A 70,240-nucleotide genomic window follows, 5' to 3' on the forward strand; every position below is an offset into this window, starting at 1 on the left:
TGTGTCGGCAGCACACATGGGGTTAGCTTCCATCTACCTAGCTCCACTAGCAGGGAAGCTGTGGCTGCATGGACTAGCCACTCCCGTGCACACCCTGGGCAGGGTGGTATAGCCCGTGCTGCTCCTGTGGCTGGAGCTAGCTAGATCAACGCTAACGCCAGTATATCTACATACAACGCCTGTCCTCTCATCTCTCAGGGTAACTCCAACTCCTTAAGGCTTTGCCTCAGGAGGCTTAGGTCTTACTCTACAGACAAAGCTACACCATGCATCTCTCTTATTCCCGACCAGGGAATTGCTCACAGGTGGTTCCCTCTTTGCAATAAAGCTTCACGGAGCCACCCCTGGGGCTGCCTGGAGCCCTGCTCATCGCTGCTGGGAGCAGTGAGGGCAGAGCTGTAACCGTCGGGAATTACTGGCCAAACCCCCCGGCGTAGATGCTCTTTTAAGATTGCCATGGAGGCGTTTACACTAAAATGCTACTCTGAAAAGTGGCTGTAAAAACAGGCTGGCCTCAGTGCTGAGCGTTTGCTGTCCTAGCGCAGTCACGCTCTGCTTGGTCACGCCTGTGTGGCTACAGAGGGCGGCGTGTTTCATTGTAGTGCTGAAGCAGGCATCCCATCGGGACTCCCTGGTCCAGAAGTTAACCACATTGGAGAGCAGAGCCACACTATGGGTCTGTCTACACTGCAGTCATGGGGAGCGGATCGCAGCTTGGGCAGACATACGCAAGCTAGCTTTAACTGACCCAGCTTGGGTACTGGAGCGGTGAATCTGGAGCAGCACAGGCTATTCACACCGGCCCAGAACCCTGGGTAATGACTCGGGTTTCACTGCTCCGGTATCTGAACTAGCTGGATTAAAGCTAGCTCAGGTATGTCTACACGTGCGACAGTAGCAACCAGCGACTGCAGTGTAGACATGTACCCTCAGTCACAGCCGGACAATTCTAACTGTATTACCAACAGGCCTGTCCTATCCCCGCGTGTGTCGAGGGGAACAGCAGTCTCTGTTCTTTCCTATGAAGATGCCCCTTTGAGAGATCTCCCATGACTAACACCCCACCTCCTGTTAGCAGTGTTAAAAGCACTCAGTCTCTTAAAGGGGTGAATACAATCATCTGTTCAGAAAGTTTATTTAACTCTAAAAGGCAGCGGTAGAAAACCTGCTGTAATCGGTAAGATACCAAATGCTCAGTAATGCTGCTTGTTTAAAAATCAAGTTAACCATAAAAAGGTCTGTGGAGCAATCCAGTGCAAAGGAAACCACCTGCCCTCCCCCTGCTCTCCAGGGCAGTCGCCGCCAGCTGGCAGCGCCATCCACTGAGCGCCCAGGAGCCTCTTGATCCCCTCAGCCCCCCCCGCCGCTGTCCTACATGGAGCTGAGCTTGTCCTGCAGCGCCTGGAGCGCCAGCCTCATCTGCTCCTCCGTCCCCTGCAGCATCTTCACCTCGATGGTGTGGAAGACGTACAGCACCATCGAGAGCAGCAGCACCACCGTGGCCAGCAAACTCAGCAGGGAGAAGGAGAACTTGGGGAAGGGCTGCGGGGAGTCCCAGCCCACCAGGGAGCTCAGGCCCATGGCCGCCTGCAGGAGCAGGGCCAGGATGGCCATGCGGCCGTTGGAGTAGCGCTGGTGCTCGGCGGCGTGCAGCCCCACCCTCACCTCTGTCCGGGCCTCGTTCACCACGTCCACCAGCTCTGGCTCTGCAAGAGAAAACGGGGGCTTAGCCGCTGCATGGGACAGCTCCTCCCAGCCAGCCCCAGTCTCCCCAGGGGCTCACGGCGTCTTACCCGCCAGAGAGACGCACCGTGCCAATAAGGCAATCAGTGGGAACGCTAAGGCCTTGTCTATGCGGGGCGGGGGGATTAATTTGCACACTAACTGGTGCCTCTGTCAATGTGGTACCTGGCGTACGCCGTTTTCTGCTTCAGGACGGAGCTTTGTGCAGAGTGAGGGGCATTCTGGGCAGGTATCCAACAGTGCTTTGCTTTGCTGCTGGGCTCTATGCATTCTGGGTCTTTCTCGCCATGCGGTGTGAGATTCCCTAGTGCCAGCTGGATGGAAACGATTGGGCTGTGGGATCAAACCCAACCATTCCCTCGATTGCTCTCTTGGGGTTTGCAAACGGCCCGCACGGTCCACCTGCTATCGTGGCCTCGTTCCTGCAGAGCCTGGAACAAGGAGCTCTGACGTGGCTGCGGTCGGAGGCCCACCTAATGACTTGGCAGGCTGACCTGGCTGGCAGAGCTCTCTCAAGATCCCAGCGCTCCAGGCCCCGGGCTGCAGTCCGTGCTGCCCGACAAGCTGCCCTCCCTGAGCCAGCTGCGCCCCCGTTGCCAAGGTCTGAGCGGCCCAACCACTCACCGACTGCGCTGCCGCTGGAGGCCTTGGCCTCCTCTCGTGGCTTCACGCACAGCGTAGCGATAACGGCTTCGTGGTCCGAGTAGGGAATGCTCTTGCCAGGGGCGGTGCCCGTGGTGGTCATGAGGCTGTCACACTTCACCACAAAGCGAGACAGTCCCTAGGGGAAGGGAAGACGGAGGGCGATGGGGCACAGTGCTACGCAGGTCCTGGGGCCATTCTCCCCACGGCCCCTCCCCGGCCTGCCATGGGACGTGGCCCACTTGACGGAAGTGAAATCTGCTGCTCCGTGGCCTAGAGGCTGAAGTGGGAGCTGGGAGGCCGAGTGCCCTATTCTAACCACACAGAAACATCTCGAGACGGAGTTTTTACTGGCAATATTTCCCCACCATCCAAAGGGCTGACAGAGCCGAGCTCCACCCTCAAGTTACAGACAGAGCAGGGCAGCGACGTCGCTTAAGGCCATGCAGCGAGCAAGTGGCAGGAGCTGGGATTATAACTAAGCCTTCCTGCGTCCCAGACCTGTGCCCACCTGCTCAGACCTGAAAAGCAGGAAGACCCTCACAGTACAAGGGCTATGGATTTTGGCTAAGGGACTTCAAAACCAGCAAGATCTACTATATAATATGGGAGGCAGTGTTGCCTAGTGGACAAGGCCTCAGGAGACCTAGGGTCTATTCCCAGCTCTGCCCCTGGCTTGCTCAGTGACCATGGGCAAATCGCTGCCCCATGCCTCAGTTTCCCCATCTGTAAAATGGGGCTAATGCTATTGACCTCATTGGTAAAAGCGCTTTGAGGTCTAGGGATGAAAAGCGCTGTACATAAGAGCTTGGTGGTGGTAACGGCGTAACAACACTGTGCTCTACCAACACAAAGCAGCATTTGAGCCCAACAGCACCTGACGCTCGGGTACGTAACAGACGTACCTGCTCTGGAAAGGCTGCTGCCTCTGGGGCCGGGGGCTGAAGCAGCCAGGACAACAGAGTGTGAGTGTGGGATGGACCAGACCCAGACAGGCCTCTTCCGCCTCTCCTGTCTGACTCGCAGTGTTGGGAAGCGGAAGGCAATGCAGTCTGCTGGGCAGTGCCCGGCGCCAGGATGCAGCCTGGGGCCCTGTTCCCAGCTCTGCCCCGGATGCAGCCTGTGGCCCTGGGCAGGTCGCCTCCTGTCTCCGCCCCACTGTGCTGCACGTACCTTGTAGAGAATGTAGTCGATGCGGATTCCCAGCAGGAAGGGCTGCAGCTCCTCCTTGTTGATGAAACAGTTGGCTGGGACCAGGGTGCAGCCGTCCTCGCAGCCCTGGGAGCCAACACAAGGTCAGTCAGTGCCCCTCCAGACGGACCAGACCCTGCCCTTCTCCCAGAGGGGGCGGGGAGGAGAGCCAGCGTCCCGCTGAGGGGCAGGGGCTCTGGACTCTTACAGGGACTGCAGCCTGGCTGGTGGCTGGGAGGGGAGGTGGAGGTGCTGGGGGACAGCAGGCCGGGGAGGGAGCTGGGGGCGCTTGGGGTGCAAAGGAGGGGCAGCAGGTGGGAGGGGAGCCCAGCCGCGCCAGGCCACTCCTGCGCGCCCGCCTGCCCATCTCCCTCGCAACAGCTCCTCCCTGGCCGGGCCCTATGGGGAAGCGTTTACCTCGAACCTCTCTGTGTCGGCGAAGGAGTCCCGCAGCCCTGTCCAGCCTCGCAGCAGCCGGATCCCCACGTCCCCGGGGTGCATGTTCAAATCCCCACCGAGCAGCACCACGTCCGCTCCCTTCGAGGTGTGTCTGAGGGGACAGGGCAGAGTCACTCGGCGGGGCCAGAGTGAGCGAGCCCCCCCATCACGCTCCCTATGGCACCCTCTGCTGAGAGAACCAGGGACTGGAGTAGCTGGGGGCTTCTCCCACAGCTGATGCACCCCCTGTGGGGAGTGGCCGGGTCTGGAGCAGTTCCGAGCTCCCCTGCTAACGCCCCTTCGTTCCCGAGATGAGACATCGGGGTACAAACAAGGTCCCATTGGCGACGAGCCCGCGGGCGGCGTCTCTGCTTTACTCACTGTATGAACTGAGCCAGCTCCCAGGCCTGCACCACTCGATGGGGGAGGTAAGCGTCCTTGTCCCGGCAGTACTCCGCATGGAGCTGGGGGAAGGGAGGACATGGGCAATGAGTCCAGGCGCTCGGGGACAGACCCTGGGAACCTAGCTCTCGTCTGCCCTATACCAGTGCCCGGTGTGCTCCCAGGCTCCATGCAGTCTGGCTTTAGATGTCTCAAGCCAAGAGGCACTGGATGGAGAAGGAGAGACGGCTTTTCGCCTCTAGGGCTGAATCCAGCCCTGCTGGGTAATGACTGGATATTGCTGGTTAGTGCATCCTACAGGCTCCCATCACACCTGGCACTAACGGAGCCCCTCGCTGGCAGTCTTTTGTTTCCAAGATCTGTGCCAGCAGGGGGTGACCCTGAGCATCTGAACTTCTTTCCTGCCCCATGTCAGAACAGCAATGCTGCTGTGCGGGGTGTGTGTGTGTGTGTGTGTGTGTGTGTGAATGTCCGGAGGGAGAGGGGGGGAACTGATGGTCTAAGGCGGCTCAGCTGAGGCTAGTGGGGTGAAATTGAGCAAAGGGCGATCAGGAACCCTTTCCTGCTGGTGGAACGGTCTTCTAAGGGAAATAGTGAGAGACCCCATGGCTTGAGACATCTCAAGCTAGACTGCACCGTGTTTTTCCAGTGACTCCCAGCCCCTGTCAGAGCCTTGGCCCCCGCCCCCCACCTTCCCCGCAGTGAGACTCACGTGGGTCACGTACACATGGAAGATAATCCCACAGATCTTGATGACGAGGAGCCCCACGGCCTTGCCGCAGAACCAGTCCCCATGCTGGAGCTGCCGGGAAAGGAGAGGAGAGAGAGAGAAGGCTGGTTACAATCCGCGCGTCGCTGCAAAGGGCCCCCCCCTTGGCCGTAAGCAGCCCCCGTGGCGGCCGGCCCCCTGCACTCACCATGTAGGGGTAGCCATTCAGGGAGTACTGGTACAGGAAGGTGTCCAGGATTGGGTATCTGGAGAACACGCAGAGCCCACTGCCAATCACCCCGCTACGAAAGAGAAACTACAGTCACCATCTTCAGCCAGAGCAGGGCCGCCTTGTCACTCAACCCTGCCCTGCCCTTGGGGGTCACTAGGTGGGGTTACTGAGCAAAACTCCCGGAGGAAAGGAGTGGGGTCTAGTAGTTACAGCAGGGGCGAGGTGTCAGGACTCCTGGGTTCTATTCCTGGCTTTGGGAGGGGAGTGGGGCTGGGGTTATATAGTAGCGGACTGGGGGGTCAGCAGTCTCCCAGCCAGATTTAAAAAGGGGTCTTATTAATGAGTTAGGGTAAGCGATCGGCTAGAAAAATGTCGTTGCTATCACGTGATGCACGTATCTGGTGGGCAACCAGGGTGGATACAGATGCTGGAAGTGGTGCAGTTTTTTTTATATCATGTAAATGTTTAAACGTTGTTGGGCATCAAGTCTGAACAAAACCCCATCAAATCCCCAAAAGGGCCATAACTCGAAGAAACACAGTCTTAATTTTGACCAAAATTGGCAGAAAACGTCTAAGTACAATTGATAATGCAACTTTGTTCTCAAAATAGTACTGTCTGGGAAATATTTAGCACCAGGTGATATATTTGATGGATATTCCTGTATTTTTTTTGCTTGTGGTTAAAGCAGAAGTCTGTAGTCATGCGACAGCATGAGCCTGTTTGTACCATGTAATGTATCCAAATATTTGTCAGTATTCGAAGAAAGGACTGATTGGAGAAAAGTTTTTGTCGCTGTTTTATGAATACTGGCTGCTGTCCAATGCTTGCTGCACCTGCCACTGATGTTAATACAGTGTACACCCTGATGAAATACTTTCTGGGTATGTTCTGCTCTCTAGGCCAGGTCTAGACTTATGATGAAGCAACCTCCTGCAAAGCACAGTTGATTAAATGGAGGACTCAAAGGGAATTTGACAATGGCCGCCTTGAGATGGGAGACATGCATCGTTCAATGAATGTCATGGGTGATGTAGGCAGTGTGATGCAGGAAAGTGGGTTTGAAGACATCCTTGTGGAAGCCGTCATCTATGCTGCATCAGTCATCTGCCATGCTCTAAGAGGGACAGAATATAACCCTGGTGTTAGAATCCACAAACTTATGAATGAGGCAACGCATTGCTGGAAATGGATGGCACCTGGCGATCCCATGAACAATGTTCTTCCAGAAGAGGAGACGAGCCCCATCTTGGAGAAAGCTCGAGCACGCGTTGAAGCGTTTGACAACGTGGAGCCGGCACACAGAGAAAACAGTGTGGAAGCACAGAATGCTCTGGCAGAGCACCCAGTCGCTCCACCAGCTCATGGACACATGTTATCCAAGGAACAAACTGTTCAGAGACTGTCAGGACCTCAGCTGGTTCTGGGCACGGTCACCTAGCAACCTAATGAGCGTGGCTGGGCCCAATAAACCTTCACTAAGTGACTGTGCTCTCTGATTGGACAGAAGGGCCAACAGATCCCTATTTAAGCCTGGCAGACACGCAGCACAGCAGACGAGCTTCTTGTTCAGCCCTTGCTTCATCTCACGTCTGTTCCACTCCAGCCCTTGTCCCTGCCTTCCTCGGACTCCTAACGCCTGGCTCTGACCACTGGCTTGTCTCCTGATCACGCCTCCGGTTCTGCCCTTTGGTTCTGCCCCGACCACTAGGCCGGCCTTCTGCTTTGACCACCGAGTCGCACCTACTCCTCAGCGTGTCTGCTCTGGGAGAACTATGTCACGGGATTCTCCCAACTGCTGGTGGATTACGTAGCAGCAAAGAGAGATGATAACAAGTCCACGGAGCTTGAGACATTGGCAGAGATGATTCCACTTGACGTCCAGTGTGGTCATGTGAATGAGGCAAGATGGGGTTGTGTAAAGGTAACAGAAGACAGACTTGTGGAGGATGAGAAGCCAGATATATATCATGTCCCAGTTGATAGGGAACAGAGTACTGGACTGCCAGACCCTTCAGTGGTGTGTGGCATGACATGGCCATCAAGCAATCTCTCAGCAAGGACTGTGGGAAGCATCAGCAGCTTTGCCCAAAGGATAAGGCTCTGACCCAGTATTACCTGACTACGCATTTTAAGGCAGCTGTAGCAGCTATGACAAACAAAGGTGTGGAATGCAGCCTTCAGCAGTAGATCACCACAAAGTGCATGGCTGCTGCTGTCCAAGATATTATAAAAGTCGTGACTGAAAGAATGACCCTGAAACAAGCCCAGACAACAGTCAGCCACTTGTGAATGCTGCAACGTCTACTGTGGCCCCACCTGAAACTGCAGAAAGCTTGTGCATGACCAGAGAGAATGGCACACAAGAAACGAAGCCGTTTGTAACCAGTAGGCTACAAAGGGGGGAGGTAGGCCTCTTTTGATCCCCTAAACAGGCATAATCGCAAATCATTTGGTAATCACAGTTGAACAAAAGAAGACGCAGACAGCACAAGCAATCATTATTGATGGTCAGATATCCAGCAAGCTGACAGTTATTGTCCAGTCCAGAGATGCTGATAGCAAGAGTCTGATGAAGTATGAGCTGGCACCTGCCCCGCTTTCCCTCTTCAACTTGAGATGGATCTCTGAAAAACACCCAAAAGAGCAACATACCCTCTTGGCTGGAGAAAAATCTGTCAGTGGTTAAGCTACCTTGTATCACAAGTTGGCTGTACGTTGTGTGACAAGGTACATCCTTATGGTTGTTCTAAACCTGCTGCCTGTTCATTTCATCGGGTGACCCCTGGTTCTTGTGTTCTGTGAATGGGTAATTAACACTTCCCTAGTCACCTTCTCCACACCATTCCTGATTTCATAGACCTCTAGCAAGTTCCCCCTCAGGTGTCTCTTTTCCAAGCTGAACAGTCCCAGTCTTTTTAATCTCTCCTCACATGGAAGCTATTCCATACCTTTAATCATTTTTGTTGCCCTTCTCTGTACCTTTTCCATTTCTAACATATCTTTTTTGAGAGGGGGGCGACCAGAACTGCGCGCAGTATTCAAGGCATGGTCAGCTGCTGAACAGTATCCATGGCTGTTGTTGGTGACAATTACGCAAATGAAGGATCAATGAAATTTGGTGAGAGAGCCCACAGGCACAATGTCCAAATGCAAGAAGTTTGGAACCTTACTGTGCTAGCAGCATTACCAAAGCAATGTGTGACGATGATGCTCTATTCAAAGACTAAATCTAACTTGCAAATTTTCTCCTCACTGTCTGGTTCGGGAAGTGGGAGCAGAGATTGTCAGCTGGTCGTGAAGTGCACTTTGCCGGTGGGTGTCACAGCATCCAACGAGCAGTGCGAGTCGTGCCTGGCCACCATTCTGCAATACCGAAACTTGAGGCAGATCCTGAGGAAGCAGATTCACAGATGTTCTTGCACATTGCTCATGCAAAGCAAACATCCAGAGTAAACAGGCTGCTTGGACTCAGATGCGGAAGTTCTGTGCCAAAGATAATGCTCTGTTTGTGGGGCAGCTGGTGTTGGCCCAAAGAAGAGCTTCATTCCCACGCACAGAGAGGCTATGGAGCTGGGAATGGACGTGTGTCTGAGGCGGCCAAACAGTCATGCACTCGTTCGTGCCTCTACTTCAGCTATCAGTGGCATGGGAAAAAGAGATGGCTGCAGACAGCAGCTGAGCACTCGGAGAAGGCGTTTAGAGCTCTTCTTCCCACCCCTCGCAGCAGGAGTGTGGAAGTAGGGGAGCGCCAGAATGTCTCTCACACATCCATTTGGACACCCCACTCCCCAGGCTCAGGGCGCTGGGTCTATGGCATGCATTGCGATTGTTTGTTCTCAATTCCCCACTCTGGTCTTGGGGCTGAGGCAGGGGTCTGCACTGCTGGTGTCTATGCTTCACTCCCCACCCTGAGCTCAGTGCTTCTGGCATTTACAAAGCATGTCCCGTCTCAGCTCGCTGGTCTCAGGGAGGTGGCTGTCGTATGGACCGAGCATGCCCACTCTCAGCAGCCCCCTCCTCTGCTCTCCGGGCTATATGCCTGTCACATGCCTAGTCTCAGCTCCCTTACGGTTACAGTGCTGTTTGCCTGTGATATGGACCAAGTCTACCCACTCTCAGCTCCCCGTCTCAGCCTTGTGGCAATACTCAGCACTGCCCTCCCTCACTTTGAGATGCCTAGAAAATCGGGCACAACAACGGACCCCCCCAGCCCCGAGTTAGGTGGTGAGGCTCCTTCCTCAGTGAATGGGGAGAGACAGGAATTAAGACTGGGCTTGTTGGTCTAGGGGCCAAACTGGGCTGGGGAGGGCTCCCTCATGTTTGCCTGGTGAATCTGTTCCACTAACTAAGTATTATTTGGGCCAATAGCTGGGTTACAATCACTTGTTAGTCCAGTGGTGAGGGATCCCCGGGCTGCCTGATGAGGAGAAGGGCTTTGCCAAAGGTGCTCCCTTGAGCTTGCTGCTGGTCCACTTTATTAATTGGAGGGCCAAAGGCTGTCTCAGGGCTCTGCTATAGCCCAGTGGTCAAGGGGCAGACCTGGGGTGTTAGAGGTCCTCATTTGAGTCTCCCTGTGCTAGGGAGGGCCTTTGGTCTTTCCTCTTGAAGTGGTTCCACTTGAATTAAATATTAGTTGGGCCAAAGGGATCCTCCAATGTGAAAAGCTCTCTATAGGCCAGTGGTGAGGGTACTACCTTGGGATGCTGGAGGTGCTGGTTTGAGGCCTCTCCCTGCCAGAGGTGGAAAAGGGATTTGGAGGGGGAGCTCCCTTAGTCGTCCCTCTTAAAGAGATTCCACTTTAATTAAGTATAAGTTCCGCAAAGGTTAGCACTAGAATAACTCTATAGTCTACTGGTTTTGACGCTTGCCTGGAATGTGGGAGAACCAGGTTCACATCCTCCCTCTGCCTGTTAAGAAGAGACTAGAACAGGGGTCTCCTTCCCTCCCAGGTGACCAGGCTAAGAGGCGGGAGCTCCTTGTTTAAGTCCTCTCTCTTTTGCAGGAGGCAAACGCAGCGGGGCATGTGTGGGGTCAATCTACTCCCCCCTCTGCCCAGAGAACCTGTGGTGATGCTTCAGACCCTACCAGGCCCTGAACGACGAGGAGGTGGGGCAGAGAAAGGGATCTGGCTCTGGGCAAGAGGTGCAGAAGATGCCTCTATGTGTCAGAGGTTTGGGATCCCTCAGCGGTTAAGAGCAGCTTTGTGAGGAGCCAGGTCTATCGTGATTCCCTCCAATGACCAAGAGTTACTCCCTGTAACATCCCAATGGGAGGTAACGCCAGACATGCCCTCCAGGCCACAAACCCATAGACTTCCCCAGGACCACTAGTCAAGTATCCTTAGGCTTGGAAGGACCAGATTTTTATCAGTAAATGTCGCTTTCACCGCGCACACACAAACCGATGGAAAAAAATATGCGATAAGTGAAATCTACAGACAGGCCCAGTCAGAAAAATGCTGCTTGAGAACTTTGATTAACTTTGTATATTTTGACCTGTGGCGTTGACAATTTGTGTTTTAATGGTTATAAAGCTTTAACTTGTTGAATCTCAGCATCTACTGTCATTAAATAATTATTCCCTGACCTCTCCCTCTAACATTCCAGCAAATGAGAAGATTTCATGTGGATAATACATTTTAAAAATGCTTAAAATCATAATTCAGTGCAACTGTAAAATTTTCAATCAATCAAAATTGAAAAATATGCTTCACAATAAATATCAACACTACTGGTCGAAAGGATAAACAAATCAACATCGAATTCTGGCAAGTCTAAGTATCCCTTAAGCATTCTCTTCTGGCAGAGGGAGATGGGACAGTTAGTACAGACACAGGGGATGGCTTTAAGGCTATTCTATCAACTCTGTAAATGTCATAGCTCCCCGTATGGGAGAGTCTCCAGGGGGAAAGAGGGATTCACTCATGCAAATCCAGAGGCAGGTAAACAGATCTGGAAAAGGCTCAAAACCCCACCGCTCCCAGCCTGGGAAATTGCACAGACTGGTTTGGACTGGTTGAAGGCAGCGACCAAATAAAGAACTGGGAAGGGTAGAAAGCGACCAGCCTGACATGGGGAAGGGGGTCACTCTCACTCGACCCAAGAGGGGATGTGTCGCTGTGACCAAGAGACACAGATCCGGTGGGGAAAGTCTAAGAGACTGTTCCCATTAGGGTGTCCATGTGGAAGGCGGGTGACACTCCACAGCAATTGACTAGCCATTTATTCACACCTCAGTTAATCATGTATGAACCACTTACAAGCACACCTTTAATATCAAGCCTGTCCCAGGCTGTATCTGAGGGGGGCAGGAGACATAAGGGCTGGGCTAGCACTGGAAGGGATGACCCTGCTTGCCTTTTTCCCTGACAAAGTCCGCTTGGGTGCTCCTGAGAGATGCTGTCTCAGCGAGTCGCTATCTGCTGCCTCCAGTCCCTTTGTGCCTGCCCATTTATGGTCATGCCACAGCTGCCCCGTGGAGAAGCTCCGCCCAGAGAACGCCAAGAACCCAGTGTCCCTGCCCCGGGCACTGCAAAGACAGCTGGAGAGCATCACTATTCCCTGCTGGGATCTCAAGGGAGCTGCAAAAGGCCTGTGATATAATCTCCAGAGATAGCTTGCGACATCCAGCTAATACCCTGCCCTCGGGTGATAGGCTACCCTGGGTGGGGGCGGGGAGAATGTTCACCAGTCACCACCCTAAGGCTCTGTGTCAGAGGGGCAAAGGCCGCTCACCTGCCGTGGTCCCTGGGGCGGGGACACGGCACGTAGCAGCCTGCCAGGGTTCAGTGCTGGCATAACAGCAGCAAACTTTATTATGATTAAGAGGCGGCGCTTTCTGCTGAGCAAAAGAAAGGGTGTGTCTTATTTCCAGAGAACCTTTCCTCCCAGCATGCTTCACAGACCACTGCATTTGGGTCACTGAAATGCAGCCGTCTCTGGGGTGGAACGTGGCAGCTGTTTAACAGTGCACCCCATCAGGTTCATGCAGCACCTGACATCTTACAGTGAGCTGTAGCTCCATAAAGCCAACGTGAACCCACGCGAACTCCAACTGCTTCCTTCGCCCAGAGCTCAGCATGACGTAGCATTGCCAATCCCAATCCATGAGCTCGGCTTAGCAGCCATGAGATCTTTAAAAATACCTTCCGGATTCTTTTTGTCTCCTGGTGTCATAGCTGCCAGGGCTGTGTTTTCAGACTTTCCTCTGCAACCACGAGAGACAGAAACCTCCCATCTTTTTTTTTAAGCCGAGATTCTCAGAGAATCACACGGGTTGAGGAGCTGGGACTTCAAGAAAACCATCAATGACCGCAAAGCTCCTGATAAGATCCCGTGAGTTTGCAAAACTGAGTGCTACCTGCTGCCAGGGCCCCTCTGATACACGGATAAGCAGCACCCGGGGACTCCAACAGCGCCTCTTACCTTTTGAAGTAGTGGGAGTAGGGGTAGCAGGCAGTCAGCTTCTGTTTCAGCTCACAATAGTCCCTCTCGCTCCACACCTGGAGAAGCAGGAGAGAGGCTGAGAGCAGCGGGAACTCGAGTCACGGAAGAGAAGCCAGCCCAGCCCCACCTGCTTCCATGGCCCTCTCCCTCTCCCTCCTTCACCCCCACTCCAACTCCCAGCCCTCATCACCTCCCGCACCCTGGCCTCCCTGAGCCCTCACCTCCTGTAAGAGTGCCAGGTCGAACCCCTCCTGGCTAAGCGTGTCGCCAATCAGCCCAATGCGCTCCTGCCGCAGCTTACTCAAGTAGCGAATCGCCCTGGGGGGGAAGAAAGGAGAGGGTGTGACGGGCATCCTTGACAGAGGCTCACCTCCTCCTCCAACCAGCGCAGCTCAGGCCCCTAGTGCCTTGAGCAGTCATAGGGAAAGGCATTTAGGGAGGGGTGCCCATGTGCTGGGAGACCCCTGAATGCCAAGGATCGCCCTCCAAACACGCAGCGGTCTAGAGCCCCAGCTCTGTCCTGCTTGAGGCAGGGATACAAAAGGGACAGGAAGTTTCCTTCAGCCTCTTGCATGCTCACCTCAGTCTCAAAGCAAGAGAGACTCCTCCAGGGCTGGCCTGCGGGGACAGAGGGGCAAGCAGGGTGGTTGCCCTGGGCACCAATTTCTGGCATGCGGGAGGACACCAAATCGGAGGTTTGGGGTTTTTTTTGGCTCAGCCATTCGGGGGAAATTGGAAACATTTTCTGCCCCAGTTAACAAAACACCCAGGGCCAGCCCTGGACACAGCGCAAGGAGAAGCAGGAGCAGCCGGGTTTAAAATCAGACCAGACACAGGACTAGGAAGGTAAAGAGGAGGGGTGGAGGGGATTTGAATTCAATAGGGCTTCATGGCCCTGGTCGCGTCTAATGCCTACGACTCCACAAAGCCATACGCAAGATGAGAGCCCTTGTGGGAGGCCGTGTTTGCAGGCCTGGCCTGACTCCTGCATGGGTCACGTAAGGTGCTTTGCACGCGTGCTTGGGAATCGGGGGCAGCGTGTACCCAACACACACTAGCTGGGGGGAGGGATAGCTCAGTGGTTTGAGCGCTGGCCTGCTAAACCCAGGGTTGTGAGTTCAATCCTTGAGGGGGGCCACTTAGGGATCTGGGGCAAAATCAGTACTTGGTCCTGCTAGTGAAGGCAGGGGGCTGGACTCGATGACCTTTCAAGGTCCCTTCCAGTTCTAGGAGATAGGATATCTCCATTTATTTATTTATTTTAGCTGAGCCAGTTTCCTTGCCCAAACCCGAACCCGCAATGCGCACAGTCTGCCTGCAGGCAAGAGCTGCCAGTGCATGAAACAGGGCTGGCAGTCTGGGCTGAGGAGGCTGGCACAGAACCCACAGCAGTGACGATGTGAGCAGCACCGAGGCTCCCTGTATGGGGGGGAAGAGTGGGGCTTGCTCCAGGAAGGCAGCTCGTTGCAAATGGACAGGGGAGGAGGGACCAAGGTGAAGCAGGATGGAGCCCCTGAACCTGAGTAACTCCTGACTGCAGGGTGCAGATCTGCAGCTAAGTTGGGAGGGATGGGTTAACCGAGGCCCTGCATTGCCTCTGGTGACAGATCCCCCCGCCCCTCAAGACAGGGGCATCCAGCTTTGTGACACTTCACTCACACATCCCAGTGGCCTGGTTGTGAACAACGGGCACCAGGTCCCATTCCCAGGCACCTCCTCTAGGACAAACAACAACGCTGCCACTGCCAGCATCTCCCACCCCAGGATCTCCATGCGCTTTACAATGGCAGCCCTGCTGGGAGGCGGAGGGTGTGACGGGTTGGATCACAGAAACCCCCCTGGGAGCTGCCACCCAATGTGCAAAGACTACCCCTGCTTCTGTTTTCCCTGCCAGCTCAGGATTCCAGCACCCTGTCTTGCTGAGCCAGACACTCCAGTCTGCTCTAACAAAGACTCAGGGTCCGAATCACTTGTCCCAAAGCTGCAAGTTTACCTGAAAACCAGCTCACAGGAGTGTGCTTGTCTTTAGCACTCAGATGCCCAACTCCCAATGGGGTCTAAACCCAGATAAATCCGTTTTACCCTGCATAAAGCTTATGCAAGGCAAACTCATAAATTGTTCGCCCTCTATAACACTGATAGAGAGATATGCACAGCTGTTTGCTCCCCCAGGTATTAATACACACTCTGAGTAAATTACTAAATAAAAAGTGATTTTATTAAATACAGACAGTAGGATTTAAGCGGTTCAAAGTAGTAACAGACAGAACAAAGTAAGTCACAAGCAAAATAAAATAAAATGCGCAAATCTATGCCTAATCAAACTAAATACAGATAATCTCACCCTCAGAGATGCTTCAGTAAGTTTTTCTCAGACTGGACACCTTCCAGGCCTGGGCACAATTCTTTCCCCTGGTACAGCTTTTGTTCCAGCTTAGGTGTTATCTAGGGGATTCTCCATGATGACTCCTCTCCCTCTCTGTTCTCTTCCACCCCTTTATATATCTTTTGCATAAGGCGGGAACCCTTTGTCTCTCTGGGTTTCCACCCCCCCTCACTGGAAAAGCACCAGGTTAAAGATGGATTCCAGTTCAGGTGACATGATCACATGTCACTGCAAGACTTCATTACTCACTTGCCAGCACACATATACAGGAAGACTCACAGGTAAACACAGTCATCTGCAGACAATGGTCCTTGTTAATGGGAGTCATCAAGATTCCAAACCATCATTAATGGCCCACACTTTACATAATTACAATAGGCCCTCAGAGTTATGTTTTATATTTCTAGTTTTAGATACAAGAGTGGTACATTTATACAAATCGGATGATCACACTCAGTAGATTATAAGCTTTGTAATGATACCTTACAAGAGACCTTTTGCATGAAGCATATCCCAGTTACGTTATACTCACTTATATTTTTATAAAACCATATAGACTGCACAACGTCACAACAACGGGCACCAGGTCCCATTCCCAGGCACCTCCTCTAGGACAAACAACAACGCTGCCACTGCCAGCATCTCCCACCCCAGGATCTCCATGCGCTTTACAATGGCAGCCTTGCTGGGAGGCGGAGGGACATATATTAGCGTCCCCACTTTACAGGAATTGAGGCACAGAGAGGCATCAAACCAGCAGCAGCGTTCCTGGCTCGCAAGTCCTCTGCTTTAACCCCTAGATGTAATAATGGGGAATGTGCTGAGAGAGATCAGAGGGACCCCCTGGCTGCACGTCTGTGCTAAGGTATGTCATGCCTCTCCCGGGTGAACCTGCACCCACTGCCCTGGAGAGCCACCCTCCACCAGTCTGCTTTGAACTCTGCTCGTCCAATGGAAGAGCAAACAAACGGCGACTTACCAGCAATTGAGGTTGAAGACGCGCAGCTCCAGCGGCGGATCTGGGTCCATCACAGCCAGCTGGTGGGTCGCCAAGCCTTCTTGCCGTTCAAGGAGCAAAGGGCGGAAAGCAAGGGGAATCCTGCTCTGATGACGAAGCCAGCGAGAAAGGGGTTGGAGGTGGTTTGAATCAGGGTCCCCCCTCGGTTCCGGGCATCTACAGGTTCTCAGTCCCCGGAGTGGAGCTGAGTGAGGAGAGAGGCGTCAGGCTTTGCCAGGTGATAGGGTAACTAAGACCGCTGCATTGGCAGGTTAGCTGGAGAGGACAAGGGGGTGGGGCGACTGCTGGCACTATCTCAACACAAACACCTGTGCTTCTGTATGCATCTCTCAGCTAACTCCGGGAGGCAGCAGATGGGAGGCGACAGTAGGAGGGAAAGGTGCAGAGCTAAGAGGGGTTCAGGAATTAAAGGGACATGCACAGGTGAGACTGGGCACATTTACACTCGCTAAGCCCGCACGGACATGCTGCTTGGCTTCTCTTTTTCAAGGATTTCAGCTGAAGCAGGTGAAGAGATGAACCCCCACCCCACCTGCGGCTGCTACTCAGACAGCACAGCGGCTGGGAAGTGCAGGAGAGCCAGGCAGTGAAACCGACTACGCTCCTAAGTGAAACTGACCAGCCAGGTTTTCCCCCACCAGGCTGAAAGAATCAATCATGAGAAGTGTACTGGATTTTTAAAACTCTTCCTGTTTTAATCTTTAATCTGGCCCTGGGCAGATGACTTGGGCTTGCAGGGCTAAAAATTGCAGCGTAGGGTACGTCTACACATCTATTAAATATCAGCTACACAGGGTCAGCTGGCTCAGGCTTGCGGAGCTTGGGCCGTGGGGCTAAAAACTGCAGTGTAGATGTTTGGGCTTGGACTGGAGCCCGAGCTCTCGGACCCTGCAAGAGAGGGAGCTCAGGTTTACAAGGTCTATAGGTGCCTAAAGTTGCAGATAGGCGCCAAAGTCAGCTATTGTTAATTTGTGCCTAGTACCTTTCATCGGGGGGACCTGAAAGCGCTGCACAATTCCTCCTCCTTCCCCATCTACACCTCTGTCACCACCAGGCAGGATTAGCACAACCTGTTCTTTTCAGGGTTCCCCTAGACGTTCATGCTGAAAGTTGAGCTAGTGCATCACACAGCGTCCTGATTGCTCAGGGGAGCAAGGCGGAAGCAGCTCATGACACCTGTGCTCTGCACACCGCTCCGGCACGCAGGTGCCAGTCGGGGCGTCAGTTTCAATCTATAAGGCACTATGTGGTTTGGAACCTGGCCACAGCCGAGACTATCTCTGCCCCTAAACCCTACTGCAACTGCAGGCAGTCCCTACACATGAGCTCCTCACAGGCCCAGAATGCTCTCAAACAGATGGTTCTGTGGCACCGAATCCTGCAACCTGCGCCCAAGTTTATTCGCCTTTGGAGCTTATTGCCAGGCTCGTCTTTTCAGACAGCGCTAGCTAAGAAGTTGCCTTCTTTTCCATTCCCAGTTGCTTCCCAGGTAGGGGGCTGGTTAATTGGGGGAGGCTTAAAATTTCTGCCCATTGAAAGGAAGTGAGACATACCACGGAAATGGGCAAACTATAGATTATTCAGACAATACATGCACGTGTAGGTACAGCACGTATAAGCGCAAAACCTTACGTTAATGCAATGCTGAAATTTGCACATTTAAACACAGGCCATGCAGGGAATGAAAGAGTTAACATGAGCACAGTCACATTAATTCACTCAACACTGCACACGCTGCATGAATTAAGGGGGAAATATTAAAAGCCTAAGTATCCATCAAAACGACAAGATACGAACAAGGAGACGGAATTAACGTTGCTCTAAGATCCGTACACGGTTTCATTTCCTGAACTGCCGGTGTTTAAATTTGCAAGCTCCACTGTGTATTAACACAGGCATTTGCATGTATCTTCTTTAGTTAAAAGAAAGAACCAACCCGACGACGGGGTTGCCTAACTGCGTATTGGTACAATTTCAAGGTTTTAACTCAATTATCTGCAGACACCACACCACCCCCTGCAGCATTATGCAACTGTGCAGTACACAGAACCCCACTACTTCAACCACAGTAAATACTGTTACTGTGCATGTGCAAGGCGAACCTTTCAACTGCTTGTAAACAATCAAGGCGATATTCCTCCTTTAAGAGGAACCACAGCTTTAATAGTCTAAAGTGGTGTTATAAAACAGGACCGCCTCCCTGTCCTAAACTATTGCAACAAGGGTGTTGCTTTGTGTCACGGAGTCCCCGGGCGATGGTCTGGAACTGCTCCCCACAAAGCCAGTCAGGACTTTGGGGAGCCTCCTCTCCCTCGGAGCAGACCGTCTTCAGGGCAAGAAGCTCACACGGCTTCACCTCCTGGGTCTCTCCTGGGAGCATTCAGCATATGCCCCTCCATGCGCTTCCCACAGCGAGTCCGCCCAGGTGGGGTCCTGGGGAAGCCAAAGGGTTCTGCACCCCCCACTTCGCAGTCAGACGTGACTCTCAGCCAGCCAGTAAAACAGAGGTTTATTAGATGACAGGAACATGGTCTAAAACAGAGCTTGTAGGTCCAGCGAACAGGACCCCTCCGCCGGGTCCATTCTGGGGCCCAGCGAGCCAGACAACCCCGTCTGCCCTCACTCCTAGTCCCCAGCCAGCTCCAAACTCCAACCCCCATCCAGCCCCTCCTTCTCTGGGCTTTGTCTCTTTCCCAGGCCAGGAGGTCACCTGATCCCTTTGTCTCCAACACCTTCAGTTGGCACCTTTGCAGAGGAGGGGCCCAGGCCATCAGCTGCTAGGAGACAGAGTGTCGGGCATTTATGTACACTGGCCCTTTGCTCAGCAGCAACCACACACCCTTATCCCACCACCTAGATACTTAAGAACTGCATAGGGGAAAATGAGGAAAACATTAAGAACAGTCCCACTTCGTCACACTTTGCAGTGTGAAACAGCTTATCTGTTCCTCCCCAGAGGTGGCTGCATTTCAGTGTGGTTTGTGAAGTGCCTTGTCTCTGTTTGTACCCACTCACCGCCCCAGAGCATTTTCAGAGCGTTCTAAAAAAAAGAATCCGTTGGGCTGGAACTTTCTTAGCACTTGGCCTAAAGGTGACTATTTTCAAAGAAAGTTTGAAGACCATGTGATCTTCAGTAGGCTTGCATGCAAACATGTAACAAACCCATGGCCATTCGGAACATCACGGTAAGGGACGGTCTTCTTTAACGGTGTACCCACATTCAACGGACACAATGTTCAACATGACATTACCCGTCCACACTGACTGCAACGTCATGAGTAACACGGTGTTAGTTAACACAACGTAGTTTTCTAGTGTAGACAAGCCCCTGGATGGACATAACTTCTCCTGACCAAAAGGACAGGCCCTCACCACTGTAGATAGGAGATTCTCCATTAGCTATAGGCAGTGGAGGGCTGATATCACAGAAGTGATTAGTTCTGACTCCAGCCAGCAGCAGGCAGTGATTGCCCCTACCAGTTTGTTACCATAAGAACATAAGAATGGCCAGACTGGGTCAGACCAAAGGTCCATCTAGCCCAGTATCCTGTATCCGACAGTGGCCAGTGCCAAGTGCCCCGGAGGGAATGAACAGAACAGGTAATCATCCAGTGATCCATCCCCTGTCGCTCATTCCCAGCTTCTGGCAAACAGAGGCTAGGGACACCATTCCTGCCCATCCTGGCTAATAGCCACTGATGGACCTATCTGCCATTAATTTATCTAGGTTTTTTTTTGAACCCTGTTATGGTCTTGGCCTTCACAACATTCTCTGGCAAGGAGTTCCACAGGTTGACTGTGTGTTGTGTGAAGAAATACTTCCTTTTATTTTTATTTTATTTTATCTTAGAGCCAGTTGAGTTATCCCTTATGGATACCACTCACTGTGAATATAGTCCCGGTTTTGGTCAGTGAATCATTTAACTAACCCAACCCTCTTTTTTGGACTGCGTTTATGAATCATAAGTATTCATGCTTTGCAAGACACCATTTGTGTTCTGCGATTGGCCATCTAAGTCACAACACATCCTGATTAGATCACAAACATTTTCAATAAGGGAATGCCACCCCATCCAGTATGGATTTTTGGGCAATTCATCCTTTGTGCTAACACGAGCAAAACATTTGAATTAATACCTTCCGACACTCAAATGATGAATTATAATACAGTGGAACCACAGAGTTACGAACACCTCGGAAATGGAGGTTGGTTGTAATTCTGAAATGTCTGTAACTCTGAACAAAACGTGCTGGTTGTTCTTTCAAAAGTTTACAACTGATCATTGACTTATACAGCTTTCAAATTTTACTTTGCAGAAGAAAAATGCTACTTTCCCTTTTTTTAAGTAGTTTACGTTTAACACAGTACTGCATTGCATTTGCCTTTTTTTGTGTGTGTGTGGTCTCTGCGGCTGCCTGACTGTGTACTTCCGGTTCCAAATGAGATGTGTGGTTCACTGGTCAGTACATAACTCTGGTGTTCGTAACTCTGAGGTTCTGCTATAATCATTATATATATGACAATAGCACCCTAGTCAAAATCAAGGTCTCAATGTGTTGGGTGTTGTACATACCCCAAATAAGAGATAGTTTACAATCCAAATACCTACACAGCTTACAATCTAAATTCACAAAGGGTGGGAGAAAGGAAGTATCATTATTCCCATTTTACAGAGGCCAACTGAGGCACAGAGAGAATAAATGACTTGCCCAAGGTCACACAGGAAGCGAACTCTAACCTGAATTCCAGTCTGTTGACGTAACCATCCTTTATCCACGTGACTCACGCATTGCACTGATTTAAAATGGGGGCTTTTATTAAAAAGCAAAGATGTGTTTGTGTTCCTATCTGATCGACCGTACTATATATTATAAACAACATTAACATATTCAAACAAGACAGAGGGAGATGCCGTGGTTACTGCCCAGCTATAACACATGGTGTCATGCATAGTCATAGACAGGATATGAAACCCAGCTAAAAATTCCTTTTTTTTTTTTTTTCAAAGTCACGTGAACACAGTTAACCATGTGAAGGGAAGTTCAGAGCCACCGTGTACACACTCAGAATGGAGTGAGCTGGAATTATACGTCTGATCTGTGCAGTATTTGGTGTCCGTCTAATGAAGAGTTGAAACAATTACACGTGACATACTTCCGTAAGGACGTACAGTGGGTAAAAGGGCTTTACAGAGATTTATTAAGACTCCACCCCTGTGCGGGGATCAGGGCTGCTTTAAAGCTGCCATGACATGTTCAGTGGAAATATGGAACTGCCAAAAGTCAGCAGGAGAGGACGAGTATAAATGTCCCAGGCCCGGTCTGCACAGAGGTTGGGTACCAGCGTAAGGGCGAGGGGTGTGATTTCGTGTTTAAAATCAAAAGAGTTAAATCAGTCCAAAACCCTAGCATTGTTATGGAGGTATAAAGGCACCTTATACTGGTAACGCTTATTCCCCTTAATGCATGGGAGCGGTTATAAAAAGGATATTTATATGCTGCTATAGCTGCATCCACGTTAAGGGGCAATATCACTTCAACTCTAGCACTTTGACCTGGCAGCTCTAACACACACTGAAACTTCGCTCTTGTTAGCCCCTCGCGGAACAGGGGTCTCTGACTCCTGGCGTAGCACGTGCAGAACCACCATGGTGCCCGTACTTTGGCACCCTGTGCAATAGCGCTCGGGCTCACTAATATGCACGTCTCCTGGGGAACGGACGGGCAATTCAACCTACTGCGCACCCCCCCCCCTCCCCGAGCCTAATAGGGGCGCATGCAAGCCGGGCCCCATAGCCGGCCCCTGAGGGTTTTCAGAAGTGGGAGGGGGGAGGCAAGTCACCCCCCCCCCAATAATTACATCTTTCAGAAGCAGGGACAAAACGCCTGGCGCTTTGCAGCGATTTGCCATTTGCAAGCATTAGAGACGCGAAGCGATTAATAAACTCGCTGCACGGGAGGGATCGGGGCGCGGGGAGGGAGTAGAGCCCCCCCCAGGCAGGAGAGAGGCGCACTCAGGGTAGAGCTTGGAAGCCAGCGGACAAAGAAAGCAGCCGCGTCTCCCTGCAGCTGGGCCCGTGGCTGTGCCCTGGCGAGCGCCGGCGGGAGCCTGGCACGGCTGCCAAGGGGGTGCCCGCAGCCCCGCCCCGCCGGGGACACATGGGTGCGCCAGTCCCTCCCTCCCGGGTCGCCGCTGGGGGTGTCTCACCTGCTGCGGGCTCGCGCCATTTTCCCGGGCGGCTGAGCCAGCGGCGAGGCGGGGCATGCTGGAGCTTGGAGTCCTTCCCGGCGGCGGCCGCCTGTTGCTGGGGGGGGGGGGGGGGGGGGGGGGGCGGGAGAGGCTGTGGGAAACTACTAATCCCGCGGGGTGGCGCTGCCGGCTGGGCGCGGGAACTACAAGTACCAGGGGGCTGTGCGGCTGCAGGCGCCTGCTGCTCTATCAGCGAGGGGGGGGTTAGCTGGAAGCGAGGCAGGGGATAAGTAGCGGGGGGGTGCACATTGTGGGGTGTGCATGACTCACTCTGGGGGTGGTGGGTTCCCCCCAGGCTAGGGGGGAGGGGTTTCTAGTTTTAAGGGGTGCAGGGGGAGGATGGGGGGAGTGTGTGTTTGTTTGTGTTGGGGAGAATGCACAACTCTTGCACTTTAAAAGAGAGTCTGGCCTGCCAAGGTGCCTACATTTCTAGGGACATGCCTCGCCTCCACAGTCCCCCTCCATGCCCAGTTCTAAACAAGCCTCTGGAGAGAAGCATGCAGGCCCACTGCAAATCCCGGACAGAATAGATCAGGAGGGCAGGTAGAAATGAAGGGGAAAGATTGGGGTGGAGAAAGAAAGAAAACACACTGGAGGTGGAGACAGGAAGAGAGGGGTCAATTCAGGTTTGTTTACACACCGAACTTTACAGAGCGATTTAGTTCAAGGGCTGCAGACACATTTATTGATTTAAAGCGGGTTATATCTGTTTAACTTGCACCTGTAAATTTACTGACACAAGACAAGGCCCCAATAGTAAGAACATAACAGCCATCCTAGGTCAGAGACCAATGGTCCATCTAGCCCAGTATCCTGTCTCTAACAGTGCCAAATACTTAAGAGGGAATGACTAGAACAGGGCAATTATCAAGTAATCCATCTCCAGGCATCCAGTTCCAGTGTCCAGCAGTCAGAGGTTTAGAGAGCCCCAGCCCATGGGGTTGCATCCCTGGCCACCTTGGCTAATAGCCATTGATGGACCTATCCTCCAGGAACTTACCTAATTCTGTTTTGAGCCCAGTTATTCATTTGGCCTACACAACATCCCCTGGCAACAAGTGCCACAGGTTGACTGTGCATTGGGTGAAGAGGTACTTCCTTTTGTTTTAAACCAGTGCTTGGACTCTGAACTCGGCCAAGGGGAGGTTTCACCCACGCAGGCTGTTGGAAATACTAGTGGAGGGCCAGAGAAGAACATGCAAGGGTCTAGGAATGGGCTATCAGGCCATCCCTAGCCAAACACCAGGGAGTTTTCAGGGGGTTGTCTGCCCACCCCATCCACAGCCCATTTTATACTATAATGACCCTAGCTCCAAAGTTCTGTGCATCTCCATGGGGGAACATGCACACAATGATCGACCGGCTCTGCACCACCATTGCCTCAAGGAAAGGGGGGGATGGGGCGCGTTCAGGATCCAAGTCTCTGAGCCTGCTCCTCCTTCCCCAAGCAGCAGCAATAGATTGCCATTAAGGGGCTATAACACTTGAAGGGTGGTATACCACATTAAGGGGCTAAACTGTTGTGTACAGCGCCTAGCACTGTGGGCGCCTAGGCCCTACGCTAATACAGATAAATGAAAGCAGGGACATAGACCCGGATCAGCTGAGATTCCCTCCCTCCCAAGTATTTCACATGGGTCTGCTCACTTCCCACCCCTTTTCCTTCTTGTCCACGCAGTCTGTCTGCTCCTCCTATACCATCACTTCTCTACCCGCCTGGCCAGTCGCGCCCCCATTTCAACTCCTCCCCCCCCCATTGCTAGGCTCCCAATAACATTCTCCCCACCCCTCACACAATAGGGTCTGCTCCCCCCACATTTCCCCCACCCCCTCATTTGGTCCCACCAGTAAGTTTCCCACATGAACCCCATTCCAGTTTTTCCCCTCCTCCCCCATTTTCCCTCCAGACCTGCCCCTCTCCCCACAATACCAGTTCCCCATTCTTACCTGGGCCTATCTACCAGCTGGAGAATGAAGCAGTCGGTCCCAGAGCTCTCCTCATGTCTGGTGGGCTGCTCCTGAGGAGCGGGGCAGGTGCCATGAGGGGGGGGGGGGTGCAGTGACCGCAGGGGGTACAGAGGTCTGGTTAACAGAATGTTGCCATGTCACAGGTTCTATTGCCTTTTTCAAAACCACCCTGAGATTGGTAGCATTACATACTTCCTGGATTGGCCAGTCCCCATCTACTCACCGGCCTGGCACTGGCGTGGATGTATGCATGGGGAGTGTGTGCATTGGATTTATCTCAACAGTCTGTTTCACCCACTCTGCATCCATGAAGCCTAAGCAGAAAAGATCTCTCAGTCCAGGGCGATAGTATCTTTTCTGGGGAGGCCTCTCCCCCAGGACTCCAGGGCCAGCAACTTGGTAGCTTGTCTCCAGTAGACTCAGTGCAGATGAGGATGCTCTTAGCTTCACTTAGGGTTCTTAATTTTCAAAGGGGGGGTGGGAGGTGAGAATGAACAAGCAGGCAGACTCTCAGACTTCTGACATTCATAGCCAAAAATGGAAAGACACCCTCTGACATTCAGAATGTGAGTACCAATACATACACTGCTGTCTTGGTTGTGGTCTCTTGAAGCAAATGATGACCCAAGATTTAGTAAGAAAAATACTTCTCTGATCAATAGGTCTTGATATTCATCTAAACATTGATATCTGCTTTTTCTCCCCCATCTTACAGTTGGGAAAATCAAGGCAAGGAATATGTAAGTGCCTTGCCTCTTGAAGATGATGGATGGATTGCAGTGGATTAACAACAAAAATGCACCCCTTACCCAACAAAACCCCATCGCCAGCAATACAAGAGGTTATAGAAAATAGCAGGGTGATAATGGAGTTAAAAGACTGGATCCACACCTGGGTTCAATCCTGGCTCAGACACAGACTCTCTGTGTGACTTTGAGAAAAGAACTTCGTCTCACAACCCCCCACATTTGTAAAATGAGAACAAAGATAGTCCCTTTGTCTCGTCTGTTTGGATTGTAGGCTCTTTATAAGGCTCCCTCTTTCTTTGCATATGTGCAGTACCTAACATAATGGGGTTTGAGCTCTGTTAGGGCCTCTAGTCAGTGCAATGATACAAAACAATAGGCAATAAAAATACCAGCTCAGGAACTGTGTTGAGCCAACCCACGAACAAATAATTTTAATGGTTTTCAGCAGACCCATAGTTTTGTAGGAGCTCCACTGTCTCATCTCGCTGAAGTTGGACAGATACAGTAAACACAACAAATATATGATACAACCCATCACAGCTGGATTAAAAAAATACACAAAAAATATAATACATAAAAAATGGTTTTACATTGTGGACTGACACAGCTCTACAAATGGTGACCATAACCCTGGTAAGCTTTACAAAGTCTTTAAAAAAATAAAACAGTACTTCATGTGAAATTCATAAATATAGTGGGGGCGGAAGAAAGGAAGGGGCTTGGTTATTGATTAAGAGTCTCTGGGTACCTGTTTAAGTCCCATTACGGGAGAGCCAAGCACTTGGCATCTCTGCCGCTGTCCCTTAGGGGTGAGCGGCAGCCGGGCTAACGGGCAGCACGCGCGTGTGTATTTGTGTCCGCAAACCAGAGGTCAGAGGGTGTGTGAGAACAGCCAGGGAACTAGGCAGCGGATCTACTGCATGATGCTCTGAGATTACAAGGGAGGGAGGGATGCAGATGAAGCGCTAAGAAACATAAAACAGTCCAGTTTAAGAAGAGATTCTTTTAAACGGGGCTCTGGCCCAGTGCGGGAGCAGGGCAAAAACAAAGGCAGGGCGGGGTTGTGTTGGGTTTTTATAAAGCCCAACTCGGCTAGCAGAGCAAACTCCCCCCACCCTCCCCTCAGCGAGGGAACAGGAGCCTGCCTCAGGAGTGTATACAGCGTCCTCTCTCGAGAAGGCAGGTTTAGGAAGGCGAAGAGCAGGGGGGCATTGTTGTGTGTCCGCATGCTGACGGGAATGCTTGGAAAAGGGGGGGGGGGTTGAACCTCAATTCCCAGAGTTTTAGATCTGCGAGTGAAACAAACAAACGTGCTACATATAATTAACCCAGCCAGGTCTCCCCACCACTGGAACACGGGCACAGAAAGGGAGAGTTGCCTGGGACTACGGGGATTCAGGATTCTCCCCCTCCCGGACTGCACAGACGGCAGCTCCCCGCCTCCTCTTCCCACTAGAGCTACTCCAGCTGTTCCCTACCCCACAGCTAGAGGTGGGCTGAAGCGTCCAGACATCAGTGCGCTCGGCCTTCGAGAATCAGCCACTGATGACCGAGTCTTCCGAGGAAAGAAGCTTGTGCCACTCTGGGGGACAGCTACTCTCCCAGCACTATCACCACCACCGCCCACACCAAGGGGGACAGGGAGCCTGGGACATTTGCTCTACCCACCCAAGGGGACTGGGGACCAAGGCTCAGAATAACTCAGGGGTGGAGGGATGGCAGTCCTGGGAGTCTCCATGCGCCTTCGCTCTCAATTCCACGTACCGTCAGTCCTTGGAACTTCAGCGCCTGCTGTTCGCTCCCCAGCACCGCCGTGTATTCTCTGCAGTAAGGTATATTTCCTGAGCTAGTGCCCTGGGCTTTGTCGTATTACTGCTCTGGTTCCGACAGGCCGCCCCGTCAAGGGTCCCAGCGGCTCCTCAGGCTCACGTGGCCACGGGAGTGTCCGTCAAGACTCCCCAGGGAGGGGTTTCCAGGACACCCATGGGTGGCACCAATTGCAATGTTATTAGAATAGTTCAATACGTTGTACTAGAAAAACTTTGACCAACAGATGGTTTCCTTCAAGGGTTGGAAGCCTGCTCCCTCTTCACAATTCCCTCAATGCTCCTGACAGTTTCCCCTGGTCACAGAAACCCAGGGCCGCCATATTGGATTCAAAGGCCCATAGCTTGGCTGCCTGCCTACCTAGCTATGCAATAACTGTGCCACCAAGCAATGTCTGGGCATCTAGCCATCAGAACAACATACTAATCAATCCCTAGCTCGAGCAGAGGGGGATAAAAAGGAAGAAGAAACGGGTCAAAACTGAAGATTCAGCCCCTTGAAAGCGAGGCTAAGTCAGCTGGGAAAGACAGGGTATGAAGCAATGAAATGTCAGTCTCCATAACATCCCCTTCCCCTCCCTTCTGCATCCTCAACCCAGCACTGCTCTCACTTTCCTCCCAGGAGGGAGGGAGGAAGGCAGCAATGGAATGACAAGCCATTAACCCACCAGTTTAGGAAGCAGCACAATGCAGTAGGGCTCACATGTCTGTGAGATCCCCCCCTTGTACCCCTTCATCCGGAGCAGGCCCCCTCCTGAAGACAGAGAAAGGAAGAGAAGTCTGCAGAGTGATGGGGAGGAAGGGGGAGGATCCTAAGGACAGTATCCCCCCTGCTCTCCTTCCACTACATCTATGCCACCTACATGCACCAAACTCTTGAGACCTGCACAATCACCGTCCGCCTGATATGGCCAGTCTCTTCCTTCAGGCACCATCTCAAAGACCCCCCACTCTCTTTGGGTCCCTTTCCAGAGATCTGCAGTCTCCTAGGAGACGGACATTTTTCCAGCACTGGGACCTCCCCTTGCAGCAGCCTCGCTGGGATCAGGCCTACAAGCTAATCTAGCTGGGCATCGAGGACCCCTGGACTCCAGCCACTAGCAGGCCCATCCATTCCCCCTCTTTGTGCTAGCAATCTCTCTTGCTCCAGCCTCCGCCAGACTCACTCGCCTTAGTGGCAAAAGAAGCAGGTTCCCACTCCTAACTCCCTCCTGCAGTATCGGCTCCTCCCCGAGAGCTCCCCCCCGTTAGTAACAAAGTTCTCAAAGGAAATCCCCATTTCCAGTGACAGGCTCCGAGCTCCTCAGTGGAAAAGCCACGTCCCTCAGCAGGGATTGGAAAGGGCATAGGAGAGGCAGTTTAGTGTGAGAGGCGTGCTGGGAAGTGCGTGAGGCTGTGGGAAGGGCAGATGGGGCAAGGGAAAAGCTTAAACCGAAAAAAAGTCAGACCGAAAATGCCGAAGAGGAAGAGATGGGAAATTTACATATGTAAATTAGGGTAGGAAAACACAATACTGTTGCCATTTCCCTATTACTTACTATTAAGCCACAAATGAATAATTAGAGGAACACTAGAGTAAAAACCCCTGGGCCTAAGCCCGGATGGTGCGGAGAGCCCAAACTCCTACTGACTTCAGTGGGAGAGGAGGACATTCATCACCCTTTATTCTGGTTTGTTTCATAGTAGCACTAAGCGGCCTTGGCAGGGCCCCACTGTGCTAGGTGTTGTATAGACACACAGTGCTGGGGCCTGGATTTTTGTTACAAAACCCCAGACAAACATCTTTTCCAGCACTGCCAACTAATAGCCCCGGAGGTTGTTAAAACCAGATTTTTCCACGCTCAGATCCATTTTGCATCTTTTTGTTTTGCTAGTTGGCCTGTTCCTGCATCTGAACTGACACTATATGTATCAGTTTCACTTTGGTTCCAGTCACTTTCACAAGGCTGGGCTGCAAACGCTGCAGGGGCAGGAGAGTTCAACCCCAATTAAAAATACGCTCTCTTTTTAAAAAAAATACGTATTTTAAAACCTCATTTTAAAAAATTATGAAAAAAACGTTTCCATTCAAGTTTGGACAACTCTCCCGACTGCCCCTTTCAATTACAAATCCTAAATTTTGGACTTTCACTACCCAACAGTGTCCCTTTAAGCTGTACCGCAGCCATATCACCACCTTCCACTTTGTCACAGCCACGTGGCCAGATTTCAGCCAGTGCGACACCCTGAAGTCCAGGGAATTGTGTGGTTTACACCATTGGTGGATTTGGCTAATAGGGATAACGGGAGGTGGGTTATAAGGTGCCACAGTGGTGGATGGGTAGATCCCACTCCATTGCCTGCAGATGGGAACGATCAGGAAAGCAATGAGGTTGGTAGGGAAAGTTAATACCCTGCTAAACTGATCTTCCGGCTTTGGTCTAAGCTTTTCCTGCGTCTCTGCCATGAAGTCAGATGCCAAAACATTGGCAAGAGTTGCTTAAAGCTTCCAGTCACTCGGGATGTTTGAGAATTTCCTGGGTGATCCCATCCTCTCTCAGTCCAGGGACTTCCCCACGCAGCCTTGCTAGCACATAGCCCTCTCGGACTCTGCCTGGGTACAGCCATTATACTGCTGTCTCCATAGCCTCTGAGATCTCTTTTCTCCAGCTGAGCCCTCTCCTGTCCCTCTGCTACCCTCCTGTCCTCCCACCACCTGCTCTGACCTCCCACAAACAGCCATGCACTTAGGACCCTCTTCTCTCAACACACACTCCAAAGTGATGCACCCACACTCCCAACATCTGGGACACCGCGTGGGACCAGCGCCCTCCCGCACGAACCATAATGCCAGGCATATTGCTGTGGTACCTCCATAACCACAGCTCCAGGGACAGTGTTGCAGGATCGCTGCACTCCTGAAACAAATACAGTGCTCAGTGCCATTGCTGTGATAACGTTTTTTACAGTCACCATTCCCTCTTGCAACTAACTGACGGGGACGTTCCACACAAAGACCTGACCTGCGTCTCTGGGGGCCATGCTGGCTTTGCACATAGCCCACTGCAGAGAGTGGGGCAGAAAAATTCTCCCTTTCCCTTGCCCAATTCCAGACCAGACCATGTTTTGTTGGATAAACCAGGCAGCATCCACTTTCTCATCCCACTCCGAAAGGCCATTTTGGCACCACCAGCTCATCAGAACGAAGCCAGGCAGAGCTGGGCCGGGGCGCACGATCATTTATATCTGAACAAGGAGGAAGGAGGTGCATCTGGGTATTAAGAAGGGGTTGTCGGTCTATGTGGCAACATGCCGCTCTAGGAAGGCATGCTGGGAAAGGCACACAGGCGGTAGGCTTCAGCAACAACGAAGGCCAAGTCTTTCCCCTTCCAGCTCTGAAGGAGCCCTTCCTTTCGCTCTATGGTTTCTTTTTCTTCTTCTTTTTTTTTTTTTTTTAAATTGTTCTTAAGTAGAAAACATCTTTGATTGTGAGTCAGTCTTTTTGGCTTTTCTTTTTCTTGTTTTCAAAAGACTTCCGCCGAGGCATCCTGCACGGGCAGCTTCTCTGCAAAGACCTCTCCTCCCCACGCCCTGCCCATCCCACAGGGCCCCTAGTCTTTGACCAACTTGTATACGTGGTGCTGGGCGCCGTGCTCGCTGGTGGATACCTCAAAAACAAAGGCTATACAGAGCAAGGTTTCCTGGGTATCCCTATTCGTAACAACCTGGGTAGATAGGAGAGAGAGCAGAGTCAGGAGAGTCCAGAGATGGGTTCTGTGTTACCCAGGAGCGGCGCCAGGGTTTTTGGCACCCTAGACGGGGGTCCTTCCACACTCCCGGTCGTCGTCGTCAATTCTGCGGCGGGGGGGGTGTCCTTCCGCGCTCCCGGTCTTTGGGGCACTTCAGCGGCGGGTCCCGGAGCGAGTGAAGGATCTGCCGCAGAATTGCCGCCGAAGACCTGGAGCGCGGAAGGACCCCCCGCCGCCGAATTGCCGCCAATGGCGGCAAAATGCCGCCCCCCCAAATCCTGGTGCCGTAGGCGACCGCCTAGGTCGCCTAAATGGAAGCGCCGGCCCTGGTGTTACCTTGTAAGGCACAGTTTTACCACGTGGATGATTTATTTTATAGATCTGTATCCTCTAGCTCTATATCCACACGTACATACATACACACACACACACACACACACACCCTGAGTCTCCGCTGGATTGTACCTTGTGAACCCACTTACCCCAGTACAACGTAGATGAAATCTAGAGCTGGTGCAAACTCCAAACTTTTGTTTCATGGGACATTTTTGACACTTTGCAAAAACAAATATTTTCAAAATTTCCCATGAAACAGAAATTCCGCCCCCAAAAAGTAGTGTTGGAAAAATTTTGAAATTTTATTTCAAAGTGAAATTTTTCTTTAGAAATGTATATTATTTTAAAAATGTTTTTATATAATTTTTTTTACATTAGTTCTGATATGACATGTAAGAGTCTACAATGATGTGATGTCAGATTATGCTATGACTTGACATATGATGGCAGATTTTACACTACTACTACATGTCATGGAATAATGTACAAATGATAAAAATCTACAAATAAACCAATACATTTCAAAACAAACATTTCCAAAAGAAATTTCATTTGGAAAATAAATTTTCTGGGGGAAATGGCATTGAAATCTACAGAATTTCTCAAAAAATTTCAGTTTTGTCTAAACAGTATTTGTTTTGATGGAAAACTCTTTTGAGGACTATTTTGTGACCAGCTCTAGCGAATTACATGTAGCGGGGTACACAGCTGCATATATATTTATTAATATGGGTGTCTCTACAGTGTCTATTCACATTACATTTTTACTGTATTTTATACACACACGCACTTTTGAAGGACAAAATTAGTGTGAACAAAAAGGGATTAACACCCTCCCGTCCCTCTCCCAAAACTCTCTCAAAATCCCTGTGAGATTTTGCCCCAAACTTTCCCAAAAAGGCCGCCTTGGCACAAGATGTGGCCTGTAAAAATTCTAGGTTCTAGAGAACCTGGTTTGATAAGGAAATGGCTTCGAAAAAATTAGAGCCTGTGTTTTCAAAATGATTTTAGGTTCCCAACTTGAATCACCTTAAACAAGGCTGATTTCCAGAGGGCAGATGCTCACCACTGTCTGCCTATCAGGGTTCTTTAAGGCATCCCAAGGAGTGCACCCAGAATAACGAGTCACTTCTGAAAGTTTAGGTCCTGGTCTATAATGTGGGGACATCTTCAGTCTTAACCTGGGGGGGGAGGGAAGGGATTTGCACCTACATGCAACAAAGGGTGGTCATATGATTGTGGTCATCAGTAAGTCATGCATCACTTATGCATGGTGAGCCTGGAAGTGGAGAATGGGGATGGAAGAAGAAGGAAGGAGGCAAGGTCAGGTACCTGCAGGATGGTGAAATTCTCCAGGACGCTGTTCATCATGTACTTCTCCGGGAGATGCTTGAGTTTGTGGATGAAGTTGATCATATATTCGCACATGGGGGACCGATGGATTCGATAGACGAACCGGCCATTCTCCAGCCGTGCGTACTCTGTCTGCAGGAGAAGGGATCCAGGTACTCAGTGTTACTACACAGTTAGCACATGGCTGACAACAGAGAGTGCAAGGGAGCAGGAGGGAGTAAGAGCATGCAGGACGGAGGATGTAGGTAGCAAAGACACTGGGATCTGCAGCAAGAGCCTAAGCAAACTGGGATAATATCACTGCAGAAGGCTGAAATTTACTAGCTCAGGTACTAGATGCATCCAGATCTGTTTAAGGAACATGCTCTTCTCTAGCAGGTTTCATCCAGCTATTTCCACTCAATCTGCCTTTAGGCTGTTAGCTCTTTGGGGCCGGATTCTGTTAGCATCTGGCACATTTTACCTGTGACACAGCACCGCACGTTCCTATGGTAAATAATAACGGCACAGATCTCTATTAATTCAGCTTTGAAACCCCAGGGAGGTAGGTACCCTCTCCATTTTACAGATGGAGAAACTGAGGCACAGAGGGGCAGTGACTTCACCAAATGACACAGGGAGCCAGCTGCAGAACTGGGAATGGAATGCAGGGGCACTGGCTCTCAGCCCCCTGCTCTTGCCAGTCTCGCCGTCTCCTGGAGCCAAGACCAGATCCCAAGGAGGCCTGACTCTCCGTCTTGTGCTCTAGCCACTGGCCCGCACTCCCTCACAGGCGTGGGACTCACCTCTACCTTCTCGACGACTTGCTTCCCGAAGGAGCACACCTTGGTGGAGACGGTGACGGTCATGTTCTCTGCGCTGCTGTACTGGCTGCTCACGCCATAGAAGGTCCCAGGACCGTCCTGGATAGTGCTGTTCAGATCCGCCTAAAGCAGAGAGAGAGGGAGGGTGTTACCAGGAATTGAGCTAAGCTTTGGCTGGAGGCAGGAAGGTCCAGAATGTGGAGCTTTTGGGGACAGGGACCTGGAGGTAAAAAAAAAAAAAAAAATCACTGATTTACAGAAATACCATCTTTCTCTGCAGACTGAATGCACAGAGAGCACTTCAGCCCCTCCTGAGACACAACCACATCTGGGGAGAAAGACAGCAGCGCACGCTAGGTTAGGACAGGAAGCGGAGAATACCATATAAGCCATTGCAACCCAGCGGGCTGGGCAGAGAATTGAGGGAGGCAGGATGTAGTTACCCCAGTTGGAATTTGGCCAGGACATCAGAGCTAAATACCTCTGCTCTTGCAAACACTGCTGCCAGATCTTAAAACCAAGGTCCTTACCCTTGGGGCCATTCCCATCTCAGGAGGACACAGTATGGACAATCTTAAGAGGTCAGAAAGCAGGAGTCAGACCTACCCACCCCGCCCCAAACCAGGAGACTTTTAAAAGTGTGTTGTGGTCGGTCTTGATTTTTGAACGTGTGTGCGCGCATGTGTGTGTGCGCGTGCGTGCTGGCGGCAATTAGTGCCGCCAGCTCTCCCAAACGTATAGAGGAAGGAGATTTTGGCCCCCTGTGGGAGACATGCTGCTCCCTGATGGCACGGAGCTTCCAGCTTCTCTCCAACCCCCACATTTTAACTCGTTAATTTCATGCCTCCACCGTCCCCACAGGTTTTAAAAATGTTTAAGAAGCTTCATTTAAAATTAAATTAAAATGCAGAGACCCCTGGACCAGTGGCCAGGACCTGGGCAGTGTGAGTGCCACTGAAAATCAGCTCGCGTGCCGCCTTTGGCACGCGTGCCATAGGTTGCCTATCCCTGGCTTACAGGATGAGGGACTGTCTCCCTCCCATGCCAATGGTGTCGGCTGCGCCGGCTATTCCCCGCCGGAAGCACGTGGCTGGGGCTGAAATGGCAGCATTGAAGATGGCACGTCCCTGGGTTGAGCAGTGACGTAGAGGGAAGAGCCCCCTACCAACACAGCCCCCCTCCCAGCACTGCACTGACTTGGGAGGGAAGCGGGTCCCTCTTCCGACTCACCCACACCTGTTCTTGCCGTCTCTAGTGACCCTGGAAGATCTCCCACCCAAGCCTGGACCCAACCCAAGCTGGTGTGGCTTGTAAAGACAGGCAGGATCACCCCCCAAGTGATACGGCTGATAAAAGCCCCTGCATGTCTGTCTCCAGCTGCCAGCTGCCACCCTGGCTTCTGGTGGGGAGCAAATTTCTTCCGGCTTGTCTCAAATCATCGTACAAACAGGGCTGCCGGCTCCTACCCGTCACAGTGTGTGGGAGCGTCTGGGAGGGGCTCTAGAGGCACAGCTGGGCATTGGCAGGGGGGCGTGCATGGTTCTTACCCAGAACTTGACAAGGAAGAAGGAGTTCTGGGGTCCTCTCTCGTAGAGCTCCTTCAGGCCCCCCTTCTTCTCGGGGAACTTGTCATAGATCTGGCGGATGTCCACCGCCTCCAGCAGGGGGTCGCTGTACGAGGGGTTCGTCTGCCCAATGTGCACGAAGAGGTGTTTGCTATACTGTAGAGGAAGCAGGAAGGGTCAGCGTTGTGGGAGCGGTCATCGGTCGCCCTAGACGCATGCACACCACGGAACCACAGCCACCACGGTGATGCTGTGTCAGACGCCGGGACCCAGAGCCCTCCGGCCTCCCATCACCGCCTGGGCTAAGAGATCACAGGGACCCAAGCTATGCCTAGAATCATTCTCCACTCCCCTCTGCTGCACAGGAGCAGCTCTGGGGGACCCCAGACATGTGCCTGGGCGCCGATGCTTGGTGCTAAGCAGCATAGGGACAGGGGAAATGCCCCCTCTGATCTCTGGGACCCTCCTCCCCCTCAGTCTGGTTGGAAGGGAGGGGTGGGGGTTCCGAACTCCCAGCACCCCCCACAGGGTTACCGTTTCAGCATCCCGCGGCACCTCCATGAACGCCGAGTATTCCAGGAGCCGCAGCTTGGCGGAGGCGATGGTGCGGTCCTGCCAGACGGGCACGGCCGAGGCAGCCGGTGGGAGAGGAGCCAGGGGCTCGTAACCTAGAACGGAGACGGAGAGACCATCCAGCAAGCTATGGGATAACCCACCATCCCCTACAGCAACTTGGGGCAGCTCCGGGAAATCTGTGCCCGCAACGCCGACGCGGAAAGAGATCTGGCAGGTCTCAGCAAGTCCAGCTGCCCTTACTACTAGCCAACGCTGGCCTTGTTTCCTATACTAAGGGCAGGTCTAGATGGCAGGTTTGCTGTGCATTGAGTTGATGCGCAGTACGTAAGCTGTGGTGACAGCATGCACATGGACAGCGGTTTCCATCTGCATCATTACACACACACGACAACTTGGAGCGCTGTAAGTGCGGGGCATTCGGAGGGGATCTCCAGTCTGGCTCTAGAGGTGTCATGCAATGGGGCTGGCAACCCTCTTCCTTGGGGACCTATTCCAGCGCCCAGTAGGAGGCAGCAGACACACACATCTCTCTATGTGGTCTACCACTAGAGAGGGACACAGAGCCACACCGCGTTAGCATTGCCAGGAAGCTTCCCCTGGCATACAGCCCAGTCCAACTCTCGGCCTGCACATGCTCCCTTCGGATACGTGAGACCCACATCAGCTCCTGCCCGAGTTCTGCGTGTTTAACCCTTTTGCTCTTTCTGTGAACACTGGAGGGAAACAGAGGCCTGTCCCGCCAGGGACATCCCCCACTCTCCCATCCCTGCTAAGAGGGTCAACTTTTGGGGACAGGGGCTGACGGTTATTTAAATTACACACACGCACAGCACCTAACACTACAGGGCTTTGATTCCTGATCGAGGTGTGTAGGCACCACAGCACTGTCAATAACAATCGCCCTCCCGTGCCCTAGAGCAGTGGTTCCCAACCAGGGGTACGCGTGCCCCTGGGGGTACGGAGAGGTCTTCCGGGGGTACATCACATCATCTAGCTATTTGCCTAGTTTTACAATAGGCTACAGAAAAAGCACTAGCGAAGTCAGTGCAAAGTAAAATTTCATATAGACAAGAACCTGTTTATACTGCTCTATGTACTATACACTGAAATGTACGTACCAAATTCATATTCCAGTGGATTTATTCTATAATTATATGGTAAACATGAGCAAGTCAGCCATTTCTCAGTAATAGTGGCTGTGACATTTTTGTATGTTTATGTCTGATTTTGTAAGCTAGTAGTTTTTAAGTGAGGTGAAACTTGGGGATACGCAAGACAAATCAACCTCCTGAAAGAGGTACAGCAGTCTGGAAAGGTTGAGAACCAATGAGTTAGAGGATCACTGGTCTTGGCTAACAGCCCTCCTGGGATCTGTTGTGGCTAACTGGTCTTCCTGGCTAATCAGATTATAGTTTCTGAGGATGGGGGATTTCCACCTGTGTTTCTTGCTCAATACATAACAATGATGCTGGCTGGGTCACCTACAGGGATTGAACCTAGGACTTCTGGAGCCAAGATCATGAGCCTCTATTGTGTGGGCTAAAGACCAGACTCCCTTACCTTGGAAGCAGTAACAGACACACTAACATCTACACGTGGTCTAGCCACTAGGGAGCGATAAAGAGCTACGCTGTGTTAGCTGGGTTACGTTTGGAAAGGCGGAAGGATCAGTGGGTGTGGTGGGAGGCTGCTTTATTTCTGGGCACACCGGGTGGCAGAGGATTGCTGATGATAGAATTAAACAGGGCAGGTTCTCGTCCCAGCAGACTGAGGAGACTCAGGATCAGGGGCAGTCTTGGGAGCTTTGCACCCTGGTGAATTACAGACTGTGATGTGGAGGTGACACCCTAGTATCTGGGGCTTGGGGCAGGTGGGAGACCAATTCTCCAGGACCGGTAGCTGGGGTGGCGTCTCTGACGCAGAAGAGACAATTCTGCCCTCAAGTGTGAATCCCGGGTGCAGGAGATGATAGAAAGAGGAGGAAAAAGCCCCTGAGAAATTAGCGCTCAGGTGGCCATAGCAACAGGACACAGAGATGCATATGTGAACATGCACATGAGCAGTGGGCAGAAGCTGGGGGGGTGGAGCCTTCATCTGGGGGAGGAGCCAAGGGCAGGGCAATTAAGGCACGCAAACGAATAGTTCTGCGCCTCCAAGAGGCGAGGCACTGGCGGAAATCTGGCCACCAGTGAAAGCGACCCACTTACTGGCTAGTGATGGAGGCATTGGTGGCTGGATGGGGTAGGCTGGTTGTGCAAATGGTTTAATGCTGAAAAACAAAGTGCATCGTTAGGCAGGTTAATGAGAATCTCGTTTATAAAGCGTCCTCCCAACCCACCTCCTCTCCGTAGGGAGCTGACGGACGCTTCCTGGACAATTAAGACAATTAAGACAAGAACATTGATATCCAAATCCATATCGTGTGCCTGTGCGCATGCACACAGAGACCAGCTGCTAATTCTCATCTCCCTACATCTGCCTGCCCCGCTCTCCCCTCCCAAAATGAAGAGGCCTTCTGCACCCCTCCCACCACTCTCCACCATGGACTGGGATATGTCCAATCCTCCCTCCCCAACACCCCCTTAGTCTAGTATAAATGCAGCTCATCTGGAGGCCCATGTTCTCAGTGCACACAGCAATCAGCCAGACACCATTGCACACAGCAATCAGCCAGACACCAGCGCTGGCTGGACCCCAGAGCTCATCAGGACCAAGTCATTAGCAGCGAGGTGTTGGTGGATCATTGTCACAACCTCAGGCCAGAGATACATCAGTCCTCCATCCATCAACACACTCAGCATGGGCAGTGGCCAGGCAAATGTTCCTCACACCCCACCCCAGAGGAACCCACCCCTGGGGGTAGAGGGGAGTTCTACACACAGGTTTCTGACCCTCTCCTGACTACATGGGAGCCGGCTGCATGCATCAGGTTGTTCTTCACACACTGCTCACATGTAGGCTTAAAAACGTGCACACCAGTGATTTGCCTAAGCTGGCAGAGTTGGGCATAGGACCTAGGAGACCTGGCCCCCCAGGGTCCCTGCTCTCCCCATAACAGCACACTGCTTTCCTGATCTCTGACTGACACAAGAACTTGGGGGGAGAAAACCAAGTCATATTAAAGCATCAGCAGCCATAAATATGGTCTGATCGAGACTTGAGGTGCCTCTTTACTTACTCCTGAGAGGGTCCAGGCTGTCCGCTCCAAAACTGGGGAAACAAAAGCACACAGGAAGGAACGGTCAGGGACTTAGTCGCACATCCCAACACCCCGCAACACATCTTACTGCCCCTTTGAGTGGGTCACTAAACAGCTCGAGGGGTTTTAAGGTTGCACAGCAAGTCTACAGCCAACCTGGACACCACTTCTTCAGCAGAAATCCGCTAGGGGAATGCCGTAACTGTGAACTCCCCAAGGGCCAATTCTCCTGCCCCTTTCCTTAACAAAGCCACCTGTCGGGAGAGCCTAGGACTGGAGTAGCTGTGAGCTCCCTTGCAGCCACCCCTCCCCTGCTGTTCCCTGTATCAACTCCCAGTGTGGCAGGTGAGCCTGTGGTGGCTCGACCTCCTTCCTAGACGGTGTTCCTAGCCCATTCCATGTGGCAGATCCTGCTGGGCTGGGAGCACAGGGCGAGCCTTTTTCCACCTGGGGAGAGCGGAGTCCCTTACCCTGGTGGGAGCAGAGAAGACAGCCTGAGGAAGAGGAGGAGGGGGGCTGAGTTTGTTCTGCAGGACGCTGGCGGATACGATCTGTGCAGATGACATGGAGGCCATACTCTGCAGGGCCTTGTCCTTCGAGACCTGGTCCTTTGAGAGAGGAGAGGAGGAACAGAAAGCATGGTTACCAACCCAAACCGGACAGGGACGCAGACCGACCGACCGACACCGATTACCCCCTTCAGCCCAAAGGAGCCCAACGCGCTTTACAAACTGGATCTATACACGCAAAGGGATCCCTTCAACTGCCCCTGAGATGCAGCCACCTCTGGGGTGGAGCGTGGCAGCCGTTTATCATTGCCATGCATTGTTACACAACAGTTTAGGACAGGAAGTCACGGAGAATAATGCAGTCAATGAAACAGCAGGGGGAACTTGGGAAGGAGAACAGAAACCCCCCAGACTGGAATTTGCTCACATCAACATCCCAAGGGATTGTTGAGCACAAGTGGCCAGGGCCTCGGTTTTAAGTCTCACGTGTGAGAGGGCACCCTTAGGAGCACTGGTTGGGTCCTGACTCAGAGAGAAAACACCCCCCTACCCCTGCACTGAATCACTGATACCAGGGATTTTTTCTTGGGAGGTCTCTGTCCATGGGAGAGGGCCAAGGAATATTAAAGGGATAAAGAGACGTTTAAAAAAAGTAACTGCAAACTCAAGCACTACTTACCAAGTTCATGGCCTGTAAGTAAAAGAAAGGAATAACAACGGTTAGTATGTTTGCAACAATCCCAGAGCAGATGCACGTCTGCACCCTTATAGGCGTCATTAACATACTGACCCTTTGAAGAACCAAGGGAAGATGGGTTTGATTTTGGAAACAAACCAAATCTAAACCTGGGTGGTTTCTAATGGACCCGGTCTCTCTGTGTTTATGACCCTGCCTGGCAATCTGGGTATGTGGGACGCCAGAGTGTGAATGGGTACGACAGATCCGTGCGGGCTGGTAACCTCTTCTCAGTTAGGCACCACTGAGTAGTGCACGGGCCGCCGTGAAATACTAGAATAGGCTACACTAGAACGTGAAGCTAAGGATAGTGAGCCAAGGGCTGATTGGGCATGAAGCAACCTTACCCAGTGCACACAGGTACGTGTGTGACAGCTGCACCAGCAGCGGAGGCAGGCCCGGTTCTATACGTACACACAGCAGAAAGGCAGGGAATGAGGAGTGCCTGGCTGTATGTGAACAGGGGCACTGGAACCATTTTTATAGTGAGGGTGGTGATGGTGGAAACCATGTATTTGGTTGTGAACCGAGTGGCTGTGCACATGTAGATCTGAGTGCAGAGAGGAGCGGGAAGAGTGCTGGGTAGAGGAGATTCAAAGGGATGCGTCTGAGGAAATGATTCTCAGCTGTTTTACGATGGATTGATTTGAGAATTTCCAGGCCTGCCACATAGATCCTCATTTGGGCTATTGGATCTTCTGTGTTTTTAATATCATCAAGTCTTTCCCATTCAGCACCTCTTACAAGTTTTAAAGCTGGCAAAGTGAAATGAGAAAACAGGCATCAAAAATAACCTCTGCTTATCATGCTCAGCTCCAGGGACATTGCGGAGGAGCCATAGGAAGGAGAGGATTAAAACCAGGAAATCGATGTGTGCATTTGTATCAGCAGCTCATCTCTCTCTCTCCAAACTGCATGGACCTCAACAGCTGAGCTCCCATTCGGGCCTCTAAGGAAGTGGCCACATTTTCAGAAAGGCTCAGTGCAGTGGGTGCACACTGGGTGTGGAGCACTAGATAATCTGTCCCTAGACGTCTGTGTGTTTACATGAGGCAACTGGAAAAAGGAGCAAGGTTTCCCTTTTGCAATAACTATTTGGCTCACTCAGCAGGAACAGAGGGCTCTGCAATCTTTCCCAGCACATCTGTGGTCATCCTAGTGCAGGGGTTCTCAAACTGGGGGTCGGGACCCTCAAGGGGTCACGAGGTTATTACATGGGGGGGTCGTGAGCTGTCAACCTCCACCCCAAACCCCGCTTGCCTCCAGCATTTATAATGGTGTTACATATATTTAGAAGTGTTTTTAATTTATAAGGGATGGTCGCACTCAGAGGCTTGCTGTGTGAAAGGGGTCACCAGTAAAAAAGTTTGAGAACCACTGTCCTAGTGTGCTTACTATGTATGCATGCCCTGCTCATCAGATCAGATATTGCTTTTCCTCCTCAGAGCTTAACTCGAGGCTTGATCGGCCAATTCATTTTGAACCAATTTTAAGAGCCCCCAGAGACTCAGGAGATGGATGTATTTTAAAAATCAGTATTACACAGTCCTGTAGCATCTAAGAGCTACGTGCGCGGACACACGTTTGAGGCGTAGTGAGAACTGAAAGGCAGTCAGACTTGGCTGTATTAAAAAAGGATCCCAAAATGGAGATACAGTTGTTCCACACACAGGCCCTGTTGGCCCTTCCAAAATTGCCCTCAAGTGCCCATCCCCCCTTCTAGAAGAGTAAGAAGGGCTTGTTAAGTACAGCCTCTGTCCGCACCAGTTACTGAGAGTCCCCAGGGGCCAGAGGAGTTACTGTCCTTATGAAAGAGTCAGATGGAATTTAATAGGGACCTATAGAAATGACTCGCAAACCCTATACTAGAATTTAACAGTGAGCCAGATCCTCTCTCTAGGTTCTTTTGAACAATCCTGTAGACTCTACAGTAGGGAGAGAATTCCCTATTCAATTCTGCAGGGATTTTCTGCCTGGACTTGTTAAATGGGACAGGAAGACAGAGGGCACTGGAACAAACAAATGCATATGGACCAGCGGCGAGATTTCTCCGCCACCTGGGAGTGGCCCCCGCGCCATGCAGGCTAATCATAGTTATTGCACTATTATGGTGTGTTCTTCCCCTCTGTTTGCGGCATCCACCTGTTGTCTCTCGTCTCCTACTCAAGCTCTTCAGGGCAGGGTCTTTTAGTTAAGCGTGTGCACATGTGCCGTGCCTGGCACAATGGGGCCCCGATGGTGGGGCTCCCACAATACAAAATGAACGACAACCACAAAAGGAGGAACGTCCTGATGAGAACTTTCATTTCAGTTTCAGTTGCAATACCCCTCCCTGCACCCTGCCCTGTGACCCCACCCCACCCACATGTGCCTCTGGCACCCAGCAAACAACAATACAGAGAACACACAGTGGAAACGGTTACTGAAAGGTTAGTCAAACTCCACTTAGAAAGAGGGAAGGAGAGAAAGAAAAGCCAACCAGAGAAGAGACAACATTCCAGTTTTATCCTTGCTCTGCTCCCTTGGCTCCTGGATCCCTAGCCTGACCGCTAGGCAGCCAGAATGAACTGGAGCAGGGTCTCCATGGGAAGCCCCAAAGCTCCTGGCTGAGCATCCCTGCACTAGCGAGTACGTTCCACCATATGAGCCCTGTGGCTCAAACATCCCCCACCCAACATCTCCCTGTGCTGGTCTCACAGCCCGACTGTTCCCCTGCAGACTAGAAGTACAGGCCCCAACACCCACGTGTCTCCTTATGGGGAGAGGCGGGGGGCAGAGTCACAGCGTGTGGGCCCCATAGCCTGAGCACCCCGACACCTTCCGGAGCAGAGTTATTCCAGGTGGCCCACGCAGCCCAAGTGCACTAGAACCAGCTGGGACAGCATCACTCCGCACAGCCATGGAACCAACCCATGAGCATCAGCATCTGCTGGGGGAGCATCGCCCTGCAAAGCCCCTTGCTCCTGGCCCTCAGCCTCAGGCATAGGTGTGGACTCTGCATCTCATTCCCGCCCCTTGGACGTTATGGCGTCCGCTGGGGAGTTGCCCAGCACGCGGTCCTGACCCCCAGCCCAGTTCTACCAAACTCGTCTGGAGCAGCACCTGGCTAGGTTAGGCTCCAGCCTGCACTGCTCCCTCACGGTCCTGCAGCGGCTAACTTATGATGCATCTCTGCAGCCTGGGGGAGGCCGTGACCCTCCCAGCTACAGGGAAACATGCAGAGCCTTGCCCAGTGCAGGAGCTTGTGGGGAGGAGGAAGAGCACTAAGGGGAAAGCCTAAGACCCTTGCTTGCTATGTTACTGCCTTTGGGATGCACGGGCTCTGGCCAGCCCTGGCAACCTACCAACCCTGCACTCCCCGCTCCGTGCAGAGCAGGTCCCAACGCGGGCACAGCGCTCACCATCCTGCAAAGGGCATGTGGGAGGAGGTTCTCCAGGGAGGCCTCTATCTGACCTCAGGAGCTTCCTAGCTAGACCTCTCCAGCTGGAGAGATCCTGTTGCAGTCTCTTCCTGCCACCCCTTCCCCAGGGAGCGTCTGGTTCCAGGAACGAAGGGAGTGGGGGAAAGACATAAAAAGGAAAGAGAAAGCGGCACACCACAGAGCTGAGTGTGTTAGTCGTCAGCACGGCCACTGCTCGGGGGCAAGCGGGAGGTGGGGGGAAGCCGGGGAGCGCGTACCTTCAGCTTGGACTGAATCTCGCGAGATTTCCGTCTGGCTAGAACCTGCAAGTGGCTAGAGACCTGCAGAGAGAAAGCAGAAGGAGAGGGGAAAACAGCAGAGCCGTCAACCAGAGCAGAGGAGAGGAAGGAGAGGGGCTGCCCCATGCTCACACACCACGGACGCATGGGCAGGGTCTCCAACGTACCTTAATGCCAACCTGGTACTCCCGCACCTTCTTCCGAGCTAGAACCTGTATGTGGCTGGACACCTAGGGCCCGCCAAGCCGTTCAAAAAGGAAAACACAAAGAGAATGAAGACATGATCCCACACTGCGCTGCGTGACAACAGCGCACCGAGCGCTCGAGATACATGGGGCCAGCCCGGGGGTCAGCGGAGGCTCCTGAGAACTAGCACTCCTCCTATGGAACGCGAGCAACAGTGGCCAAAAATATCAGGCCAGATCCTCAGCTGGTGTAAACGTTACGCCGGTTTATGCCAGCCAAGGATCTGGCCCATAGAGCGGACACGTGCCCCGCGAGCACACCCCTCTTGTTTCACTTTGCAGTTTGGTTCTAACTCTGCAACCAACGGTGCTGTGGACGCCAAGGCTATTAGTGCTTGGTGGTTCTCTGCAAAGGGGACACATCTGACCAACAAAGAGATGGTTTCTCTAACCGTCAGCCTTGCACGATCAGCCGGGCTCTTTCCTTCTCGTGCATCATCGTCAGGGAGGGAGTTTCTGAAAGGCAAATTTTGCCCTTCCACACGGCCGTGTCAACCCTGTGACGCTCTGCCAGGCGGAATTTGGCCCTGCAGTTGCAGCATAGCGAATCATTTCAGGGAAGACGCAGGAGCCAGAACAGACTCCAGCGGGCTCCCCCACATCTCTGTGAATTGTACTGCTCAAAGAGGAGGAAAAACACAGGCAAAAATTTTCAGGGCCAGGTTCACTCAAAAAAGTGAAGTCGACCCTGTTACATCGCTCAGGGCTGGGAAAAATCCATCCCCCGAGCAATGTAGTTATGCCCACCTGACCCCTGGTGCAGACAGCGCTAGACAGACAGAAGAATTCTTCCATCGACCTAGCTACTGCCTCTCAAGGAGCTGGTAGCCTCTGTTTGCCAAAAGCTGGGAATGGGCGACAGGGAATGGATCACTTGATGATTACCTGTTCTGTTCATTCCCTCTGGGGCACCTAGCATTGGCCACTGTCTGAAGACAGGATACTGGGCTGGATGGACCTTTGGTCAGACCCAGTATGGCCGTTCTTATGGATTAACTATGCCGGCAGGAGAACCCCTGGCATCATTGAGAGTCTACACTGAAGTGCTGTCAAATGTAGACAAGCTCCAAGTCTGGGCATCTAAAGATAGGGACCTAAATAAAAGGTGGTTGGTTATCAGAGCATCCACAACCCTCACTCAGGTCAATGAGAGCTGTAAACCTTGGAAAATCAGGTGTGTGCAGTGTCATTATAGCTGTATTGGTCCCAGGGGGGTGAGGTGATATCTTTTACTGGACCAACTTCTGTTGGCCAGAGAGAGAAACTTTCGAGCCACACAGAGCTCTGATTCTGGTCTGGGAAAGGTACACCGAGCATCACAGCTAAACACAAGGTGAAACAGATACGCATTAACATAGGTTAAAGAGACCATTCAAGAGGAAGTGAGCACTTCATAGCTCTACAGTCCTAGGACAAAGGAGGCTTAGTGGGTTACAGGTTGCTGTAAATGAGCCATAAATCCAGGGTCTTTATTAAGTCCACCAGAGCTATGAATTTAAGTCTCCAGGCTTGTCTTTTGACGGTGTTGTGCAGGATGTTTTCTATTCAGAACCCGGAATATGGAGTTAGGAACCTCTCTTGGGTCACCCAGAGCTGGAAATTTTGGCCTCATCTGTGCAGCAATGTGGTGTCATTTCCCACACGCTCCCTTCTGACCATCAGCTGCCCCTACATCCTGCTCTCTTGCAACTAGTCCCAGCCCCTTGGCTGCTTCTCCAGCGCAGAGACTGTCTGCTGTGCATTGAGATGCCCCGGACACATTTCTGATGGAGATCACCAGGTTCAGTTTGCTCTTGGTTCAAACCTCTGCCTCCAGAGGGACCCAGTGAGGGCTGCACGCTCCATAACAAAATTCCCCTCTATTCATCCATTCGAGTGGCACCTGCCCCTGCCCTCCCGCCTCTACCGCCAAGCCCAGATAAGTTTTCAAGGGATCATTTCAAAGCTTTAACACAGAGGAAAAGTTCTACTGCATGGAGCCAACGTGGTCTTCCGTCTATCCACGTACCTAGACAGCCCTCCCGCCCATAGGATCCAAGCACCTTACAATCAATCAGTCTATCTATGGTGCTTATACTGCCCCCATCAATGCAGTAGCAATCACTGATGGACTTTATCCTTCCTCGGAGGTAGGGCAGTGCTATTATCCCCTTTTACAGATGGGGAGCTGAGGCACAAGGATAGATTAATGATTTGCACAAGGTGTCTGTGTCTGAGCTGGGGATCGAACCCTTGTCTCCAAAATCCCAGTTCATTAGACTGTCCTGCCCCCCATCGTGGCTCCTCTTGCCAGCCAGTCTAGAGCTACCTGTTGTCACAAGCCAGGGGGGAGCAAACGGGCGAGCGGCAGTCAGATTTCCAAGATCCTTTCCCCCTCGCGTTGGCAGGAACCCCGCTACAAACCACAGCCAGTCACAACACGGGTGACCTGCTGTTCTAATCCCATCACAGAGCATGCACTGGACACAGCCAGAGGGAGTTTCAAGCATGGGGAGCAGCGGGACGGCTGTTGGCAACCGGACCTGTTGCAAATGGAAAGAGCCTCTCCACGGCTTATGGACAATCAGCTCCGTCCCTGGACTGGTCCAGAAGCATTCACAGACACAGGCGTGGAAATGGAGACAGGACTCCTCCTCCCTTGGTCCCATCAGGCAGGTAACACCCCAGAGCTCCCACAGCAGGTGTGATTCGCTGCCAGCTGATTTTCAATGCTGCCCTGGTGCTAGTCCCCAGTTCTACACACCTCACCCAATACAATGAATGGGGGCGAGGAGCACGGGGCTGGCTGGAGGGAGGGGATGCAGGTGGGAACAAGGAGCTCTATGACTCTCCCGCCACAACAACCCGAGCTTCTGGTGGGGGTGGGAGAGAGCTCTTTGCCCATGCCCACGGCTGACAGGACAGTATTCTAGTGCACCAGCACCGGGGTATCTGAGGCACCTGGGTTACACAAGCGCCCCCTGTCCTGGGAAAGAGTACTGGCAGAGAGGGACTCTAGAGCTGGATCTAGAAGAAGAGAGGGGGTGAAAGATGCAGGATTTCGCTAGAGATCTCAAACACGCCAGTGACCATTCAGAGCTGGAGGCTGGCCTGGCCTAGTAGGAAGAAAGGCGCCAGGTGCCCAATCCAGATCCAGGTTCGAATCTAGAGGTGTTTGGGTTCAGGCCCAGATTCCTCCAGAAGCGATAGGGCAGGGTGTGTATAAAACAGGAAGATCCCATGAGCCCTAGGCCCAATCACAAGCCAAACCCCAAACCAAGTGACTTTGGAAGGTTCAATTAACATTTCCCATGCCCCACTCGCCATCACGGCTCCCTCCAGGAGGGGAGGCAGACATGTCACTGCCCCATGCAGAGGGCTGCTCTTGGGACGTGGCTGGGCCCACCACGCCTCTCATGAGGCTCGGGGACGGGCGAGGCTGGGCTACACAGGCACACACCGGAGTGCTGACCCCAACTGAATCCCAAACGCCAGGGGTTCTGACGCCTCACGGTGGGACGACAGCAGCCGGGAACCTGCAGGATCTTAGCACATGAGCCTCTACTGCCTCAGCTAAAAGAGGCCGTTAGCCAAGGCTGCAGCAGACTCATCCATCTCTAGCTGGCCTGGCCACACCCAGAGGGGGACAGAGTGCCACACCAGGCAGGTGCAGCGTACAGGAGGCTCACCCAACCCCGCTTGCCCAGCGAGCTGTAGCCCACGGGAGGAGATAAGATGAGTGTGCAGGAACAGATCAGTTCCCGGACCTCAAGCAGCCGGTAAGCAGTGGGGTGGGGGTGGGGTGGGGGGTCTCTCAACAATCGCTATCCCCCCCCTTTGCTGGGCTATAGCAGCTCCCAGCGAGCTGTGTCCAAGCCTCATAACCCCCCTCATGACGCAGCTCAGCGTAATCCTCATTGCACGGATGGGGAAAAGGGGGCACAGCAAGGGGAAATGCGAGACGCGCAGCAAGCCAGCGGCAGAGCTGGAAGTGGAACCCAGGCATCCGGACTCTGCCCTGGGCTTTGCCTGCTAGTCCACACAGTCCTTCCTCGTCCTCCCAGAGCGCGACGATAAGCCGAGCGAAGCGCGCCAGACTCCCCAGCACTGTCCTCGAGGCCGAGTCTATCAGCCAAAGGTCTCGCGCTCGGACCCTTTCTTCAAATAAAGTAAAGCAGGTTTTTTTTACCTGTTTTCTCGTCCGTGTTTTCCCCGTCCGGAGCTTGATGTATCTCGCTATCAATTCATTGCGACCTAGAGCAAGCCAAAGAGTAAGAACAAGATCAAAGCAGGAGCATCTTGCCAGGTCCTTTGCCCTGTCCCTGACACGCAAACACTTCTCTTCCCTAGTCCAAGAACACCCCAGCCCTGGCCTAACCAAGGTTTCTCTCTGAGCCACATGTCAAGTGACAAGGCTTTGCCAGAAGGGGGTGCTGTCCTGGCAGCTGTCAAGGCATGACTGAGCCAGTTGGTGGGGCAGGCTGGAAGGGTCTGTGAGGGCCCCGGTGACAGCGTTTATGGGAAGAGAGGGGCCAGGACACAATGAAATGACCACGATGGAGGGGACCGTTCTGACTGACAGCACGCACCGAACGGCGGGCGGTTTGTGGCGACCAGAGAGCCGGGCGCAGACACGGGACACCCAGAAACTCCTCCCATCGCGTCTGCGGGACGGGATTCCTTCCCTCCCACGCCGCTCTTGGAGGACACCGCCAAGAACGGCAGGAGAGCTTTCAGCGCTCGCTCCACCGGGAACCTGGCTCTTTGGGATCACTGCTCTCGGAGACGCCCCTCCCCTCCTTCTGGGAGGGAAACTGGCAACTCTACAAGCTGCAGCAGGAGGCCAGTGAGCTTCCTGAAATGGGCAAAGAGCACGGCACGAGATTTGGGTTCAGATGTAAGCAACATTAGCAACCCCCAAAATTTTCCCCATGGCCCAATCCGCATTTCCAGCAGCACTGGCCTTTTAAACAGCCTTGCCCGACATCCTCGGCCTAATCCGAAGCAGAAGTGCTTTTGCTCCACATTTTACAGGCCAGCTGTGGCCAATCTAAATTCAAACCTCAGAGCAGCTGGGAGCTTTCTTCTCTCTCCTTCCCCCCTTCCCCCACCCCCAACCGATGTGGGGGTGGGGAAGCACGCCAGATTTATTTTAATGGACCAGATGGTGGTGGTTGGAGCTAGTCAAAATGCCCTTGGAGCTAGTTTAGGATTTAAAAAAAAAAAAAAAAAAAAGTAAAAAAGCCAAACAACTTTTGTAGCAGCGCCCAACGCCCCGCGCCTTCTGGGGGCAGGGGGAGGGGCTCTCCGAACAGGCCTCACACTGTAAGGGAAGAAGCACGAGCTCCCCTCGCCCCCTCCTCACGCCCCTGCAATCCCGCCAGCAGCACGGCGACAGACAGCGCCAGGTGCTGCGCTGGGTCAGCTGCGTCCCATGCCTCCCGGGGAGGGCAAGAGAAAGAAGGCTCCATACGCAGGAGTAACAATGCTCCCTCCACAAAGAGCAGCGGGAGCAGGGACCCTGTCCCTTGGGGGGGCGGGGAAGTGCAACCCCTTACGGGGGTGGGGCAACCCCTCCCCTTTGCCCCCGGAGCACTTACTTAGACAGTCCTCACTTCCCCTGTGAGGCCACTTTACAGATGGGGAAACTGAGGCACAAAGAACGGGGCAGTGACTTGCCCAAAGTCACCCAGCAGGACAGGAACAGAACTCCTGTCTCCTGAGTTCCAGTCCAGTGGCCCATCCACTCGGCCATTCTTCCCTCACACACACAGGCAAGCTTGCCTGGGAGTAATAGGGCTCCCCACAGGGAACAGCTGGAGTGATTCCCCGCGCCCTGGGTTAACACTGGCCCCCACAGGGGACGGCTGGACTACTTCCCCTTAGAAGGCAGCTGTAGCTAATCCTGCATTCCCATAAACGCCCACAACCAGGGGCTCTGGTTTCTTAGTCTCTAGCTGCACAGAATCAGGTGGGCCGAGGCCCAGCCTGACCTGTCTGTACCTACCGGGCTACCCCAAAGACGTGAGGGAGAGGAGGAGATTCCAGCCCTCAGCCGCTCCCCACTCCTTCCACCCAAGACCAACAGTCTCGGGGTGCTATCTGAGGGGCCCGGTGAGGCTGATCCCTTTGGGGGGGGGGGGAGAGGGCGTTGGCACTGCTAGATGCATTTCCCCTCACAGCCTCTCCATTGCAAACTGCACATTAGAAATAAACGCAGCCCAAGGAGAGTAATCAGGGAACAACTGCTAAGTACCTGGCTTGCCGCAGCCATTTCCTTCCTGTTCACCCCTGGGGTCTGAGGTCTGCTCTTCCACCCTTGCCCTGGGGCCTCTCAAACCCCGAGCGCCCCAGATGCCACTTCTCTCGGCCTGTGCACCGCTCCCGTCACAAGACGCGGAAGCTACCCAGTTGCTATTGGCGCCCAATGCTAGCTGTGCCTTAGAGAGGTGCTGTTGGAAGTACGTGGCAGGTGCCCACCCAGCCTGCCTGCTCACCCTGGCAGCGTGGATCTCTCTCTTGACTCCCTGGTGAGCTGTCAGAGCACAAGAGCCTGGGGGTTACAGCTAGGCCGGGACCTGGGAGACAAGAGACCTGAAGGATCCAGAGTCATGGTGGGCCCTGGCCTAGGAGGTAGCAGTAGGGAGGCCTAGTGGCCTGAAGAGGCTGCACTCCTGGCAGGCCTGGCCCCACAGCATGGTGGAAGGCATGGGGGGGAGCAGGAAAGGGGTGGCAGGGTGTATGTGAGAGCAATGGAGAGAACCCTGAAGATCCCTGGATCTGGACAGAGGGTGGCAAGGGAGGAGACGCTGAGAGAGGAGAGGGCAGCGCTGAGCGTAGAGGCCCGGGGGCAAAGATGAGCGGAAGAGGAGGGTGGAGAAAGGAGGACAAGAAAAGAAGAAAAAGTGACCACAGTGGAGGAGAGGGGCTTCGGGGTCAGTAGGCGTCCTACAGTTCCTACAATGTACCGCAGGACCCTGCCGGGAGGGGAGGACTATGGGGTGGAGCGGGTCAATTTGAGGTGATTGTATTTCCCGCCCTCCCATTGTGGGGACACACCAGCTCTCCTCCATCCCCACCATCCTCCCAATCTTGAGCACGGCTGAAGGCACTACAAACACAGCGCGGTCATATGGGGCAGCCCACGTCCCGCAGCGGGGCACAGCGCAGCCGGCGCACTATGGGCGTGGGACACTGGACTATTTTCAGCGGGTATTAACAGCGCACCCTCGGCCCCGCCACTGCAGGGTTCCCTGCACAATGGGAGCCTCTTCCAGCTGCTCTGGAAGTTTGCAGAGGCCTCAAGGGGTCATCATTCCCCAAGTGCTGTGAGCGGGTCTCCCCTCTCTGTGTGTCTCTCTCTCACACCCTGTCCTCTCCCCTCACCTCTATTTTAACAGCATGTGTCACTTCTCCCTTGTGCCCCCTCCCCGCACCCTGTTGTGAACTGTGCTGCGGGTAACTCTCCTCCCTCTGCATAGCTCTGTGTGTGTGTGTGTGTATATGCACACGCACCCTCTGTTGTACCATGGAGTTGCGTGTGTGTGTGTACACACGCACACGCACCCTCTGCTGTACCATGGAGTTGCGTGTCTCTCTCTTTCTGGTATTAGCACACACCAACCCTATTCTCTGCTCCCTGTGTGTGGTACCAGCAGGACAGCTCTGTGTGGGCCCCACTGTCTCTATGGTACCTGCGTAGCTAAGTCTGTGCGTGTTTGTCTCTGGGAACAGCGGGAAGGCCCCCGTGCATGCCCTCCCTCCCCGTCTCTATGGTACCAGGTAGCTAAGGGTCGTGCTCTCTCACTCTCTGGTACCGGCAGGCCTTGCAGGGCTGTCCCAGCCCCGTGATTCACCAGAGGTTGTGCCATTCCCTCTAGGAGGGCATGTCCCTCCTCCAAATTACCACATTCCCCAAATTCCTCTCCCCTGACACCACCACGTGAACCAGTTGGACGGCTCTGTTAAAAATAACCTAGTGGGACAACCTTCCAGCCAATCCGCGCGCCGCAGCATACCAGCCCTGGCCGAGTCCAACTCAAGTTACACCTGCTGTCTGGGGGCAAGGCGCAGGCTCCCTGAGTTCCTGGCAACAACCCTGAGAGACAGAGAGACACCCCTTGCCCGACAAGCCCCAGCCCTCCGCTATCACCCCATGCTCACAGCCTGGCCACAATTCAAATGCTAGAGGTTACCATAGGTCAAGGTTGCCCCCCTTCCACTGCTTCCCTCGGCCTCTCTATGCCAGCGGCTGGGAGCTCAGTCCCCCTGCAATCAGAGCACCCCTACCCCTCAAGTACAGCGCCAGAGCTACAATGCTCCAGGATCCTCCTGGAGAATCCCATCTCTAATGCCCGCCTGGATAGATAGCCATGCTGGTGGGCTGGAGAAGCCCTCGTCAAGGGAAGCTACAGAATGCCCCACCGTGTCCTGTCTAGGCCCATCAGCACAGTGGCATCCCCAAGGAAAGAACGCTACAGCAGGGGATTGCAAGTGTTTCAGGGCAGGGACTGCTTCATACTGCCTAGCACAACGCAGTCCTGGTTTCGGCTGGGACCTCTAGGCACTACTGTAATACAGCTAACAAACAACAGCCAGCAATACCGTAATGAGACTCATGTAAGCTGTTGGGAGGGGATGTTACTGCAGAAATCCTCAGAGAAGAAAATACTACTGGATGCTGTCGTGATGGTCCACGACGTTACTGGTTTCAATGGCGAGTCTGGGGCTAGTGCTATAGAATACTAGAGTATTCTCTTAGTGGGATACTGGAGTACCAGGAAGTAAGCAGGTTGGGCAGGAACAAAAGGAAATGGGGTAACAGTAGATGAACAGCACCCCCTTTGCCTAGATAAACAGTGGGGTAGGTGGGGTTCCCTGGCTTTGCTGGGGTTAGTCTCCCTCTGGTCATGGCCGAGAGACCCTCTGGGGCTGTGTGGCCTGGAGAACCCGTGCCAGGTGTGAGCTAAGCCCTTCCCCTGTGGGGAGGACCCCGGATTCTGCGCGGCCAATGACTCATTTGCCATTGCTTCCACTATTCCAGCATGGAGATCCTTGGCTTCTCGTCAGGGGGCCGCACAGGGCGCTCATACAGGCTGGAAATAACACCCATGAAAGGGGTCAACAGCCCCACCAGGCAAATGGGGGGGGGGCACAAACACAGGGATTCATTTAAGGCCACACAGATCATACACTTGAAGGCCAGAACGGGACCACCATGATCATCTACGCTGACCTTCTGCACATTGCAGGCCACAGAATCTCACCCACCCCCTCCTGTAATAGACCCCTCAACTCTGGCTGAGTTACTGAGGTCCTCACACCACGATTTAAAGATCAGAGGCAAGGGTCATGGTGGTTTCAATCCCTCCTCTCCCAGAAGAACTAGGATTGGGGTAGGGAAGCTCACAGCCTCTCCAAGCCATACTCCTGCAGGTGGACTTGGGTGCCCAAGGACTATGAGTTCGCCCAGCCATTCTGAGCCCCCTCCCAGACTAGACACAGACCTGGGCCCACTGTATGTTCAGTTCAACAGACCCCTCCTTGCTCTCTCCTCTAGGAGGGAGACTAGGATGGTTCCCCGCAGCCCTGCCCCCAGTTCTAAACACTGCCTACAAAAGAGAGCGGGAGGGATTGGGTGAGGCAGAGAAAAACTGGGGAGGGGGGGCACAGCGAGAGAAGAAGGTGAAAATGAGTTTCTGTACCAAGTGCGGCAGCGTGGAAGATGAAAGCAGAATTGGGCTGCCGTCTCTTTAAGCAACTGCCAGATGTCTCCCAGGGGCTGGAAAAACCAGTTTGCACACTTGGGTTTGTTGAGTGGAGGCCAAGCTCTCCAGTGGCACTCCAACTATTTCCAGAGAAATCCAAAAAATGCACCCGCTTTGGAATCCCCGCGCTCCCCAGCCTCCGTCCCCGAGGCCCTGGGCTAGAAGGGCCCCTGCTGGGCAGCATGAGAGGGGAGCAGGGGTGCAAGGGCTGAAAGGCGGTGTAGTGAAGCACGTCCCTTTGGGTGGCCCCGAATCTTGGGAGCAGGGGTGGGGAGAAGTCTTGCTTTGTTGCAGGAAGATCTGAGAACAGGGGGAGAGGCATGGAAAGCCAGTGAGACCAGTGCAAGGGGAGGGGAGCTGTTAATGGAATGGCCAATGCTTAGGGAAGAACTTAAAAAGACAAACTCGTGCAGTGTGCTGGCGACTGTCCCCCTCCCCAGAGGTGGTTGCATTTCATGGGTGCTCTGTGCCCAATTGGTCACGTGTTTTAGAGACTTTTGCAACTAGAGAGAGAGGTAAGGCATTACCAGCCGTCTTCAATTCCCTTCAGCTCAGTGCTGATTCCCGAGGGATTGGTGCAAAGACACGACTGGCCAGTTCCGATCGGATGTAAGAGCTGTGCCCAGTTTCTCAGAATATAATCAATATATAACTATCCTAAATCCTTAGCCTTTCTCTCGCATCCTCCCAGGATTCCAAAGTGCTTTACAGAGACGAACACATTAAGTGTAAGGTAGGTATTCTCCCTATTATTAGGATGGGGAAACCGAGGCAGAGTTGGTGGCAGTGCTGGGAACAGAACCCAGATCTCCTGAAGTCTAGTCTTGCACTTTAACCACTATTAGACAGTGTACCCCCCCACCTCCACCTCCATGAGTCATCCTCTGAGGTCATAACGCAGTGTTTATAATATGACAGTCCATCCCCATGGAGACAGGTCTGAGGTCACAAACACAGAGTTGTGACATCACAGGAGGATTCAGCCCGGAGCAGAGGAGGAGGAGACAACATGTGTTTACACACAGCCCAAGTCACCAGCAGCGAGGGAGGCAGAAAGCCCAGAACAGTTTGAGGGGGTTTAAACCTCTATTGTCCATTTCATTAGAAAGGCCCCGCTCCAGCAGCATATCCCCCCTCTCACATTGCGCTGAAATACTGGTGCCATTCTCACCAGCTCCCTGGGTTTCCTTGGAGGTTTTTCATCCAAGCACTGAGCAAGCCCAACCTTGTGCTGAGCTGTTGGGACTTGAGAGATCTCAGCAGAGGATGCCGGAAATGGGGTCGGACTTCCTTATAGTGCTGGAGAAGAGTCCTGGACTGACAGCCCTAAAGACTGACATCCCCGAGCAGGTAGAGCACAGCCAGCAGCAGGGCAGGCGCGTCCCGCGTCTGCATTGGAAGGACCCCCTCAAGGGGAGGCGAGTTTCAATGGCCTCGCTGCTGACAACACCCGCGAAAGTGCCAATTGAGATGGTGAAGTGTTGATGTGGACAACTGACCTGCCAGGAACTGGGCTGAGAGTCACCCAAATCACCGCACAAAGACACCCCCCACCCGCCACCGACTTGGGCTGAACTCTAACTGCCGGCCTGTCCTCAGCGCAGACTCACTCTCGACTCAGGCAAGCACTTGTCTAGCTTGTCACGCCAACAAAGCTATGGAAACTGGAGCGTGGGCGCCGCATCCTAAACCACTGAACCGTCAATGGGCGGAGACAGGTTCCTGTATCAACGAGGCTTCCTGCTTCCAGCTGAAGATGCTGAATGCACTGACTTGGGCCACACTTGCCTATCTTGTCACGCCAATAACGTATTTAAAGTTGAATCCAAGAGGCGACGGGCCCCAGCCTCCCAGAGCCATCAATGGGTACAGACTTCCCTTGGCCAGACCCTGCATTGACAAGGTGACCCTGTTCTAGTGGGAAACACCAGGCCAAATCCATGACTCTGTTGGATGAATGTGGCCTGTTGGGTTGGAAATGGAAGTGGAGGAGCTTCTGATGGAGACATGGGGCAAGGAGAGGGCTCTGGGAATGTAGTTAGCTCCTCTCAGATGGGGCCCCCAAAAATTCAGAGCTGGGGAAACCATCGACACGGGGGGAACTTTGAGGCCAAGCCGCGGTTTGAAAACACAAATCCAAAGGCGGTGCCGAGGGAGCCTTGGAAGCAGAAGGAAGTGTCTTGTTTGTGACCTGCACGAGAGGCCAGACACACCAGCTTTCACGCCCAGCCCCAGGCGTGTGGACTCCCTGTGCAGAGCCTCTCTCTGGCTGCAACTTCACCAAACCAGTCAGTCAGGCAAAGCAGAGAGAGGGAGGGAGCGAAAAAAAGAGGGAGGGAGCGAGAGAAGGGAGAGATGTCACAGAGGGAGGGACAGAGACTGGGGGAACTGTGGATCCTCAGCATGGGGAACAGAGTTCAACACTACTTGACAGGCCTGAGCCATTACAAGATGGCCCCCACCTCTGCCCCAGTTTGGCTTCCCTTTCAGTGCTCCCCACAGGACGGTAGGGACACGGCCCAGATACTGTGGTTGAGATATTAGGTTAGTGCCCCTGGTGCAGACAGCAAGGGCCAAGCCTTGGAAAGTGACGGGGCAGAGGAGAAGGCACCGCTCATACAAAGAGCACCTAATGCCTCCGTGTCAGAGAAGTCCAGGCTTGGGGCACCTGAGGGATGAGCCTGGAGAAGCAATACCCCTTCAGAAACTCACATTTACCTTCTCTCTCTCTCTGCCACCCTCCACTCCCCTTGCCAGCCAGCAGTCACCCAGATGAGGTCAGAACGCGGGGGCTGACACAGGGTGATTTCAGTCATCCACTGGATGCGAGAGACCGAACATCAGAGCCTCAGGTGCTGCAGAACCCACCCCCCACAGCTCTCCCAAGGCACCTCAGTCCCGACCCACCCACCGCATCCCCAGCTGCTCCAGCAATAGGCTCCCAACGCAGCTCTGCCGATCGACCTCAATCCTGACGCAACTTGCTCTGCTAGTCAAGGTCTGGGCTCCCCCCATGTTTGCACCTCAATCCTGAGCCCCTAGCTACTACCATCTTGGGCATCCCTAATCCCCACTTGGACTCTCACATAACACTTCCGTCAGGCTCCACCTACTCTGTGAGGAAAGAGAGGACTTTCATCTCCAGAGCCAACCACCTACCACTGGCAGCAAACCCAAGGAAATTCCCTGCTCTACCCCTGAATTGGAGTCAGAGACAAAACATAATAACCAAAGGGATGTATTCTCAATTTAATTGGACTTTGCAGTGGGAATGCAGGGGCAGCGTTTGGTTCTAAGGGAGGTGTGAGCTGCTCTTATTCATCTTAACTGGATGTTCACTCTGAAACATAATGATGGATATTTGAATAGGCACACAGACCCTGCAGTGTCCGTTGGGTCAAGCCTGGATCCCTTCTAAAACCAAGTGCAGCCTGGTCTCACTCACCGTACATCTTGCCTTCGTCCGAGAGGATGATTTTCCGCCGGCCGCAGGGGGGGTAGATCGCCAGTGCCTCCTGGAAGCTCTGCTCAATGTCTGGACTCCACACCCCCTCGGCATCATTGTCCAGACTCTTGTCCATTCCCTCCTGTCCATCTTCCTGCCCCTCCCCGGGGCTGCCGCTGGCGTTCCAGCTGTTGGACGCTATTGTGATGGCTGCTCTGGGCTCCGACCCTGAGCCCCAAATGGCAACTCGACAACCTGAGGGGACAAAGCAAAGGTCAGCGATGGACGTCTCCTGACATCCTGCCCCCAGCTGTATGCACTAGAGTACACTGCCTCCGACCAGCCAAAGAAGAGCAGGAGGACATAGGGGCTGGGAGGGGAAGTTCCTCCTCTGCTAAGGATACCAGCAGTGAATGTATTCACGTCAGGTGAGACAAAGGGGTCCTAGAGCTGGCAGCAATGCCCCTATAGAAACTATTGGAGCCAGAAATGGGTCTGAGGTACATTACAGCGCAGCCCCCAGAAACCTCCAGCCCCGAGACGCAACCACGTCCCCTGCCCCAGATCACAGCCTTGCCCTCCAGGAACCTCCAGCCCTGACCCTGCATCCCTCTTCTATCCGTATCAAGAGAGGAGAGCAAGGCTTTACCGGGCAATTATCGGCCCATCAGGCAAGAACCAGCTGCCAAGTTACTGGCTCTCAAGGGGTAATTGCACATGGCAGGGAGGGGCTCTCTGCCACCTTGAATGCAAAGACAGAAAATAATAGAGATGGAATACGGCAGTGGTTCTCAAACTTTCGTACTGGTGACCCCTTTCACACAGCAAGCCTCTGAGTGCGACCCCCCTTATAAATTAAAAACATGTTTTAATATATTTAACACCATTATAAATGCTGGATGCAAAGCGGGGTTTGGGGTTCAGGCTGACAGCTCGCGACCCCCCATGTAATAATCTCGCGACCCCCTGAGGGGTCTCGACCCCCAGTTTGAGAACCCCTGGAATACAGGCTGGTACAGGGGTTCGCAAACTTTTTTTTGCTGGGATCCCCCTTGAAAATATTTCAGGCTGTGATGACCCATACCATGCCACCCTTACTTCTGCGCTGCTGCTGGCAGTGGCGCTGCCTTCAGAGCTGGGCACCTGGCCAGCAGCCGCTGCTCTCGCAACCCCCTTTTGGGTTGGGACCCTCAGCATGAGAAATGCTGGGCATTAGAGAGGTGGGTATCGCTCCACTGCGGCCCCCTGCTAGTTACACGACCACCCCGCTCCTCGCAGGCCGTGCCACTGCCTCAGAGCTCCCCGGCCTGCTGCGTTTTGGCGTAGTCGTGCCTCAGTGCAGGGATGAAGCACAGGCAATGCGGGGGGGGGGGGGGCGCTCAGCGTGGTGTCACTGCCCCCCACAGAACAACACAGAGCCTGTGTCAGCACTAGGCTCCCTTGCTGTGCAGAGCATGAAAGCCCTGTTGGGGGACCCCTCGGGGCCCAAAGCCCAGCCTCGCCAGCAAAACCCTCTGGGGCCAAACCCTGCCCCCGCCAAAGGCTAAACTCCCCAGTGGCTTCAATGGGAAGAGTTGGACGTGAAGTGTAGACAGGAGCAGGGTTTGAAATCCCCAGCAGGGATTTTTGGCGGCACCCAGGAGATTTGGATGCCCAATTCCTCTTGATATGAATGGGGGCCAGGTGCCCGGATCCCAGCTCTGAAAGCCTCAGCCCCCCGTCTTGCTTTGGGACTCTGGTTCAACGTGTCTATTTGGACAAGCCTGACCCTCCCCCTCCCCTTGAAAGGTCACTGGGTGTTGTGTGTAGGGCACAAAGCGCTCGTGGGGGCCCCCCAGGGGAAGCTCCGCTCCCCAGACAGGTTCTGCCAGACAGGCCTCAAACCAGCGCCTGCGACTTCACCTCCCCTCTCGCTCCCCCCTTTCCTGCCCAGCTCCCAGAGCAGGCTCGGTGTTTTGCAATAACATGTTTGGCGGCAGCTGCTGCTGGTGGGGAGCTGAGAACAGAGGTGTCTCCTTCAGCTAGAGGCTTCCCGGAGGGGCTGGGAGAGCGCGCGAGAGGTCTCCAGTACAGACATCTCCTTTTAAAGGAACTGCAGCAAGCTGCTGGTTCAAGTGCGCAGGGATTTTTTTTTTTTTTAAAGTAACTTTTTTTTCTGTCTCTCCCCGAGCCCCGTGATGTCACCCAGTCTCTCCCGCTGCTCCCCCCTCCCCGTCCTCCACCCGCACACCCCCCTTCTTTGGGAGCAGTGTGGCCAAATAAGGAGAACAGAATTGGAGCAGTTAGCCAAAGAGAAGGGGGAGGGATGGAGAGGAAGACTGCTGCGGCTGTTGTGTAGCTTCCCGGCTCCCCAAACACACACACACACGGTTGTGAGTGCTGCACTGGGACGGGGTGGTGGTGGTGGGGGGGGGGGGGACAGGGTTTTTTTCAGGAGCATGGCTGTGCAAGAGCTTGCAAGGGGAGCGTAGGTGCAGGCAAGAGCTCGTTAGCTCAGGAGGCAAAGGGGAGCAGGGTCGGGGAGCCGCTGCTGGAGAAGGCGAACGGGGTAAAGAGCAGCAGGGTAACGGCTGAATGCCTGCCAGAGACAGACACCCACGTTTCTGCACAGGGCCAGGACGCAGCAGAAAATTTCCTCTTCTTGCAGCACATGGAGAGAACACCCTCCACCCTCCCCTGGAGACACCATGCTTCCTCCCACCCCAGGGGACACAGGAATCCCTGTGGCTGAGCACACCACACTGCAGCACTGGGGGGGGGATACACTGAAGCTTTCTGCGCAACTACTGCAGAATATCGCAGGAGGGTCCTAGAAGGGAGGAAATGAGGTTTGGAAGGGATGTGAACCCCCTTGCTTCATGGCATGGCCACTCCCTACTGGGGGTCAGGAGGAAGCTGTCTCTGGGAGCAGGATGTCCTTGTAACTGCAGAACCTTCCTCTGAGCCAGCTGGGACTGGTCCCTCTCGGAGACAGGATGCTGGGCTGAACAGATCCTGGGCTGATCCAGTGTGGCAAGCCCTGTGTTCCCAGGAGATCCCACCCAGGAGGCTCTAACCAGGGGTTTGGAACCCAGTCTCCAGCCAGCCATTACTGTTAATATGATAGTAGCTGCTGAAGGCCCCAAGCAGAATGGGGACACTGTGGCGCTAGGTGCTGTACAAACACACATGCAGACCTCAGGCCTGTGTTAGTGCCCAGGTCTCCCATCGCTGCTTTCGGCTGAATTAGTATCCACACATGTCTTCTCCTGCTGACCCCACTAGTGGGGAAACTTCAGAGATCACCCTGAGCTTTCCTTCCCGTCAGGTGACAACACAGTCAAAGCTCTGAGGATTTGGGGCTGGGAGGGGGTGGGGGGGGAGAGAGAAGAAGATATAGCTTCCCTGCCCCACCCAGGTGGGGACACAGAGAGGAAGAACCAAGAGTGGCCCGGCCACGGTGCGAGTGGCAGCCCTGGGAAAACGGTGTCTTGCCAAGCCAAGAAATTCCATTTCCTGGAGGGAGGGTGCAGGCGAGCAGCGAGTCATGGCTTTGACGTACAGTGCAAGAGATGATGAATCCAAGGCTCCACCCAGCCCTTACAAAACAGCGACCACAATAACAATTGGGAAACCAGACATGCCGGGCTTTCTTTGGAGGTGTGGGGCTGCCTAACCTGATCGGGGTGGGGGAGGGAGGCTGGAGCGAAACATGTCACCTTCCTTCTTTTACATCAGCTTGTCCTTGGGGAAGGCAGAGGGATTCCTTCCCTCAAAATCAGGGCCATGGCCTGCTCCTCTCCCAAATCCAGGAGGTCAGTGAGTTCTGCAGGTCCCTTGTATCAGTTCTCCAGTAATGTCAGGGGCCTCGCAGTATCAAACTCAGCTCTCGCAGCTTAGTTTGCCATCTTTATCAGCCCCCCAGTGTGGCCAGGAAATTGGCTGACCTTTGCAAGCAAGCTCTCCAGAGGGCATGAGGAGCTGAAGGCTGTCACGAAGAGCTGGGGTGAGATTTTCCCTCAATGTGCAGAAAGGTCTCAGATTTGACCAAGATGCCAGACCAAGACCAAGACCTCTTGAGCGTTAACGTCCCCATTTCTCAGGCAGGTCCCTCCAATGGTGACCCTCTTTCCTGGAGCTCATCCAAGCCTCCCACTGTCTCTTTGAGTGCGTACAAGATGATGACCTCACCGCTCAGAATGGAGAAGATACCTTCTCCAGAACCAACATTCTAGGGGAGTTCTCATTCTCCCAGGAGCTTCAGAACATTTTAGCACAGCCCATGAGAACTACCTACTTCCATCACCACTCCCCACGGGGATATATTCATCCACTTTCCGCCTTCCTACCGTCTCTCTCTTCTGCTGCTTCTCTCACTTTCCCCTCCCTTCCTCAACCTTCAGGTTCCCTCTTAAGTAACCCACCAAACTTCCCCCTCAAAACACAGACACAGGGCCAAGAGCTTAAGTAAGGGGGAGGCAGGGAAGGCTGGGGAGCACAGCACCCCCATCTCCGCTCTAAGCAGAGAGGAGCTCCTGTTTCTATCTACTTTAATCACTGCGTTGGGCTGGATTCTCACCAATGTGGTGCGACCACTTTGCGCTGTACCACTAGTGGACTCTGACACTAGCGTGGCATGACCAGCACATCGTAGAGGGATCCCCTGGCAGCACAGAGCCAGTGAAGAACAACTCTCCCCTGCTGGTATCGGTGTAGCAGAGATAGAGGGCATGACCAAAGAAAAGGGTGTGTGACCTAGATATGCCAATCACCAGCTGTGGGGGATCAAATTTGTGCCCCAGGCAGCCAGTGAGAGTCCAAGCAACCTTCAGGAACCAGCCCTAAACAAAGACCACATTGGGATTTGGGGATCAGGGTGCAAATGGGGGCTTTAAGGACATTGTAGTGCAGGCACACACATGTGCACAAATACACACCTCCTGACCTGCACTCTCTGCAGAACAGCTGTCCCTCCCCAGGACCTGTGGGGGAAGAGTGCCCAGGACTGGAAAAGCAGGGATGGTGCAGGTCAGAGCTGGTACGTACAGCAATGCCAGCATGATACCTGGGCTCCAAGGGCTGTCTATAGCCCACTATATCTAGTTCATCAGTGCCAGCTGTTTATTTGTTAGGCCCATCACAGTCTCTCTCCCCCAGTATTTTATTTTATTTTGAGAGCACATTTTCTTGCCTGCCTTCATCTCACTTTGGCTCCACACCTGTTCTCGTAGCCGCTCCTTAAAAATCCAGGTAAAAATAAGGACACGATACATGGCACCGCAAATTCCATCCCCAAACTCCAAACCCCCGTCGGCGCACACGAAGCAATACACATGGAGCTGGTGGGTTCCAATCTCACACATGTGGACTCCATAGATGCAGCAGCGGAGGGAGGGAATGCTTGAGTTTGGGGGAGAATAAGCATGGGGGAAATGGAGGCAAGCAGAGAGTGTGATCTTACAAACACCAGGGTGACTGTAATGGAGACAGTTCTGCTTTATAAGAGGAAAACTCGGCCCACAGAGATGGAAGGGGCCTATTTAGCTTGAGTCCACACCCCTGTACAAGGGCAGGATACAACAACACAAGAGATGCTGCATCAAATATTAAAGCAATGATGCCCTTGATCTCGGGTTGCTCAGGAGTCACAGGTTGGGAGGGAAACACGGATGCAGATAGGAGCTATAGTGTTTGGAGCCAGGTCCTCAGCGGAGAGAAACTGATGTAGCTCCGGTGACTTCAACAGAGCTACATGGATTTACACCAGCTCAGGGTCTGGCCTCAGGAGACAGGTGTAGCGAAGGCTATTCCTGATGGTGGGGTCAGCTTCTGCCGGCTTTACAGAGAGAGGGGAGAGGTGGGGACAGAAATGAAGGCCAGTGTTTGAGGAGCATTAGCAACATGCTGCAGGACTGGGAGGCAGGAGGATGGAGGGTGAAAAATCCAAGGATGAGGTTGGAAGCTAGGAGGGGAGCGTTGTCCTGGAGATTCTGTAACGTGGAGGAAGACAAGGACTGCCAAGGATGGGCTGGCATGCCCCTATTTACAGGCAAGGGCAAGGTTACAACATGATACAGAATGAGATGATCTCACAGGCTCCCAAATACATGTCTCATTTTTAGCCTGGGGAACTCATTGCCAGGGGATGTTGTGAAGGCCAAAACTATAACAGGGTTCAAAAAAGAACTAGATAAGTTCCTGGAGGATCGGTCCATCAATGGCTATTAGCCAAGATGGGCAGGGATGCAACCCCATGCTCTGAATGTCCCTAGCCTTTTGTTTGCCAGAAGCTGGGCGTGGACCACAGGAGATGGATAACTATAATTGCCCTGTTCTGCTCATTCCCTCTGAAGCGCCTGGCATTGGCCACTGTTGGAAGACAGGACACGGGGCTAGATGGACCATTGGTCTGACCCAGGATGGCCATTCTGATGTTAAGCTGGGTCTTCTGACACATGCTCAGGTTTGTTTCAAAGTGCACTGGAGACCCTCCCCTACACACCCTGCTTGCACCAGAAGCCCCAGACACCAGAGACAGATCATCACAGTTCCTGCCTAGCAGCCAGTGCAGGGTGGCTCCTGGTTATCCAGCGTTTTGTCCAGGCTGCTTTTTAACCATCCCAAGCAGCGGTGTATTCACCCCTTCCCCAGAGAGCCTGTTCCACCTCCTGATAGAGATCACAGCCAGGCAGGCTGTCCTGACATTCAGCCTACGTTCTCCTTTCCTTATTTCCACCTTTTTACTCCCCTCTAAACAACCCGTGACCCTTCTTGGGAATTACACCCTGCAGACACTTTAGAAAAGGTATTTCAAGCCCTTTCCTCAACACTAATTCAAGCTATGCATTTACACTCCCCTTCTGCAAGGATCCTGCCTGCCCCTCCACTGCTGGTGCTGCCCTCCTCTGCAGTGACATCAGGGCTGAGAGCAGCCTGCATAGGTGGGGTATGGCTCAGCCAGACCCTGAGTGTCTCCGGACACTGCTGTCGGGGAGAGATCTCCCAAGAAGCCTCTGCAACTAGCATCTTACTGCAGCAGAACTGGAAGAAGGATTCTCACCTGGAGCGAAGGTTAGAGGAGAAGGTTCCTGCATTCCGGAATTAACTGGGAGTAGAGGCAGAAGCATTGGGAACAACAGCCTCTAGCTCCCATCCTGGTCTTAGGGTCTCCCCAGCTCTGTGCCACAGCACTGGAGCACACTCAGGGTTGCAATCAGGAGAGTGCCTCCTGCTGCTGGGGAGAGAAGAAGGGAAGCTAGCTAGGACGTATTGGAGCAGGGGTGGAAGCAGGATCTGCTCCAGGAGAGTTGGGAAGGCAGGAGGATCTGTTGACATAGGGGGTAGGAAGGGACAGCTGCCCTGTGAACTGGTTCAGCTCCTGCCTTAGTGTCTCAGCTGTGGGCCCACCAGGTTGGCTGGTGCTGGGTCAGTCCTTGCTGGGCCCACAGGGGAGCTCGTCTTTCCCCGGGCCCCCCGCATTTAAAAAGGATAAAAGTTCACAGACAAGCCCAGACAGGAGGCTGCTGGCTGGGAGCTAGTGCAGCGAGCTGCACCTCTCACCTGAAAGACAAAAAGTTTCAGCTTACAGCCTGGGCGTGACCTCCCCTGGTGCAGAATCCGCTCCTGCTGACAAGAAAGCCAGGGGGGGGAAATCCAAGGCTGCATGTTCCACTCCGATTTCCCCCTGCGGGGAGTTTCAGGCAAGAGCTCACACCCACCTGCTGCTCTCTGCTGAGGCGATGGAGGGGAGGGAGATCCCTCCAGAGCAGCAGCCCTGCAGTTAGAAAGGGTCTCACACCAACAGGGTGCAGGGGCCCCTGATGTAGGGTGGGGAGGGGAGAAGGAACACAGAGGAGAAACTGGCTTTCCTGCTCTGTGCCAAACCTGTTCACGTGGCTCCAAACACACAAACACATGGCTTTGTTGTCTAAGCACCATGTTCACCACCCCTAGGCCTGCAGAGTTCCATGCAGCTGACATGAGGTCCTGCCTGGAGAGGATTGCCCCAACACTCACCATTGTGCAGGGCCAGCCATTTTCCTCCCCAGAGGTGGCTGCATTTTGGGGCTGCGTATACATTGTCATATGTCCCTGTGGGATCCTTGAGGACAAGAGGCACCACACAAATGCAAACGACCATCAAGTGAAATGGGGATAGCTGAGATCAGCCCTTGCAGTAACCCACAGGGTGGGAGAGGAACAGGAGAGAGAGATGGAAGGGAAGCCCCGGGGAGGGTGTATTATACTGCCACAACCTCCTATGGGGAGAATTCTACCACGCCCCCTAAGGGAGACGTTCACCAGACACTACCACAGCAGGTGAAGCAGCCAAACGGCAGGGCTGGCCTGGCCTGGCCACGCGCACACACCTGAGCAAGGAGCTGTACAAAGGGCCAGAGAAAGAGAAGGTCACTGTGACCTTCGGGAAGGCAGAGAGATTCACTTCCCCACCTCGCCAAGTGGCTTCCCATTCCCAGCCCCAGAGACAAGCCAAGGCCAGTGGGCAGCGTTCAGTTACCAGAGCGTCCGGGAGGTTTCACAGCTCAGCGGGGCGAGCTCCCACCAACGCTGCCTGCTCCCTTGCTCTGCAGCCCCGTCCTGGGGGAGACGGCGTTGGGTGTATTTATAGCACAGGGGGAGGGATGGAATTCGATTGCCAGGTTCAAGTCTCCAGCGCAGCAGCAGCCTGCTGGCCTGGCACAGCTCTCTGTCAGAGGGGCCGGCGAGAAAGAATCCCAGTGAAAGGATCGGAGAGAGGCCTTGGCTGGAGCAGAAATCCAGAGGGGTCCAGAGCAGAACCATCATCCAAGTGTCCCCTGCGCCCCCAGGGACATCGGGGTTTTAATGGGTCACATTTAGAGCTGCTAGTGTGAGCTTCCCAGCCAAACCACAAATCTGAGGGGAAGTTTTCATGAAACGCATCAAGCAACTCACCGTTTGTGGTGTGAAAGTTGTTTGGGAGGGGCTTGAGAAAGCCTGTATAGATCTCCCATGGTCATGGGAGCAGGCTGGGAGGGGGCCTCCAGCCCCCCATGGTCATGGGAGCTCAGCCCAGAGGTGAGGGGGCCGGTAATACTTACAGAACTCCCCTGGCAACACAGACATCGACCCAGCATTGCCAGGGAGCAGATACACACTATAGATCCTGTGTGGTCACTGCAGGCTCATCACCATGGGTGTGGGGCCCTCACAAGGGCCCGTCCATTTGCGTAACTCAAGGACGATGTCCCCCGCAGCAATGCCAGCAGCAGGCCGGCTGCCCAGCTTTCTCCCTGAGTGGAGCCACAGATAGCAATTTGGGAACAGGAGGAAGCAGCCTGGTGGTCACTGGGCCCCTGCCACTCGCATACCCTGCACTACCGCAGCAGAGCTCCCATCCCACCAGATGCTGCCCACGAGCCCTAGACTGCTCCACAGGCGAGCAGGGCACTGACAAAGATACAAAGATGCCCTGGCTGGGGAGAGACGGGGTCTCTGGGCAGGACAGACAGGAGTCTCTGTGCCTTGGATTATGCAGCCCAGCCTGTCCCTGTGCCGGGGTCAAGCAGGCACTTCAGGGAGCTAGGCAATACAGAGAGTGGGTAGCAGCCACTTGGGACTTTGCAATCAACTAAAATCTGAGGGGTGGGACAGGAGGGTCCCCTCTCCCAATTGTGGGACTCTCTGCCTCATTGGAGCTCGAATGCAAGGAGCATTTAATTCAGAGACCCAGCAAAGCTGAGGTCCTGCCCACTCCATGATGGACCCCCAATGATTCCTGCAAGAGCTGGGGCATTAACACCAGCAACCTGGCTGCAGTTCCAGTGCGGTTACCTGAACGACACCACCTCATCATCTAGAGCTCCCCAGCTCGCTCTTCCCTTCCCCTCCCGAGGGCTGTAGTGAAGCGTTGCTGTGTGCCGCCAGACAGCTGCTGCATTCCACCCCAGAGGTGGCTGCAGTTCAGCGATGCCAAGGTATACACAGCTCGAGGAGGACTTTGGGATATTTTGAAATAGACAGCACTACTGGAATTCAGAGCCATTGGGGGTGCAAACATTTCTCTTCCAGGACAGCATGCCCGTGTAATGGCCCCAAGCCATTTCACACAGCAGCTCTCCAGCCCCTCCTCATGTGTTAGAGCGTTAGCCAAGAGAACGCACAGCCCCAAAAGCAGGCTCTGAACTCCAACAGGAGGAAACAATTTGCAAGCACGCAGAGGCCTTCTTTAATATGCTTCTAATTTCTGGAAGGAGAATGCTTGCCGGGGGGCATTCTCCATGATGCTGCCTCTCAGCCTCTCCCCCACGCCCCCCCCCCCCATCTCTTCCATGTTTGTTTTGTCTGCATGTTAATACATTTTATCCGACTGTGTGCACGGGAAGGAAATGGGGGAGGGAGGCAGGGACGGGGTGGGAAAACCAGGCTGCCACCTGCAAAGCCTAAGGGGGGGAGGGAGGGGGCGGTGCAGCTCAGAAGGTGGGAAGGTGGAGTGGTTTCAGGGGAGCCTGTAGGGAGAAGGGATCCCCAGATTCACAGTGCTCCATCCTACAGGGGTGGCAGGGAACAACAAGGGGGTGTCCGTGTAGGGAGGGTGCTTCTAAAATCCTCGATGGCGAGGGATGTTGGCGTAAGAAATTAAAACAGCCACGGGAATGACGTGCCAGCTGCTCTGTTTCTTTCACTGTCTCTACGGCCCGTGGGCCGGGGTAGGCCATGTCTGATGCTCTTTACAGGGCACACAATGGTCGATTCTGTCCACAGCGGCGTGAGAAGCGTTGTCAACACCAGCTTGGGGATGGGGGAGTTGACCTGCTTGACATCCAGAGTCCAACTTGGCAGCTCTCGTGAAAGGCCCCACACGTCCTGGTTCCCAACGCCACTTCTGAGCCCCTCCACACTGTCCCAAGCATCGGTGGAGGTGCGTGGGACTGCCAGTGCTCACCTCTCCCCAAAGACAGAGCGCGTGGTATTGCTGCCTGCCGGGGATCTCAGATTTTCACCCGTGGTGACTGCACCACCTGGCCTCACCAGAGAGATCTCCACCAGCAATCACAGCCTCAGCCTGCAGGCCTATCACCAGGGCCTCTAACCTCACACGTTTGGACTGGGGGATCCCCAGGTGGGAGCGTTCCAAGGATGCTTCAGGCAGCGTTAGCGGCTCAACAGATGGTGCCCCAGTGGAGCACTAGGAGGTTCACTGCCTTTCAGAAATCCTGGCCTTGAAAGACTTCATGGCAGTTTTTCCAAGAGTCAGGGTGTTAATCCTGGCGTCCTGGTCACATCGCAGGTTGGGTGACCACATTCTGCAGACCCTAACCACCCCCCCTTCCCCGCAGTTTCCATGGGAGTAGTTTCCGTTCACTACTTCCCCTCCTGGAAAACACTCTCACACGCTCTACCCCAGAAGTGGTTGCCTTTCAGCAAGGAATAAAGCAATCCCTGTCTTTAGCTTGAACAGTAGTATGGGATCCTGGGGGTGGTGGTGGTTGTGGAAAGCATTGTATTCATCAGCAGAGCACACCACCAAGGTATTTCTACCCATCAGCGCTCCCATAGGGACCAAACCTCAGAGACCGATCGATACTAATGGGTGGGGGTTTGTGATCTTTTTCTAAACTGTTACCGAGCTGCAAGGCCCTTTGATATTTAGGGATTCCCATTGCTTGGAAGCAGACTTCACTTCTACTACTTGCTACCATCAGGGTATACCCCCTTGCAAGGATCCTGCCTGCAGAAGGGACTTAGAACTCCAAGCCACTGATGTGGCACTATAGGCTCTGTAAAAGCAAAGTTTCAGAGGGAAGTGTAGCTCAGTAACAAGCCAGTTAGTGAGTGGCTGTCTCTCATGCCCGCCCCTCACTGGATCCATCCTCCTTTCCTGCGTTCCCACCTCACCCCACCATTCAGACAGACAGGGGAATGGATGCCAAAGGGCCCCTGGATGGTCCAGACTCGGAAGTCCTGGGACTCTCCCAGACACCCCTCCCCCCGACTCCTGCTCCCTTGCGAGACAGCCTGAGTAATTTCCTTTCCTCTATCACTTCCTGTCTTTTCCGGCCTGGCGTGGAGCTCAGGAAGCAATCGGAGTGAGGAAACCACAAGAGGCCACGTGGCTCTGAGGCCACGAGGGATGCAGCTCTGATAGATGGTGGCTCCTAAAGCGACAGCAGACTGGAGAGTGGGCCTGGGTCTCCCAGGCAACCACCAAGTCCATCCCGTCCCCTTTAGGCTACTTGTGTCCCCAGATGTGCTGGTCACCTCCTACCCACCAGTTACAAACAAGGACACAGGCCCCAGCCCGTGCACAGCGAGGCAGATGGCCACAGACCCCATCCTAACAAAGCTGCTCCTTTTCCTCCCCAGTGTCCCACAGAGGAACTTTCCTGCCCAGACACCAGCGAGGCATGGAGACAGGACACCAGGGAACCGAGGCTCAGAAGGAATGGGGCTTAGGCCTTTTCACTCAGCCCAGCACCTTTCACCAGCTCAGGAAATGTATCTTGAATGGGTCAAACCCTGCAGGGCCCCTAGTCCCCCTCAAGTCAATGGGGATCTGCCTGGGGAAGAACTGAGTCGATGGCCCAGTATTTTTAAAGCAAAGCAGATGTTTCTCCGAGCCTCACTGCTAGGTAGCGGGGCAGCCATCTTGGTTCGAACGCGACCACATAACCTGGCAGCAGGGGTGGGCCCTCTTGCTTTCCATCCTGCTTAGCCAGGAGAGGCGCTTCACTGATTTACATTTTAATAAAAGCTTTTAAAGCGTTAATCATTTTCTAGATTATGAAACTAGTTGGAAACTGACTAAGTCTTGGACTGGCCTCCTCCAGCGTCACCAAGATGGCCACCACCAGGAATGGGATCATCTTATTTACATAGCACTTCAGGCCCAAAAGGTTTTACAAACTGTAGGCCTGTTCCCAAGAGGCCTGACACTCCCACTGGATCATCCGCCAGAAATTAATGGCGCTCAGCACACCTCAGGATCAAGCTACTACATACTGGAGTCACTTCACCCATCACTGAAACACAGCCATCTCTGGAACACGGCAGCCATTGAACAGTGCACGGTTAGGACAGGAAGTTTCCAGTTGCCAGGGGAATGACTTAGACCGGATGTAATTTGGCCAGTAGCATGCTGAGAAATATCATTACAAGTGAAACCTTTATTTCCAATTATAATTTGCTGTTTGCTGACGGTGAGAAGCAACTCTGACCTACTGAGCTTGAGAACCTGCCGATCCAAGCAGAGAAAGTGGCTTCAAGCGTTTGAATTCCCAGCATGGCTTAGAAGCAAAGCCAATTTCCCAGAGATCCCATAGGCTTAAACTGCACAAGA

General features: G+C 53.3%; 2 protein-coding genes across 3 annotated transcripts; both read right to left on the minus strand.

Annotated features, from left to right (window-relative positions):
- Window positions 1-1,371: 1,371 nt before the first annotated feature.
- Window positions 1,372-22,450, minus strand: SMPD2 (sphingomyelin phosphodiesterase 2). Its single transcript, XM_065402948.1, has 11 exons — window positions 22,418-22,450; window positions 16,171-16,393; window positions 13,027-13,123; window positions 12,785-12,861; window positions 5,334-5,427; window positions 5,129-5,218; window positions 4,396-4,478; window positions 3,994-4,126; window positions 3,559-3,663; window positions 2,368-2,524; window positions 1,372-1,706 (listed from the first exon to the last, which is right to left on the minus strand). Exons 2-11 carry the CDS (start codon window positions 16,218-16,220, stop codon window positions 1,372-1,374), a joined length of 1,221 nt encoding a protein of 406 aa, XP_065259020.1. The 5' UTR covers window positions 16,221-16,393; window positions 22,418-22,450.
- Window positions 22,451-30,592: 8,142 nt separating this feature from the next.
- On the minus strand, window positions 30,593-57,139 carry TEAD3 (TEA domain transcription factor 3). 2 transcript variants are annotated; one of them, XM_065403265.1, is made up of 12 exons: window positions 56,944-57,139; window positions 47,921-47,985; window positions 43,487-43,549; window positions 39,751-39,762; window positions 39,033-39,170; window positions 38,542-38,573; window positions 37,571-37,632; window positions 35,322-35,455; window positions 34,770-34,943; window positions 33,205-33,345; window positions 32,399-32,551; window positions 30,593-30,706 (listed from the first exon to the last, which is right to left on the minus strand). In XM_065403265.1, the coding sequence occupies exons 1-12, from the start codon at window positions 57,077-57,079 to the stop codon at window positions 30,593-30,595; spliced, it is 1,224 nt and encodes a 407-aa protein (XP_065259337.1). In that variant the 5' UTR covers window positions 57,080-57,139. The 2 variants fall into 2 exon arrangements, with proteins under 2 accessions (XP_065259337.1, XP_065259335.1); XM_065403263.1 differs by lacking the exon at window positions 39,751-39,762 and having other exon boundaries at window positions 56,944-57,079.
- Window positions 57,140-70,240: the final 13,101 nt, after the last annotated feature.

This window comes from Emys orbicularis, chromosome 4, assembly GCF_028017835.1.
Source record: "Emys orbicularis isolate rEmyOrb1 chromosome 4, rEmyOrb1.hap1, whole genome shotgun sequence".
Classification (NCBI taxonomy): domain Eukaryota; kingdom Metazoa; phylum Chordata; order Testudines; family Emydidae; genus Emys; species Emys orbicularis.

Excerpts from the sequence above, each read along its gene's own strand:
- SMPD2 (XM_065402948.1), bottom strand. The coding sequence starts at position 16,220 with ATGGACCCAGATCCGCCGCTGGAGCTGCGCGTCTTCAACCTCAATTGC. Across the intron at positions 13,124-16,170 it reads GTCTTCAACCTCAATTGCTG|GGCGATTCGCTACTTGAGTA; the intron begins GTAAGTCGCCGT and ends CTTCCCCCCCAG. Across the intron at positions 5,219-5,333 it reads TGAATGGCTACCCCTACATG|CTCCAGCATGGGGACTGGTT; the intron begins GTGAGTGCAGGG and ends CTTTCCCGGCAG.
- TEAD3 (XM_065403265.1), bottom strand. The coding sequence starts at position 57,079 with ATGGACAAGAGTCTGGACAATGATGCCGAGGGGGTGTGGAGTCCAGAC. Across the intron at positions 37,633-38,541 it reads CAGCCTGGACCCTCTCAGGA|CATTAAACCATTTGCACAAC; the intron begins GTAAGTAAAGAG and ends TTTGTTTTTCAG. Across the intron at positions 30,707-32,398 it reads AGAATTTCACCATCCTGCAG|GTTGTTACGAATAGGGATAC; the intron begins GTACCTGACCTT and ends CTATCTACCCAG.